Here is a 72089-nt window from a genome sequence, read left to right as displayed (position 1 = left end):
GTTGAGAGGAATGAGCCAAATAAGCCAAAAGATTACTTTTTACCATAGACTAAGTGAAGCTGCAGTTGCCAACAACAGCTTTGCAATATAGTACTAATATTTTTAATTTGTGGTGTCTGAATACCTCTTCTATATCAGTTTTATTTTTTTAACATATTTTTGTTTATGTTTATTCATACATACTTTTTATTTTATGTATGAGTACAAAGTCAAAATACATTATGAATGTACATTTGAATTGGATATATGTGGAAGTATATTAAATAACAAAAACAAGACTGAATGAATGAATGATGAATGATGCAAAGACATAATGCCCCTGAGGTCAGACAGCTTCTGTAGGTTACCCCTGACAGAGTAAGGACATTAAAGTCTCCCTTGGTGGTCTGGGATTTCAATGGCCATCCTCTCCACTACTTTCTATGTCAAGGGCACCTGCAGTCTGGGATGATCCCTTGAATGTAAAGATGAATGTAAACATTTTAACAGAATTGCTCCAGGATGTCAAACAGTCAGGCAAGTGGTCTGTGCTTTCAGGACTCTCTTCAGGTATCAGACAGCAGAAACTCCAGAGAGTGAGGTAAGTAATGCTCTCAGAGAAGCTTGGAAAGGGGCATGTAGTAGAAAAGTTCTATTTCCATCTACTGTTTTAGTCACTTAACAAAAGATATTTGACTTGGAAATAAGGAGGTGAGCAAGAAATGGACAGTGAGCCTGCCTGTAGGATTGACATATAGGGCAAAAAACTTGTGCTTGTGAAGGGAAAAGAGTACAGACAGTCAAAGTGGATGTAAATGTAGGACACCCAAAGGAAGGGAAAGGGAAGGGAAGGAAAAACCTAGGACAGAAGTGAAAGGAGACTTTGTATGCGAGGGGGAAGGGAGCAACTCTGACTGTATTCATAAAGAGAGGCTTACTGAACTCATGGAAATCAGGTGATACATATTCTGTGCAGTAAACCTTTGCCCAATTGCCTCAATATCAGAGAGTGAGTGGACAAAAGCTGGGAAAGATGAGGAACTTTCCTCCTGAGCCACTGAACAGTGGATCATCAGAAGATCCTGGATAATCCACACATTGAGCATTGCCACGAAGCAACTACTGAACAGCTAATACAGGTTGTCAAAGAAGAAAGTAACTTGAACATCAGAGAAACTATGCTAAACAGGAGCAAAATTAGTCTAATGGTAATAGTGTGCACAAAAAAGGAAAAAGAATGAGAGTCACAGAAATGAAGAGTGGAAGAGGAGGGGTCAGAGCCTTGGAGTGTGACGTCAGAGGCTTGTTGGATTGAGGTGCGGTGTCCTGCTGAGTTTAATCCGTGCTGATTAGGGAACAGAAAGCAGGCACCTGTGCAAGTGCAGTGGGTACTAGAGGGACGTAACACAGAGAGGACTGGGGACTGATTTCCCATGAACTACAGGAGCATCGAGAGGAATTTCAAAAAAGAGCCAAAACAAATTGTGAATAAGTGCAAACAGGTGAGTGAAACTGGGACCAAATGATCAGAGGAGCTTCCAAGAGACTTCACTGCGACTTCTGAGGATACAAAGGACATCATATAAAATCTACAGCCTTTTTTCTTCCCCTCCCTCACTTTCATCCTAACTTTCCTAACAGTAAACTGTTGGTCAAGATGCCCACCAATGGAATAAACAAAGCTTTAAAGCTCCAATTCGGGCTTATCAACCATGAAAACCGCTACCTTACAGCTGAGACCTTTGGCTTCAAGGTGAATGCATCTGGCTCCAGTATGAAGAAGAAGCAGATCTGGACCCTGGAGCAGGATGACCAGGACGGTCAGGTAGTCTTCCTGCGTAGCCACCTTGGTCGTTACTTGGCCACGGATAAAGATGGTAAAGTGAGCTGTGCAGCTGAGGTACCAGACTCTGAATGCCGTTTCCTGATCGTGGCCCAGTCGGATGGCCGTTGGGCCTTGCAGTCAGAGCCTTACCTACGTTATTTTGGAGGCTCGGCAGATTACCTGTCCTGCTTTGCCCAGGCCATCGGAGAAGCCGAGCTGTGGGCTGTCCACTTGGCCCTTCACCCACAGGCTAACCTGTTAAGTGTAGCCCGCAAGCGCTATGCACATTTGTCTGCCCCAGATAGTGAAATCTCGGTGGACAGCAACATTCCATGGGGTGTGGACTCTCTGGTCACCCTGGTCTACATGGGTGGAAAATACAGCCTGAAGACTTGCGACAACCGCTTTCTCAGTAGTGATGGCAAGCTAGTAAAAGAGTATGGGCCTCACACAGGATTCACATTGGAGCTCAGGTCTGGAAAGCTAGCTTTTAAAGATAATGAGGGCAAGTACCTCACTCCAATGGGTCCTACAGGCACCTTGAAGTCTGGGAGATGTACCAAGCCAGGCAAAGATGAGCTTTTTGATCTGGAGGAGAGTAATCCACAAGTAGTTTTCCAGGCATCCAACAAAAGATATGTATCCATCCGTCAAGGTAACCATCATACTTTTCCCTTTTAGCAGGCATGTATTTTAGGTGCTTAGTGGATAAATGGCTTCATAGGCAAGTGAATTCAGTAATGGCTGCAGTTTCCAAGAGTGGACAGTGTGTCCTAGCGCTGTCCATTTTTAGATTTGAGACTCCCTTGTTCCTTTCTGAAATGAGAACCGCAAAACAGTATACTCAGACAAAACCATTGTGAACAATGAGCACTATCAGACAACGTTTGGAGCTTTTACGTTGGACAAAAGTGCTGCAGGGCATAGAAGAGCAAAGGGGGACATTTATGACAGTCTAGTTGCTTTTTTTGACAGTTATGTGCAAACCTTTCTCAAAAAGGCCTGTTTTATTCTAGTTTACACAGTTTTATCCACTAATATAAATCATAGACCAACAACACTCACATTACATTAAAAAAAAAAGAATGGAATAATGGGAAAACACTGAGGGGTAGGTAAGTGGAAATTTAGGCACTTTTTTCAAAACTTACACAACCTTAATATCTGCTCCAAAATGCACACATTTTGTTGATGACCAAAGTAAAAGTAGGGCAAAAAAACTTTTCCTCTCATCAAATCATACAAAAAGCAAGATGCAAACTAATTTACTGCAACAGAAGCCATATCAGCCATCAACTCATAACCATCTGGCCAGACATTTACAGCTTTTGTGAGAAGCATTCAGAGTTAATGGGCTTTGTCGAGTGCAGATTAGAGGAGTTGCAGATGACTTGAGTCAGACACGTCCTGGTGCCCTGGTGTAATTCCTGTCAATGAGCCAAAGGACTGCTGCTATTGTTAGAATGAACCCTTGGCTTGCTAAATACCCCTACTGTTACTCATTGAGTGAAAGTGAGGAGCGTGGTGCTGAGGAGGAGCATGCTGGTTACTGAAACAGCCTGATTGCTTCTGGCTGGGTGGGTCTTCAAAGGCTTTGTGTGGATAAAACTTTAAAGAAAGATGAATCCCAAGAGAAACATACCTTCACAATGCTTCTTAGAGAGGAAAAAGTGAATAGAGCACAGAACTGGAAGTGTGGCTGCTGAACGAAACCTCTTATTCCCTTAATATGTGGATTTTATATAACTTTTAGCCATAATAATATTGCTAGCTCTTGACATGACCACAGGAAGCAATAATATCATTATGTCTTTATCTACAGTAGGATAGATATCACCCCAGTAGCAAAACATCATGAATTGTAAATGGGAATCTCACTGGATGATGTTTTATTCAACAGCTATAATAACTAAAAGCTCCTCAAAAGGAATTTATGATAGCAACCAACATATTTCTGGCTGGTTAAACTACTCAGAGCCTCTATTCCACTTACAAGTAATGGAATGATGAACTCTAGAGCTATTCCACTGTACACTGGTTGTTCAGCACTACAGCAGTGAAAGTTCTATTTGCCATTATAACATAGTGAATGCCCCCTGCTTTATGTTGGTTGGAGCAAGGCACCTAAAGCTGCTTAGTGGGCCCTTCATCACAGATTTGCATTGCACCACAGAGGGAATTACTGCAGCAGGCAAATGAACAGGTTGGGTGGAGGGATGTGTGTGCAGGATTACGCTAGTAACAGGCTTATGGGAAAGGTTGACGGATATTTCTGAGGTATCTTGTTTGAACCTCATCCTTCACAATCTGGCCCATGTTAAACGGGTGCATGGATTTAATACCACTGCTGGTGTTATTTAAACAACAAGCTAAGAGAGAGTGAGACACAGGGAGTGATTAGCGGTTTAGCGTAATGCTAGGCAGCCATATTGCGGCCAGGTTAAGGGCACAGTGAAATAAGGTTTACAGGGGACACAGTTTTGGTGGCTGGCATGTTAGCATGTATCCATTGTGCTAATAGATTAAAAAACATTGCTGACACGACTGGGAAGTGAGAAAATATTCATAACGGCCAATTTAAACAAACAAAAAAAAAGATTCTGTTCTGTGCAACTTTAGACTCTAAGGAGGCCTTTTATCAATTGTTAATAATAGCAGTGCAAAGGATGGCATGCATCAAATGCATTAATGTTTTTCTTCACAAAAAATGTTTTTAGATCACAAATGTGAGCAGTGTGCAGTCCTGTTTAATCTAATTTACAGTTCTGTTTAAATCCAATTTTTCAAATTATTAGACAACAGCCACTTTAAGAAAATATATCCTAGGAGGGTCAAATGTGTCAACTGTCCAATCAAATCAGCTACAAATAAATGACACAACAGTTCCTCTACTACTCTGTTTAAAGCTACACTATGTAAGATTGTACAGTAGTTTTTCATGTCATATATCTTTATGTTTTAACATCAAATGCACTTGCTCTAAAAAATGATATGGCTCGATATTTAGGTCTCAAAGGCAAAATCAACATTATTCTGATGAATATGTAATGACAATAGTAGATCATTCACTTACCTCTTCAGAAGACACATCCTTCACCAAGTTTTGACTGAGTTTTCTTTGAATGCTCTTTCAACATTCTTGCAATCATCAGATTCATCAGGGAAGGGGTCCTAAGCAACAATAGATGTTACTAAATGTTCTTCTGTCCGTTGCATGCAATTACACATATTAAATCCCCAAATCTTATATAGGGTAGCTTTACATGGGTCGCTGGTGTGCTTAATGCAATTTTTTAACAGTAGGGTGCGCTGTTTCGATGTTTAGAGAAAACAGTATTATAAAGAAACATAGAGGAAATTATATGAATGAGTCACAATTATGAATATTTATTTTGATTTTAAATGTAATCATTTTATTTTTATTAAGAAGAGCTTAAGTTGCTTAAATGGACAAGCTGCCCTTGCATGTGGCATGTAAAGTTGTTCCACACTCATGTGAAAGTGTTGGTAAATATTGTTACAGCAGTTTGATTGGACGCCATGCACATTTAATGCACAATTGCTGCACAGTTGCTGAATTTAATAAACTGGGAGGAAAGCAATAAAATGTGACCTGTTAAAAAATGGCACAACTGTGCAGTAAAAATGCAGAAAAAGGTGTGCTCCCTGTAGAGGATGTGTTAACTGATTTTGACTTAGAATATCAATAAAACATGTAATTCGACCAGCAGTATTCAAACATCTGCATATGACTGTACAGAAATTATGAAATAGTATTTTAATTCACAGAACTGTTTAGCATAAAATTATTTTGACCTATTAGCTTGAAAGCTAGTATTCGTAGTATTCAGGCCATACTAGCTTCAGTTACTTGTGTTTTTATACCTGTGAAGAAGGAAAATGGAAAATCTATAATGCATTGAAATGCATCACTAACCACAATATACAATCATCCAGTCTGTGTAAGTTATAAAATTATAAAATCAAAAGAAACACACTGGATTTTTTCTTTCACAGTTTCAAAATGTGTGTAAATATGCATGAAGTAAATATATAGTGAGAAAACTAAATAGGCAGGCAAGTAGTTCAAGGAATTTTGATGGGTCATTGAAAAATTTAATCTTCAAGTTCTTTTGCCACATAAGAAAGAAACAGCTTTGTCAATGATGGAAATCACCGCTGACTGGAATTCTCAATTTATTTTCAACCATTTCAACAATCGCTGAATCATTTTAACCACTGAATGGCAAAACGTCAGTGTCACTGCAGTGCTGAGAATGATCCACAACCCAAATAGGTACCTGCTCTGTGAGGGTCCATGGGGGTCCTGACCACTGAAGAACAGGGTAAAAGGGGGCTAACAAAGTATGCAGAGAAACAGATGGACTACACTCTGTAATTGTAGAACTACAAAGTGCACCTATATAGTAAGTGGAGCTGATCAAATGGACAATGAGCATAGAAACAAAGAGGTGGTCATAATGGTATGCCTGATTGGTGTATATTAACATTATAATGTTAATAAAATGAATAAAACTAATTAGAAAGTGACAAAGCAGTTTAACATTTAGAACTACTCTTCATAGCAAAGTCCATCAGGTTAAAGGAATAAAGCAGGCTGATCACGCTAAATAGTAAGATCATGCTAACTGTTTTGCTGATCTTTTTCATTCATTAGCCATATTTAGTGACAATTCTGTATAGAAAATTCTATCTTAATACCACAGCAGCACTCACACAGCTACTGGACCTAAACAAAGACACTAAATCATGCAGTCATTCTACACACTTACAAAAGGTGGTTCTTCCAGGGTTCTATAGTGAAGGCAATGGTACTATATAGAACCATTTTATGCTTAAATGCTTATTTGAATGGTGAAATGGTTCTCCAGTTTGATGGAGACTGTGTTTTTGAAAATGGTTCTATATAGCACCAAAAAGGGTCCTGCTACTGTTACAATGCCAAACCTGAAGCAATAGAAGAATACTTTTTGGTGCTATATAGAACCATATACAACACCATCAAACTGAAGAACAATCTCACCCTTCAAAGAAGCATTTAAGCATAAAATGGTTCTATATAGTACCATTGCCTTCACTATAGAACCCTTGAAGAACCATCTATTTTAGGTATGTACTTTGAGGGCTAAATGGACTGGCTAGCAACTCTGCCTTCCTGCATCTGAGGTTTCACACAACAGTGCAATCTGTCACTATACTGCAGAAATCAGAATGTCAATCTGGACCACTTAACAGCCACAGTAATCGCTCAAATGTGTCCTTTTTTCCAGGTGTCAGCATCTCAGCCAATCAGGATGTAGAAACAGACATGGAGACATTTCAGATGGAGATTGACAAGGCGACAAAGAAATGCATGTTCCGAACTAATGCAGGGAATTACTGGACCCTTGTCACACATGGAGGCATCCAGTCTACAGCCACAGAAATGTAAGCCAAAGTCTTCTTCGCTTGTCTGAAAATGTAGCTCAGTTTAATCATTTTAAAGCAACATTTGCCCATCTGCATCTTTCTGCTCATTGTATTTACGATGAAAAGATTCAAAATATAAGAGAAGGGGCCAAGGGGTAAACAAAAAAGGGGCATTTCCATCTGCTATGCAATAAAGACCCTACAACTGATACCATGTCTATTCACTCACCAACAGTGAGGCCAACACAATGTTTGAAATCGAGTGGCTTGGGCGCAGAGTAGCTTTGAAAGCGAATAATGGAAAGTATGTCTGCACCAAGAAAAATGGCCAGCTCGCAGCCGTCAGTGATACTGTGGGTGAGTACATGAAACTGAGACAGTAACCCACCCCCCTCTGGCCTTGTGTTTGGTCATCTTAATCAAATGCTATTCCTGCTACCACAACTGGAAAAGGGTTCAAGGCTACAATATACCGTCTCTTCATGCTTTGGTCTCCTTCAGGTGATGATGAGCTGTTCTTGCTGAAACTGATCAACCGGCCTATTCTAATCTTGCGAGGGGAGAACGGCTTTGTTTGCCACCACAAGAGCTCAAACACACTGGACGCCAACCGCTCCATTTATGACATCTTCTCATTGCTCTTCAGCGATGGCGCTTACCACATAAAAAGTAAGACTATGAATAAAAATGAGAGCTGTGTCAAATGGTTTCTAAATGTTTTTAGGTTGTATGGTTCTAGGAAAAACCCTCTAGATATCAAAAAAAAACTTTTTGGTTATTCTACACAGTAGACATAAAATGCAACTTCCCCCTGTTTTGGAGGGCCCTCAGCTGATCAACGTTTTCATTCTTTAATAACATTAATGGAATATTTTTTGATATTTTGATGCAAAATGTTTTTTCATCTTCAAAGGTGAGCAAGCGTTTATCGTTTTTACATGCTATTGTTTTATAGTGTTAGTTGTTCATGATTCTTTGACATAAAGAAGGCCGCAGTTGTGCTGTCGGTTTATAGTGAGGTTTGAATAATTTTCAAAGCAGGGGGTTCTCACCCCTCCCCTTTTGCCCCTCATTGCTCACTAGCATCTCAACACACAACTTTTCACACACAGAGAACCAACATTGTTCCTGTTAAACTAATAACAGAGTTATGTGAAAATAATAAAATATTGAATTGATTATACTACTTAAAAATATGTGTTTACTTCCACTCCAGTGAATGGTTACTAGGGGGTCTGCCAAAAGAGGCTACAAATCATCCATTGAAAAGTCCTTTGGAGAACCACAAGTGGTTTTGTATGGCATTGCCTCAAAGAACCCTTTTGGCACCTTTATTTTTTTTAACACCTTTTCTTATTGCAGCTTATAAAAATTTTTAGCCTGTCCCTCAAATAAGCCTTGACTTTTAAGATGTACATATATAAAAGTATATTTGCTTATATTAATAAAAATATCCCATGAGTCGATTTCTGTTCCACTGGCTAAATGGCCACTAGGGGGGCTTATTTTTTTGAGTGAATCCCTTTGATGTCTACAATGCAAATGTAAGCATTTTATTCACTATACAAAACAATCAGTGACCCTACATCTGGTGAATATAAAAAAACTGTTTTCTTTTTGGTACTGTTCTGCTGTATAGCACTCAGTGTTTACCTGCCATGATAAAAAAATACATAATAATCCAAAGGATTAAATCAACACCACCGTTAAATAGTGTCTCTGGTATCGGGCAAAATATTTATTACCAGATTTCTACATTTAACGCTTCAGTTGTCTGGTTCCTATAACCACCACTGTGGACGCTGCAGTAAGTTTTTCTAGAATGGAGCATTTCACATCAAACCATTCAAACCATGTCAAACTCACCAGTTGTTTTCCTTCACAGGTGGAAATGGAAAGTTCTGGTACGTCTCTGGCAGCGGCCTGGTTTGCTCAGACGGTGACAAGGCCGAGGACTTCTTCCTAGAGTTCCCAGAGCATGGACGAGTAGGCATCAAGGGCAATAATGGCAAATACCTACGTGGAGACCAGGGCGGCACCCTCAAGTGTGATGCTGCTAGCCTGGACCTCTCCTCTCTCTGGGAATACTGAGTTTTGTGATGAGCTTCAGTGGTGCACTAAGGAGCAGCAGCTACAGAGCCTCAGAGACTGATGGAGAAATGAAAGCCTTCAAATTAGTAGCTCCTCATGGCTGACTTTTTATTGATATCTTTCTTTCTTCTAGACCTTTTTGCAAAAAGTGAAATATTAGTATCAATACATCTGTTCATGTTGTTATCTCTGCACTGCTTTCATGTTTGATTCATTTTTGAATGTTTGTTATCTGTCAGCTCGACTAACACTAACATTAGTTAATAATTTAGGCTACTGATACTGTTAATTAGATGCTCACAAGTTAGTGTCAACCTGGTAATGACACATATTGTTTTAAAAAAGTAAAATAGTGATATGAATATAATATGAGTGAATATGAGTAAAAACAAACAAAAAACACTTCTTGATCTCCTGAAAAGGAGAATGAAGCTTATGAGGGAATTGTATTAGATCAATAACAATAATGATAGAGGAGATGATTAGACCATCAGACATTGAAGGATGATCATCAAAATATTAAAGCATTGATAATTTTCCATTCCTGTTGTGAATGCCAATAATTCTATGCAATTACAAGTGTTTTCAAAAAAAGTTTTGTTTTGTTAATTGTTTGTAAACAGCACTTTTCAAACTAGTCCTAAAATTTTAATCCAATCATTACAAAATAGATCTTACAATAATGTTTGGCTTCTGTAGGTAAAGAATTTTAAAAAAAATTATTGACTTTTGCCTACCACAATCTCCACATTCCATCCTATCTTCACTGCTTTGGCATTTCTGACTTAATTATTAAAAATTTTGAAAACGCTTGCATAGACTGAGGATCCAGTGAGGCATGCAAACCTGACCAAGTTTTGCCCTTAGGGGGTGCTACAGTGCACAAAGAGGCTTAAAATAATTAAAAAACCATATTGCCATCATTTTATGCATTCTACAGATAAGTACTGGGTGTCATGTGATTCAATTTTTTAAGCTGAATAAGTTTTCAATTACAACTCATGTCAGAATTTCAACTGTGTCAGGTGTTTTGACTTACTTATACCAAGGTCAAAAAGTCTGTTTTACTTAAACTTGACAAACATTGTCTTTGAACATTCCACATCTAAAATTATGATGAATAGAGGCCTTCTATTTTCTGTTATTCATCTTCTGTCTGTCACAATGCTGTATACTGGTGTATTATGCCTCATAGAGCTGCTAGAGCTTGTGGCAACTGTGACCACAAAACACTACATAGATTCCAAATTCTAAGTTGTAGAACCACAAAACATGGGGGTTATGTTCATGACCTGATCCCCACACCATAGAACTTTAGGCCTCATTGCACTGATGAGTGCTTGGACCCCCTGTATTGCCACTTGTGGCTATATATTTTTCTTTTTATTCCTATCAAGACTTCAATAATAAATCATCAAGCACTGAATACAGAAAACCTAACCTTCTGTTTTTACCAAGAAGGTGCCAGCTTCTGGTGTATAGCTCTGAAAACATGAAAAATAACCTGAACTAATAAAAATGCATATTTAATGTGTTTTTTGACTTCATAATCAAATCAACTTTAAAACATTAGCCTGACCATCAGTGTCAGGTTTTAAGGTCTCACCTCAATCAAGTAGAAATGAGCCTGGTCTTTTATGACTGGAAATAGCTCCCTCTCAACTTTGCCAAGATTGTCACTGAGTGGACAGACATTCCCATAAGGCCGTTGGTGCTGTGCACACGCAAGATGACTGGCAAGCAAGCAGATGCTCCTACTTTTCCTGGGCTGGGTTTCTCCAAAGCATCTTAGCACAAAGATGATCCTTAAATGGTAGAGCAAGCATAACACTGAACACTCTCTCTGCCAGTTAAGATGATATTAATACTAAGATGCTTTTGGGCACTAATTGATTGGAAGGTGGTCACCCTTTTTGGGTGAACTCCTCTTTGTAGAGCCTAGGGCAGCCACAGAGACTGGATTTTTTCCTCTATGCATATTTTATTGACAAATGCCAGAATATGATGAGGATTTCCAAGAAATAGTGCAAAGTGTTCTGACTTTAAATCCCTGATACTTCTTAGATTTTGCACATTCACTTAAACAAGCTCCTTGCAGTGCAGATAGAAGCTGGATCCCTTAAGCTCAGGCTGAAGAAAAACAGCACAGTATACACAACAATGCAACAGGCTGCTTTCAGTGTAATCAACATGCTCGGCCTTACTGACCCCATAAATTCAAATACCAATTCATCCCCACACACATACATGCATACAGAGGAAACACAAACCCGTTTCCATCTTCTTACAATCGTTTTTGGGGTTTAAACCTGCTGTGAAAGCTGTGAATATTTAGCAGCATCGTATTTCAGCAACAGCTGACCATGTTGAAGCTGATTTAACTTTAAAAGGAAAATAAGTGAAACAAGTGAAAAAAAACATGAGTTTCCAAAACTGGAGCTCAAAAAAGTATTCAAAGATACAGAGAAAATGGGTATGCAAAACTGTCACCATCAAATAAACAGTAGTTAAAGGTTTAATCTGTGAGAGAGAGAAGAAAGATGACAACTTAACGCTATGGGTCTGAAAGGATGTGTAGCTGTCAAGCTGTTACTGAGAAAAGGAAATAGACCAAAATAAAGAAAAGTAGCACTAGAACACTCAAAAAGGACGTCTGAAATTTGGAGTAAGAATTTATGGACTGACAAGTCTAAATTTGTAATTAGGATTACTTGGAACACGAGACTTTTTAATATGAAGAGGTTTCTAAGACTGAACTTTGAAGGTAAGAAAAAATATTCCAGCATATGTACATAATGTAAATAACCTTATTTGACTTCGAGTGTTCAAACCTTTGCATTCAGGTGCATGGCATTAGAAACATGACATATTCTTCATATTTACAATCTCTATTATGTGATACCGCTACTCAGTGGCTTAACTAGGAGCAAAATAAAATGCCCCAGTACAAAAATGACTTTCAATGAACAAAAAAAATGACAACATAATTTGCTTGTGTATTCACTGTTGTCTCAAACAAGTTGATGCTTAGACTACTTATAATTTTAAATGTTAAATGATTAATATATTGTGTTGCAGGTTGTGAAGAATCTGTTTGAAAACAGTCACTTTGGATGTGGCACCATTAATTATCAAATGAAAGCAAGATCAAATAAAATAGGAGGCTGCACAAACTCCCGTTTTGCTACCTCATGCAGTACCTGTTGTCACACTTTGGTGGAGGAAACAGGCAACAAAATAACTTATATGAAGATAATAAAATAACAAATATGAAGATGAGAGGAAGATTTGTGGCAGTATATAGACTTAAAAATAAAGGTGCCAGTCGAAACCAAAAAGGTTCTTTGGAGTGATGTCATAAAACTAACGTTTGGTTCTCTAAAGAAGCTTTTGATGGTTGATTCTTTAAACCGCCATTTTTGTAAATGAGGTGCGAGTGTGAAGGACATTTTTACAGTCTGAAGAAACTCCACATAATGTAATGATTCTGTGCCAGTTAAAGGCTTTTTCTTTTCATCCATGCCGAGAACCATTTAAGAACCTTTTTTTAAGTGTTGCAAGTATCACCACATCATTAAAAAGTGGTTATTCTAGGGTTCGTTTGTGAAGGCAGTGGTTATAACTGTGAAAATGTAAACTGAGGGTTTGAATGGTTCTATATACCAAAACAGGTTCCACCATGGTTGCAAGTCCATCCATCCATCCATCCATCATCTAAACCGCTTATCCTTCTGGGTCGCGGTGGGGTGCTGGAGCCTATCCCAGCTGTCATCGGGCGGAAGGCAGGATACACCCTGGACAGGTCGCCAGTCCATCGCAGGGCTGGTTGCAAGTCATAGAACCTTTTTTGATTGTTGCTAGAGTGTAGTTCTTTACGTTGTTTTTTGTGAGCAGCAGTACAAAAGTATATATATATATATATATATATATATATATATATATACATATATATACACACACACACAAATGGCATTGAAAAAAACGTATTCAAAAGAACAGTTAGGTAGGATATACCCAAAGTAAATTCAAGCAGAGGATCCAAGAGAGAAAGAAGGAGTTTCAGGAGCTGAGGAAAGCCGTGGGGTCTTACAAGGTGAGTTTAGAGCAGAGGAGAAGAACCACACTAAGTTCTCCAGTCAGCCAGTAATGGATCTATTTAGTGGGCATTTCAGTGTAGTTTGAACAGGCTGTCTAGGGTTCCAGTAGGAGCTCATCGGGTCATTGGCTGCTTCTAATGGACCGCATTGCCCCTCTCTGTTTCTCAGGCAGCAGTGGAGGACAGTGAGAAGGCCTTTATGGAGCTGATCCGTTCCATTGAGAAGAAGCGCTCTGAGGTAATGGAGCTGATCCAAGCACAAGAGAAGGCCGGAGCGAGATGAGCTGATGGACTGCTGCAGAAACTGGATGCTGGGCTGGAGCAGCTTTGACACACAGAAGATCATATCTATTTCCTTCTAGGTAGAGTCTGCTCTAAGGTTAAGTTTAGTTCCAGCTGCAACTTAACATCCTACCTGAGATGTCAAAATGTTATAGTGAGGTGAAATGTTTAAACCCTGAAGGCCTGTATGTGGGTCCACACTTTAGTTGCTGGTTTCATTGAAATTACTTATTTTCATAGGAGTTACTGAATAATACACAATAGTTCTAGGACATTTGTGAACCACAGTGAGAGACATTATTTGCAAACTAAGTACCTTAGCAATGTTGGCTTGCCAAAATTTCCCCAAGGGCACAAAGGCAAACCACCCAGGAGGTCAATGAAGGTTGCAGGATGACATCCAAGGACCACAAGACTCTCTGCATTAGCTAAGGTCAGTTTTCTTTATTCCACAGTAAAAAGCTCCTAGACAATCTCTAAGCCTTTTGAGATAACATACTATAGATGACAGCTGTAAAGCAAGTTTTGCATTTCACAATAGGAACTTCACACCAACGCTGGTGGTAGTGGGATGATGTGAGGATGTTTTGCTGCCTTGAGACCTGGACAACAAGATATTATTGAAGAAACCATGACTTTCTGTATCAGAGAATGTCTGTTCATCTTTTTATGAGCTGAAGCTGAAGTACAATTGGGTTATGCAGCAAGACACTGATCCAAAACAGAGAAGAAAATTCACATCTGAAGGCCTGTAAAGAAACAGTTCTAGCCAAAGTACTGGCTAGAGATGCTGTGGCAGGGCCTCAAACAAGAAGCTCATGCTCAAAACCCAGTTATATATCTTAAATAAAGCAGTTCTGCAAAGAAGAGTGGGCTCACATAGCACCACATCAATGTTAAAGGCTGATCACAGGAAATTGCAGTTGGTCACAGTTATTACTTGTAAAGGTTATGCAACAAGTAATTCATTTTAAGGGGACTATTATTTATTCACATGAGAGATTCACATCTTTGCTCCTTAAACAAATTACATACTTTCAAATGTTTTTTTTTTTTTCTGTTTGAAAATGCTCTCTTAGTTCAACATTACAATTTGTTCAAACATTTAAACACAACTATGCATTAATAGAAAAAAAATATGAAAGGGCAAATACTTTTTCACAACTTATACTGTGGTTTTACATATTTTCATTGCAACTTAACAGTCATGCAACTAAAAAAAAACCTGTCACACGTAGCCGTTTAAACAGCAGCCATGTTAATGTTTGCTAGTTAAAAGTTAAGCCAACTTTATTTTTATTTGTATTTCAGAGACCATCTTTTGTTTTATTGTCTTGTGTACGATGTGTTGATTGAAATCAGTCTGTCGATGGGATAGTACTTGATGTGATCACATGGTACATTATAAGGGTTTTGACAACATAGTTTCATGCAACTTGACAGTTACACTAAGCAATTTAAACCAAAGTTGTGCACAACACATTTAGCCAAATAGGAAGTTCGTATTTTTTGACACACTGTAGTTTTCTCACTAAATAAAGTCTTGAGCTCTGTGAAAATGTAAGGGGCATCAAAATAGGGGATGGAAATAAATATAGGTACGTAATTGATGATGACAGCAGTATGGAACAGTAAACAGTGGCACAAGCAAATGCCTGAACAGCTGTTAGCGTTAACTGGCTCGTCAATACAACTCATTTCACTCATGCTTGTTTCATAGCTCAGGAAACTGACAAAATGAAGAACTGACCTTGGGTCAGTCAAAAGGAGGGTGATTTCCTTTTCCAATAAACAATCTTCTGCTTTATTTTCTTGTCCATTGATCTGGTGAACTCAGTCGTTTTCAGGTATGTCATTTGATGTGATCATGTGATCTCTGTTTTGATTGGTTGATTCATGAAACTTATTTAACAAAGTTGAGACGTTTCTGGCTGTTGCGGCCGGGTTTCAGATGAGTTGCAGGTTTACATCATGCAACTCCAGTGGGATTTTTGTTTCAAGTAAGTTTTAAGCAAGTGAAGTTGCATGAAAGTTTCAGTGTGTAAAGCCAGCCTGAAACGAGATTTAAGATTTATAATTCGATAATAGGCCTGCAGTTCAAGGGATTTAGATTGGAATTGGGACTGTTGAGAATAATGGATCTTAGGGAGGAGAGTCTTTGTGGAAAAGTTCTTTGCTGTTTGAGAAAAAAATTGAATTGCACAGCTCATACAGTTTTTATCAGTTTTTACCACAAGCCTTAAGTATCCTAGTGGAACACTTTCTCAAAATATAAAAAGTTCTTCCACTATTTTTTTTATTAGGTAGCCATTTCTCTGCACATGGCAGAGTTATAATCAACAGTAATTCTGCACCATTTTATGCACTTTTATGCACTTTTATGCACTTGCAGTCTTGATTGCTAGCAATTACTATTACTACTCAATTACTCGCAATTACTGCTCCAGCACTTACGGAAATTTACACTTTTAAGGACGTAGTGAACATCGTATATGAACTAAGAGAGAGAGCCTGGAGGACCTCTGTAAGCTAAACATAGTCAAGTGGGTACACTCTTAGCAGAAAGTGTTCTACAGTTTAACACAAAATTGTGCAAGAAACTTGAATATGGCATTTTATCACAATTTTTAATGCACAGTTTAAATTTATTTTCTGACTTTAAGATATTGGAAAAATAAGACACACGGTATAAAATGTGCCATAACTTTTGCACAGGCTACATTTTATGTTCTATTTTTTCCAGCATTTTAAATCCAGCAAATAAATGGCAGTTGTGTGCCCAAACTTTTGCATGTAAGTGTTTATAGTGCCAAAAAGATTATATGACTTGTAACAATAGAGAATACTTTTTATCTAAAACTATTTTTAAAAGATTCTTCAGAGAACCATCTACAACATTTTCTAAGATCCCTTTTTGGCACTTGTATTTTTAAGAGTGTAGACTTGTGAGTGTGAAGATTCTGTTTAAAGTTTCAAGAATCTCTACATAATGTAAAGGTTCTAGGAAGGCCCTCTACATTGCTATAGAACGTTTACATTATATGAAGGTTCTTTACATTGACAAATCCATTCTCTCAAAAATAAAGATGCCAAAAAAATGTTCTGTGTACTATGCTTTTTAAAGTTTCAAGAAGCCCCACATAATGGAAAGGTTCTAGAAAGAACTTGTAAATTATAATAGAACCTTTACAATACATTTGAAGGTTCTTTAAACCTCTAAAATGTTCTTTACAATCATATATCTCTTTTTCAATCATGGTTTAGGGAACCACAAGTGGTTCTTCGATGGCATCTTTTAAAGAACCCTTTTTTTAAAGAGTGTATATTAGCCGTGAGTCATTCACATTGAGTCAGCAGTTCTATTTTTTGGTTTAATTTCATGCAGTTGTGTTGATTACTTTCTTCAGAAATATACTTGAGGAAAAGTAAAAGTCAACAACTCAAAGCACAAATGTATACATTTTTTTTTTCTGAAAGGGGAGTTCCACTGATTTTTCAAAATTTCTGCTTTAAAAGATCGTTGAGATGTAAACAGTGCTGTTCAGAGTGATTTGATGTGAAATATGTATAGTATATCTCTAAACTACCCGGCAGCAAATTCATAACCATTTCATATAACAGCTTTCAGTGAGGTAGTTTTTCAAGGCATTAAACTCCTCAGACGTCTGGTTCCTATCACCACCACCCTGAACAATTCTGACTCCGTAAGTTCCTTTAGAACAGAGCATTTGACATCAAATTACTCAATGACCTTTTTACGTCGAAACACAGAATGTCATGCAGAAGGTTTGAAAAAAAATGGTGGAGTTCCCCTTTAAGTATGCACACTTGAAGAAGATGGTTCTTCAAGCGTTCTTTAGTGAAGGCTGGTTCTTTTTAGAATGATGAGCTATATAGAACCATGTCATGCTTAAATATTTCTTTGACTAGTGAAATGGTTCTTCAGATTGATGGAGACTGGCAAGCTTGTAACAACAAAAGAACCCTTTTTAGTGCTATATAGACCTATGGATCTATATAGAACCATATATGACACATTCTCCATCAATCTCCAACATTTCACCATGCAAAGAACAATTTACACATTACAGGGTTCTATATAGAACTCATTGTTATAAATAGAAACATTACCTTTATGAAAGAACCCTTGAAGAACCATCTTTTTAAGTGTGTGTATAACTGAACATGCAACTTATTACCCACCTCTTTCAATAACCAAAGCAATGTATCCAAGTACCACCTGCGCTGACTGATCTGTTAACATTTCAATATTTAGATTTGCTAATTGTGTTCATTTCTTTGAAGTATTCATGACTGAGTGACAAATTTTATAATTTATTTAATGGCCACAAATGTTTGATTTCCACGTTTTCATTCACTTTATTAGAGTCTTGCCAGCCCACACTGGACCCCGACAGTGCACAAATATGTCAGCTACTGGAAGGTCGAGCTGAAAGAATGGAATGCATAGAAGAGGAATGTATCTGGATCACAGAGCAGGAACGCTTTCTTTCTACAGTGTTTCAGGCACAGCGACCACTCTGTCCTCTCTATGCTGGGTTTGGTTTTGGTTATTATAGCTCTGCAATAATGATCTGTGATTTAGATAATAATGAAGGTTGCTGTTCTGGGGAAAGATCACCCACAGCTTATATAGTCAGACAATAGAAAGGAAAAATCTCTATGTGTGAAGAGACTGGTAATTATGTCTCCTGATACTGATGGTTACATACTAGCTAGTGATGAAGCTGCATCGTTTTTGTTCGAGAACAAAAAGATGTCAATAAGGGTTCTTTGGAGCGTTGTCAAAGAGGAACCACTTTCGGTTCCCTATAAACATTTAATTGGACGGTTCTTTAAAGAACAAATGAGATTTTGTGCAGAATTTTGCTGTTGTGTGAGTGTGAAGAACCTCTGTAAGGTTTAAAGAACTTCCACATCATGTAAGAGTTTTATACCTCTTAAAAATGATGGCTCTTCAAGGGTTCTTCAGTAAAGAAAATGGTTCTATATGGAACCATGAACACTCAAAGAATCTTTTGCATCATGAAAGCGTTGTTCAGATTGATGGAGAATGGGTTTTATATGGTTCTATATAGAACCTTTTTGAAATGGGTTCTATATAGCACCAAAAACGTTTTTCCTTTTGTTACAGGCTTGACATCGTAACAATAGAAGAACTTTTTGCTGATATATAGAGCCCTTTTCAAAAAGGTTCTATATAGAACCATCTATAGCACATTCTCCATCAATCTGAAGGACTCTTTCATGATGCAAAGAGCCCTTTAATCATGCAAAAGGTTCTTTGAGTGTTCATGGTTCTATATAGAACCATTGTCTTTACTCAAGAGCCCTTGAAGAACCAGTATTTTAAGTGTGTAGGTAAAACCTACAGGTTTAAAACTCTTACCTGATGTGAAAGTTCTTGGTTCCATATAGAACCATTTTCTTAACCCATGAAGAACCATCTTTTTTAAGTATGTACAGTGCAAAACAACAAAAGAGACCACATTTTCATTTTGTCGGTGTCAAACATGCATCTCATTTTTATTTTTCTACATCAGTTGATCATGTTGTTGTCCTTTACGTTGTATGAAAGTTTCATAATGATTGGACCAATAGAAATACTCTAAAATTGGAGCTTGGAATAAATTCTATTTACATTAACTTACATGAAAAGTTAAGAATATTTTCCCTTCTTCAGTAAAGTTACTATTTAATTTGGATCAGAAAAAAGCAGAAAACATATATTTATGTTAGTAATAATAAAAATAAATAGTATATATTTCTTTAGTATTGAGTGTGCCCACCCTTTGTCTTTATTACAGCTTCTGTTCTTTTCAGGAGACTTTCTTTTAGTTTTTCAAAGATATCTTCAGGGATATTTTTCCACATCTCTAAAGTTCAGTCTTAGAAGTTGGTTGCATTTTGTGCTTCTCACCATCCAAGAAATCCAAATCCAAATTTAGACTCATCAGTTTGTACAACCTCACTCCACATCTGAGATATCCAGTTTCAGTGTTTTAGTGCTTTCTTCTTTTTCATCTATTTCTTTTTTCTCAGTAATGGCTTCTAAACAGCTACACATCCTTTCAGACTCAGAGTGTTGAGTTGTGTTCTCTCAGTGGAAGGATGAACAGAAACACCTGTGTCAATAAAGTTTTCATAATCCATTTAGTCAAGTTTTCATAATCCATTTAATTTAGAGAGGTCGTTAAGGAGTCGTTCACTGAAAGGATCTTAAGGGAACCACAAGTGGTTCTTCAGCGGTATCGCTCAAAATAACCCCCCTGGCACCTTCATTTTAAGAGTGTAGAGGACTTGAGGAAAAGTATTAAACAGACCTACTCTTGCCGCCTACCAGTGATAATCCATGTGATAGAAAGAGAAATAGAACTTTATACAGAATTTGCTTCTGTTGCCCGAGTGGCAAGTTAACTTAAATGGCTAAACATAGCATTGTAATATCCATGAAGGAAACTGTTGCCATGTATGTGTTTAAAATTATGTGTTGCATACAAATCATTAAATAGCCTTCAGTTTTCGGTATGTGTGAGGGGGCGATGAGTTCATTCCACCTTCAAACACCTCCTGTGTTTCATGAAGTGTCAGCTTTGTGTGCATTAGAGGAGGTCTATTACACTCTTCACGCTTTCTTTATCTTCCCTTTATGTACTCTAATGCAGTACAGAAGAGCTCTATTTTGGGAACCAGGCAAATTTAGCTAACACTGCATTGAAATGAGTGAAAATGGCATGGTTGAAAAACATCATATTAGTTATCCATTTGGCATATTGTTGTACATTAAATACGTTACAATTTGTATCCTTCAGGTTACTAACGGAGATAACTTTTATCATTACTAATGGCTAAATTGTAACGTATTTAATGTACAATAATACACCAAATGAAATGGTTGAAAAACATCATATTAGTTATCCATTTGGCATATTATTGTACATTAAATATGTTACAATTTTAGCCATTACTAAGGATAAAAGTTATGTATGTTACTAACCTGAAGGATACAAATAGTTTTTTTATTGTTTTTATTCATTCATTCATTCATTTATTTATGTATTTATATAATCAGTCCTTTTTTCAAATGTAAAATTCAAATATCCAAGTTTCTCCATTTACACAGCTTACCAAGAATAAATTCAGAATATACTGCATCTGCTTTTTAAGTCGAATCATGTTTCTCTCTGTAACAGGTACAATGCACCACGTAACAACCTGAAATACAGTCAGAAGAATGAATCATTATGGAATGTGATGGTTTTCTGTTATTGCAGTGCTGAAACACTGAAGACTCCGCCTGATTAAAAAACAAACCCCCGTGGCCTTGAATGTTTTCTGAAAACAAATGAACTGAAATAGACACTAACACAAGGTGCTCTAATAGCACAGTTTTCAGGGTGAAGAACTGTGCTATTAGAGCACCTTGAATGTTTTCTGAAAACAAATGAACTGAAATAGACACTAACACACGGTGCTCTAGTAGCACAGTTCTCCACCCTGAAAAATACAGACTTATTCAATTCTCTTCATGAACATAGGGTGGCGCAGTGAGCTTGATAAAAGTGCATTATGTGTGAACTACTTCTCATTGTCTGCAACGTAGACTGAACAGTCTGTGGCCCATATGTCAAAAGCACACGGCCCGCGGATAAGATCAAGCACGGGACACAATCCTATCTGGCCCATTATTATTAGTAGTAGTAGTAATAGTAACTTGTTTTTGGCGAATATATAATTCCACTCAAGTACAGACAATTCTGTAACGGAGACGTAGGTTTACGTGATGATGCAAACGGTCTCCACCAATGAGGAGACGCGTCGGTCTAGCGGACAGAATTCAAACACAGCTGACGTTACTCCGTTTATCAGGGCTAACTTACCCCGAACTGTATTGAACTGTGTTTAGTTTTCTTATCTTTTCTTTGTGACTGAGTGACAGAAACACTTGAACAGCTTTCTTTTTTTCTTGAAAACATGGAGCTCATGAACGAAGATTATTTAAAAATGTATTTGTACAAGAACAGATTAGCCACGTATTCAGGATGGCCGTTTGATGAAGGCTGCGCCTGCACGTCTGAGAATGTGAGTAACGTTGTCTGTGCTAGCTAACTGACCTGCTAACGTTAATGTTTTTTAACGTCAAACATTTGTAAATAAACTGGCGCCGCATTGTGATGTAACACTTCTTCCTATTTAGGTCTTATTTTAGTGACTAGGTTTTATTTTAGTAGCTAGCGCACCTGACCCAGTATCTAGCTAACTAGCCAGCGTTGACGTTTGCGGTTTTTGTGTTTTGAGAGGTTTGCCCTTTGCTATAGGGTTACGTTGCTTCTAATGTCCTTTCGAGTTTTCACTGTTCACTGTGCCAAAATACGATATTTCGCTGTTGGAAACACCACACCCAGGTCTCAAAGTGCAGAGGAAACAGAGAGAGAACATTTCCAAAGTCGTGACCAGTTAGGGTCAGACAGCGATACTTTGGTGCATCATTTATTATTGTTGTTGTTGTTGTTGTTGTTTATTGTCGAGGAGTGAGAGTAGCCATCGCTAATAACATTTAGGTAGCTAAACTGATGTAACCAATGCTGCTGTCTCGAACCAAGCCTTCCAGTACAAGTTAAATTAAACGGGAGCTCCACAGATTTTTCAAAACTTCTTCATAGTTGAATAGTTGAGATGTAGACCGTCATTCAGAGTGGTTTGATGTGAAATGCTCCATTCGAGAGAAACATGTCGAGTCAGAATTGTTCATAGTGGTGGTGATAGGAACCAGACGTCTGAAGAGTTTAATGCCTCTAAAAGCTCCATCACACATTGCATTAAATCGTTGGATACGTGCTGCCTGATGCGTGAGACATTGTTTAATGATAGTTTTTGATAAGGTTTTGGTCTTAAAATCTATTTGAATCCACTTATTTTAACCCATTCATTGCAGAGGGGTACATGCAGGGCGTTGTGAGGCAAAATAGTAGGAAACTTATTATTTTCAGATGTCTTTATCATTATTACATATAGAAACTCAGATGACACATGTAGGTTCACTGGTGCTTTTGAATAGTAAATAAAATCACCAAAACTTTAAAGAAATCAGAGTCTGTAAGTTTCTCTGTAAAGAACCAGTTCATGTCAAACCACTCTAACTGGCTTTGCTTACATCTCACGGACTGAATTATTCAGATATTTTGAAAATTAGTGCTATTCCCCTTTAAAAACCTAGGGCATGTTCGGTCTCAAAATGTTGTGTGCCAGTTTGCTACAGGTTGAATTACATGTTTAGCCAAAACAGTGTGTGTTGGGCTTTGAGGTACATTTTCTCTCCTCTGATGGGTGTGTATATAAACCCCACCGTATTAAAAAGGCAGTGCACACAGTGAGTTCTAATAAAGTCCTGTACAGATATGGCCACTACAGCTTGGTGTATACAATAATAGTAGACATTAGAAGACATGTTCGTTGTAAATACCTTACTGTAAAGTTTTTTTTATAGAATGCGCTAGAAGGACACCAAGAATGACCTTCTTAGCTGTCATAGTTGCAGAGCTTGCATAACACAACAGTGCACCACTGTTTCCTTTTAAATAAATGTTTTGCTATGTTTTGTTGGGGCTGAACGCAGCCCTGATGTGATTGTACGTTACGTCTAACATACTGTATACAGATCTATCTGTGGATAGGACCGTGGCTAGAGTCGAAGTGTCTAAGTGTTATTCTAACTGTGAAGATATACATGTGTAAACATTATTTGGCTACTTTTTAAAATTGCACCTACTTTATGTCCATGCCTGTCGTCCCTTTTCAGGTCCCTTTTCTCTAGTCACAGACTGTAGTTCATCTGTTTCGTCTTTTTAAATTATTTATTAGGGTGAGTACATTGTCTTATATATGCTAAGAAGCAAGCTACCAAAATCCTAGTTTCTTTTTACAATGTGACTTGCAGATGGCCCAAGCTGGTTTTATCCACACTCCCACTGACAACAGTCCAGATGTCGTCCAGTGCTTCTTCTGCTACAAAGAGCTAGAGGGCTGGGAGCCTGAAGATGATCCTGTGTAAGTGCTCAGTTAATGCAAGTGTCAGTAACATCAAGTGGATCAAAACAAGATGAGACATGATCTTTTTTAAATTTTAACTGTTATATTCTCTTCCTTTAGGAAAGAACACAAGTCTCATTCTCCGAATTGCCATTTCATTCTGCTCAAAAAAGCTGTGGAGGAGCTCACAGTTGAGGAGTTTCTGAAACTACAGAAAGAGAGGCAGAAATTTCACATTGTGAGTAAGACATATTTGGATAGTAGCTGTTGTGCTTATCTGGCTGGACTGTGCTGTGCATATAAGCTATCCTCGCTTATACCTAGGCAAATGAATACTGTCACCATCTGTTCATGATAATTGATGTTTTTTATTTTTATCCATATGGTTGTCATTCAAAACTGGTACAAGGGGGCAGCTGTGCAGCTGTTTGTTGGCAGCATTTTTTTGCTTTTGAGGACACTCCATGTTGATGAAGTGATTGTGGATTAGTTGCTCACACAGTGGTTTAAGCTTAAGCTCAAACTGTGTGATTTATATCACTATGGACTTAAATTACTGGTTGAAATGGAGGTGTTTCATTCTATAGCCTCATATCTATAGCTTTACATACATAACTTTTAAAACATGCAGATTAAATAAAAAAAATCTATTTTGTTAGATTTTATTTACATCTGGTGAATATCTATAATTAAGATTATTTGGCTGCCAAAGCATACATATCTAGAGTGATGCAGGCAAGTTTCTCTTGGACTGTAGACATGAAAGGTGATGTATGGTAATTCAAATTCAGTTCAGACTTTTATGTCTTTCTATAATCTAAAGTCAAGACAATCTGCCAGCGGTAATGAAACTGCCTCATGCTTAAGCTCATTTTCAGTGCCTTTCTTTGTCCAGACTTCTCCATCACTTTCACACAATCTGCAACTCATCTGTCTTTTTTTCATTCATCCACAGAACTCTTTTCACTCATCCTCATACTTCTTTACTGAATTTTCTGTTAGGTATTTTACATTAATTACATAATCACCTAAATGCAGTTGAGTGGATTGCAATTGTTCTAACCATTTATTAGCTTTCACAAAATGCTTATGTCACAACAAACAGACCGTGAATTGGCATTTTCATCTGTTGAGCTGAAGCAAAATCATGCATATAAAAGAAAGCAGAAAATGCATTTATTGCGACATGGTGTGGGTCTTACATAAACAATACATGGTCTAACACCAGCAATACACTGGTGCTCTTACACTTTTAGAGGATAGTAGGGAGTAACATTAGTTTGAGTTAAGCTGTGTCTTGCTTCTGTGTATTGACTGCTATGACAGCTTCTGTGTTACGCTTCCATTTTTCTCTGAATAGTGAATGATTACTTTCACCTCTGTGCTCTGCAGATTGTGATTTCTTTTTCTGTTTTGGGGTTTTTCTTCAAAGCTTGCAATGATTTTTCTGTCATAAGTTTCTGCAGTCCTCTGAGCTACCTAGTTGGCACATATTACCCCATTAGTTTCTTTCTTTTTCATGAAATTCTACACTGTTGGCTTTGCAACATCCAGTTGCTCTAAAGTGGTTCTCAAAATGCCTTTTTTCCATCATGGTCTCATGTTTTTGGCTTAGTTTATTATTATTATTATTATTATTATTAATTGAAATAAATATCTCTTCTCCTTTTACTAATTTACTTCATCCTTACGAACCTGTACCCATTTTGCGAAGCAGGTACTGGTACAATTTATCACTCTAAACTACGCAAAAGTCGATGCCGTATGTGAGTTCAGTTATGCACGCCTTCCATAAACATTAAAGAAGAAAGAGTTTGACCAACCATGGCACTGGGTTCATTCCCAAATATCAAGCAGGGATACCAAATGCATAATGTCAGTCATTTCAAGAGCCCTCACATTGACAGCAACACAATGGTTTTATCCCTCTCGTTCCCATTCCTCACTCTGTCTGTCTGTTTCCACAAGGGAAGATGATGCTCTTGACTTATTTGCACAGGTAAATGGGCTAGGATGGATGTTGAAATTGTGAATTCAGTTAACTTAACGCACACCTGCCAACCTTGAGAAAAATATTTAACATGTATAACGTTAACTTAACATTGTTTTTTGCAAGCTAACTTGCTTGTTCACCAGACATTTAAGTTGGCAACGTAACATTTAAGTTATCGTCCGTGTGTATCAGATTGTTTAATGTGACTTTTCACAGTACTCTGTTCGTAATTATTATTGCAACCACACCTGTAACCGTAATGAGAGGAGCAGGTCATGGAAGGATGGGGAAAAAAGTGAGTTCACATACCACAGAAAGGAGGTACTGATGGGGGAAATCTTTGAATAACTAAATGTGATTATATGGCAGTGAATGGGAAATGACCATGTGCTAAAGTAGGTTTTAAGCATTATTATGCTGCACCAGTTATTCTTTAGTTATGTTGGCAGGTGTTGGCAAATTTTACAGGGTGTCCCAAAAAATTGACATCATTTGAGATGTGAATATCTGAGTAACTATATGTCCTAGGCAAGCAAAATTAAATAGGCTTCATGTTGAACAATACAAGATTTATTTCTCAAAATTCGAACAAGAAATTCAGATGTAGATTTTATAACCGATTTCACAAAGCTTCATAAATGTAATATCTTCTGATACTGGTGGTCGTCCAGATCCCTTTGCCCTGCACAGACAGCCTTCGTCTTTGAATTTTTTGTGCCATGTCCAAATCTGCTTTTCAGTTGGTGCGTTTTTATTGAATTTTCTCGAAAATGCACATACTAAATGCCTTTTCATTTCTAGTGAAGGCCATTCTTCAACCTGAAAAAAACATTAAAAATTAAACTTGGTTAGTTTTTACACATTTTGTTAAAATTTGAGATCACTTGAGGGAGAATTGGTTACATTATTAGACTACGACATGTCAATTTTTTTTGGGACACCCTGTACATTGAAAGTAAGGAGCAATTACTTAGCACGACTCGTGTAATTATGCTACGGCATTTTGATGTAGCAGCAGCATTCAAATACAGCATGAGTGCATTTTCCTAGTATATGTTATTGTAGAATTGCATCAAGCAATGCTTTTGTTATTTTTGTGGGGTTTGTTTGTCCCCTCTAACACATGTGACTTAGCTCACAAAGTACTTAACAATGCCCTCATGAGTAGAGTCAGGTGTGTTGGAACAGAAAAAAAAACAAATGTGCAATGGTCTCCCCAGGACTGGAGTTGAGCACCGCTGAGTTAATCTATAGACTGTGTGGTGATGTGAAAATGACGAGCAGTATGGTATAGCGAATGGAAACCACAGTATGTCATCTGAGTGGGAAAATCAGCACAGTGGTTAGAAGAGGACTTTGTTTTGCAGATCCCGCAGACTGCACTTTCATGAGCATTACTGCTGTTCAGAGTCTGGCTGTCTTTTTAAAACCCTGATGTTTTATGTGCATGGTACATGTTTTTTACCTGTTAATTCTGTCATAATGTCTAAAGCATTTAAATGATGGAAGTTCACATTCCTATTCAACTTTGTGTCTGATTAAATGGGTATTCTGCTGGTCCTTTTTTTTTTTTTTCAAAAGTTCGGAATAATTAAATTAGTAACATATAAATGGTCATTCAGGGTGGTTTGATGTTAAATGTGCCATAATAAATTAACTTGAAGCATCATTCAGTGGTGATGGTAGTGGTGCTGGGACCCAGACATCTGAACATGCTTAATGACTCTGAAAGCTACATGAAGGAAAGCTATCATGCAAAATGATTCCAAATACGAAGGCTGAAGCCTTGGACATTGTTTTGTGGTGGTTTTGAGAGAAGGTTTTGGCCTAAAAAGTCATTTTTAAAGTCAATTCATGATGGAAAGGTAGAAAAACACCTTACCATTTGCTTTTACCAATATTTACATATAAAAACTCAGATGTGTTTTGTTCATTCATTGTTTTGGTTTGTAAATAAAATGGCTATATATGTGTGGATTATTACCACTGCATAGAAATCCAAATCTATAAGTTTCTCTACAATGCACCATTTCACACCAAAGTACTTTGAATGGCTTGGTTTACATCTCAGTGATTAAATTATAAGGAACTTTTGTAAAATCTGTGAAAAGCACTGCCTTTAAAGCCCTGCCTACAGGTAAGGGTGGGCAAAATGAAAATGTGACATCATGATACTTGACATTTTCACGAGTTGGTATAGACAAAATGTAACATCAAAACAGTAGTGTCGCGTTTAAAAGTATTGTTTTCGTCTTCCTGATATAATAAACTATAGATCTGTCAATAATAGCAAATTTTCTGTCTCAAAAATATTGTCATACAATATAATTTTTCATAAAAATTGCCTGAATCATAGTTGTGCTGTTACATATTCCATATAAACTTAAAACCTTAGAATTTTGTTTCCAACAGAGCTATAATTTAGATCTTCTCGTGTAGTCAGTCAGAGACATGATCCAGAGAGATGATTGAATACTTCAGCTGGTCATTGGAAAGCTTTTTATTCTCATTCTGGCCTTTTCAAAATTGCTTTGAGTCAGAGAAACCTTTCCCTGAGTCACAATTCTTAACAGAGGTGGCATATTAAGGAGACAGATGTTACCAAGCGACAGAAGTCGATGGGATGTGTTTTAAAAAATGATCACCCTGAATACCTCCAATCACATTCGCTCCAGGATTTGCCAGCGAAATACGTTTGCAAATCCGTGCTCAAGCCTACTGGAATGTACTAAAACGGTGCCATGCAGGGCACAGCTTTGTAGAGAACCATAATGTTGGAAGTGATGACCACTCCATTGTCAGCGTCTAATCATCAGCCTTGAGCCTGCATTTCATTTTTACAGCAAGAACTCCTTGCTGGGTTTTTAGGGCCCCCCTTTCTGCCACTTTTATGTCTCCCTCTGTAAGTCAGCATGAAGTGAAATTAGGTTTCATGGCACGTCTTTCAGTCTTTTGACTTGTGTTATGGGGTTATGAAAAATATGCCGTGGATTGTTCTTTCCTGAGAGAGCTTCTGTTTGCTGTCAGCTGAGATTCTAATTCCTATTAATTATTATAATGTTGTTCTTGGTGTTTAATTATATTTTCTGTCTTTCTTTATTTTGTTTTGGTCTAGTTTTTTTCTCTCTGCCATCTCTACATTTTTTGTAAAGTCTGTTTCTGATCATTTTTCTTCTTTTTCAGCTGAAGACCTGCAACCAAGTTATTGAGAAATTTGAAGGGTCTGCGAAGTCAAGAAGAGGTGATATTACCAAAATGGCCATGGAAGGATAAATGGAGTCTGGTGTATTTGTTCCTTTCCCGCTTCATTATCCATATCATGGATATTACATGTTCCAGTTGTACAAGCTGAAGTTTTGTTGTCAAGGAAACTATGATCTTACATATTTGATTCATTTTCACGCCAACACAGCCTTAGTCTTCATTTATAGGTGGATATATGGCACCAAACTTGGATATTTTTTACTTAATTAAGAGTATTCTTTGAGATCTCTATTCCAGATCTTTTTATCTGGTGTTGCCAGACGTCACCTTGGAGCTTGTAAACGATTGGAATCAAAACTGACCCCTTTCTTGGATAAGTTCTAATGAGATGGCTGTTAGACGCCTAGAGCACTTTCTGCATGTACTAGTACTTTTCTCTGGCCTGCAGTGCACAGCAGTGCATGAAAGCCATTGTGACTCATCACATTGTTCATTTCTTCTAGAACGTGGTCTTTTCATTGCTCTCCTTTTCGTTTCAGGAGTCGTAACAGTAGTTACTGTTGTTTGAAATGGCCTTTTTACTGTAGTTTCTTTCAGATTTATTTTAATGCCCTCAAGCTACCCCACAAGTGGATTTGCACTTCTTATTTGTCCAACATTTCTTCCACTGTTCCTTGGAGGTTTTTTGTCATGTCTTATGTCTTAATATTTTTTGTCATTTTACCTTTAATAAATATTAAAACATAACTTGCAATTATGAGTGCAGTGTGTTTTATGGTAACGGTACCTCTTCAGTCAATGAAGCACTTAATTTCTGCAAATGGGAGTTTTGACCCTTGACATTGGAGCACATATTTTTGGCCAAATTGAACATAGTATTGGACATAATGCTTTGATTACCTCCAGGGTTTTGATAACCCTTAAATTTATGTGCATTTTGCTTGCATATAGAATGAGCACTTGCTCAGTCTAGATATGGCATGATGCCACTTTTTTTTCTGCACCGATATTAAAACCTTGAGTGTTGGCTGTTACCAATCTGACTTAAACAAAACCTACTGAAATGAGAAAGTGGTCGGCTGCTGAAACACTCAACTACCCCACAGGAAGAAATACACAGCTTAGTTAAGAATATTGGTGGGCGCATTGGCCCTGTCATCGGGAGATTGTTAGATCCCTGGTGATGCCACAGTCATCTGTAGCCAGGAATCCACCAGAGCGTAATTGGCCTTGTTCTCTTTGGGTCCTCCCACTCCTCTTTACTCAACATGAAGCTGACCAGCAAAGGTGTCTATTAGCTGAGGAAACAGAATAGGCAGTTTTCATTCTCCTCCAAGCATGATGAAACGTCCAGTGATGTTGCATTAGCAGCAGTTGGAAAAGATGCAGTGGCTGGCTTTACATGTCTTGGAGGGTGTGTGTGTGTGTGTGTGTGTGTATGTGTATATAGGCTCAGCTAATCACTCTACAGAAAGTAAATAAGTAAAAATAAAAATACAAGAAAAACCAACTGAAATATATTAAATATACACAAAAAAACACAGAATATAGAGACAATATACATTTTAAAGTGACTAAGTGACTCGGTGTTATTGTTATTTAAAGTCACTTGGTACTTTTAAAGCAAAGTATTTGTAATGATCCATAATGAATTTACTTCCAGTATCTTTTTTTTAATAAAACAAATGGAAGTGATGTGGCAAGTGAACTAGAAGGCTCTCATTCAGAGCTCTTGTTTGAAGCACGAGAAGCAGCTGCTACTCATATGCAATAAAATGCGCAGTTATGGTGAAATACGATCCAGTGGCAGTGGATGTCCACTCAGCACATGTTACAGCTATTCTACCCGTTTTCTTTAGTGATTTTATAACTTCGGTTTTGGTCCCGTTGTAGAGACGGGGGGGATCGCCGTGTCAGTAAAGTATCTTTGAGACGGGACGTGTGAAACATAGCGCGAAAGCCCTGTTTCGCAACGACTGAGAACCGGCGTGCAGACTGCAGGTCACATAGCAACGATGCGTTATTCGCATTTATAAGCAGCGCAGTTGGTTTCCTGGTACGTTAAATCTGCAACGAGAGACTGTCAAAACACTAAGAAGTGGCGAAGCTGAAGTCAGCTTCTCTTTCGAATTCTCCCGTTCCACCTTAAATGGTGCCGCATTTACATCCGGTGCCTCAGTTAGAATTTTAGGTGGAACAGGCAAATTCGAACATGAAGCTGGAGAATAAGAAGCGACTTAAGCCTCGTAAAACAGTCGAACATTTTACAAGAAACTGATCTACTTCTGAGGAAAAGTTTTCTGGCGGAGATGGGAGGAAAGCAGATAGATAGCTAAAGCTTAAAGCAGAGCGAAGTAAATCTGCGCTCTCGTTTATATTGTTTAGCCTATACTAGGACATTAACACATACTGAGACATACTGGACATTAAATGTTGTGTCTCCCAAGGTGGTTTGATTTTTGTTGAAAGGACAAAATGTTATCATTTGTGTTGTGACTCCTGATCTAACCTGGCTTGTAATGCAGAGGGAGCCGGTCGGATTTCTCACTCATCCAGTTGTGTTTTTGTTATGTGCCGCCACAGACTGTCCGGGCGCTGTGCTTACCCACTTCCAAGTTCCACCTTTTGCGTTCCGTCAACATTACGTTATAAATTAAATATTTAGAAAATCGATTTTTGACATTTGTGAGTCGATTCAGAATCGTTCACGTCCGCATCGCGATGCATCTAAGAATCTATTTTTTCCCGCACCCCTTATATATATATATATATATATATATATATATATATATATATATGTGTGTGTGTGTGTGTGTGTGTATACTGTAATAGATCGAATAAGATAATGTAATAACAGGCTGCTACTCTGATTGATTTAGGTCTTCCTTTTCATGACACATACAGATGACAGCAACATACTGCCCACCGCTACCTACACGTGTGTATCTGTATGATTTGTGTGTGACTGTAGGATCACAACACTATAGTTATATCTTGTTTCGTGCCAGTTTAATTCTAGCTTTGATTTTTTTTTTTTTGTAACATTTCTTTTATATTGATTTATTCTCTCTCCCTGCGGAAGACCACCAAGGTTCCCACATTTAACACGCACTACCGCGCCAACAAATTGGCGAACAATTTGAAACGAGTCATTAAACATCGCCAGTAAAGCGGCTTAGGGCTCTATCTGCGGAGAGTTCACGCACTGATTTCCAAATAGCCTGCATGTGTTGACCCTGGACTGCTCATTTTTTCTGCTGAGGACATAAAAACATTAAGGCTGCGTTTAGTCCAGTGGAAACATTTAGGTCGTGAGGGGGTGTTGTAATGACACAGTCAGCGTTTATTAGTTAAATATGTAGTTTAATAGGTGGGAGAACACATCTCATCCCCTCCAGCGTCTGGAGCCACGGGTGGGTGGGTGTGTGCGCGCGCCCGTGTGTGGCTTGAAACACTCCTGCTCTCGCTGTGGACTTACAACCCAGCATATCGAGGGAGCAGCGCGGTCTGCTGGATCACAGGCAAAAGCTCCTCCATCGCACAGAGCCATAAAACAGCATCTAAGCCGAGGTGGTGGACCTTCTCTCTAAAATGAACTTCGGCGCTGTGGTGGTGGCCGCTGGACTGTCCGGCTTGCTCAGCTTCGCCTTCCTCGCCGTGGCCATTGGCAGCGAGTACTGGTACATCATAGACGTGGACAAAGCGAGCAACTCAACTTGGCAATTCAAGAGTTCCCACTCAGGGCTGTGGAGGACCTACGAAGGTAACTTTTCTTTTGGGCTATTAGGCTGCGGGATATTAATGGAGCAATAGTTGTGGATGTCAGTTGCAGTTTGAATGATAGCAGAATAGGCTACCTGTAGGGAGCTTTTTGCCGTTCAGTCATTTCAATGAAATTTCTAATACTGCTGTTTGTTCCCTGAGCGCAGGTTTTTGGAAGCATTAGTACAGCCAGCCGTGCTAGACCTACTGTGGTGAATTCAGATGTTATGGCCCATGTTCACTATTTTTTTGCACATGTGGAGTTTTCCACGTGTTGTGATTTCCTCACGTCATGATTCATTGGTTTACACTTTTCACATGTATAAAGTCATAATGTGATAATGCACGTGATCACTTCAATGTCACATGTGATAACATTCACATAATGTCACATGCTCACATTATTTTTTTTGTTGTCACATGTGATCACATATATTCACATTGGCGCATGATCTCATACTGTCACACGATCACATTCATATATCACATGTGATTGATCACATTCACACAATGGCATGCCATCATATTATTCACATTGTCACACAGTCACATTTTTAACATTCACGTGATCACACATCCACACTCACACGATCATGTCAACACGCATTGTTCACACTGTTACATGTGATCATACATTATTCACATTTTGTCACATGTAATCTCATTCACATTGTCAAATGATCACACACTGTTCACATTGTCACGTGATCACATTCACATTGACACATGATCTCCCTTTGTCACATGATCACTAACATTATCATGTGAACAATCACATTCGCACAATGCCATGTGATCACATTATTTACAATGTCACGTGATCACATTTTTGACATCGTCACCTGATCACACATCCACTCACACGATCATATGTAATCACACATTGTTCATACTGTTACATGTGATCATACATTATTCACATTGTCTCTTATGATCATGCATTGTTCACATCGTCACGTGTGATCACATTCACATTTTGTCACGTGTGATCACGTTCACATTTTGTCACGTGTGATCACGTTCACATTTTGTCATGTGTGATCACGTTCACATTTTGTCACGTGTGATCACGTTCACATTTTGTCACATGATCACATTTACATTATCAAATATGATCACACATTGTTTACATTTGGCACATATGATTACATATTATTCACATTGTGACGTGTGATCACACATTCACATTATGTCATGTGTTCATGTTCAAATTATGTCTCATGGCTACTTTGTTTTTTGACACCTCACATATAATCATATCTGAAATGCATGTGACTTGTCCTGAAAAAGGAGTGAAGCATCATGTTCAGAAAGTCACTTTTATTCAATTTCCCGCTACAATTACTTTTGCACTTTAACTTACCTTGCTTATGTATTTTTTCATTCATTTGTTTATTGATCGATTGATTAGAAAGAATAGTCTAGAGAGCATCAAGCTGAAAAAGGAATAAAGAATTCTTTAAATGTCTCCTGCTCCTGGTAATGACTGAATCCTGACTATTTTCTATTTTCCTCTAGTAAAATGAACTATAAGCCTCCTAAAATATCAAGTTAGGTTCACCTGTTTAACACAGCCTAGGGTGGTTGCAATAATGTGGGCCTAAACTAAAAAAGGGAAAACAAAGTGTACATAGTGGACGAAGGTGGCTTTAGTTGTCTTTCTCCTTTCCCATGAATCTCTGATGGGTTTGAATTGTGCTGGCCTCTGGTGCATGTGCACAGGCAATGATAACTAATCACAAAGCTGAATATGGTTAGCCCACACTGCAAATGCAATTAAGCCAAATTGTTAAACAGAATGCAGCCATGGCCTATATCCACCCCCCACTCCACCCCTCATTTATAATGGTAGAACAGCCTCCATAATTGGTAGGCTATTCTGGTCACAATAAATATAATTTGCTCTCCATTTCAGTGCCTTCTTTGCATGCTTTTATCACAAACCTTCTTGACACAGTTTTTATGCTGATCATTGCACTGGTCATATTTCTAATGTGTACTACAGTTCGTTTTTGTGTCTATCATGCTGTATCAACGTGTGCCTGTGCTCTATGAAAGTAGAGTGTGTGCAGACTAATGAATTGTCTTAGCTGGTGTAATTGGTGTTTCCCTATCACATACAGAAAAGAATGGGAGCTATCATGACATCTCCATCTATATGAATATGACGGAGGCCACTGAGCAAGACAAGCACCTCTCAAGTGAGTTTCTGAAAACCCTCTCTCCATTAGCTTTAATGAGGGAAATGGAGTTTGATGAAAGCTCGTGGATGGTGAGTCTAGGCTCCATTTCTGCAAGGAGCTCTACCAGTATTGTCATGCACAAGATTTGAGTCATTATTGAGACTAAAATGGTCATGATAACTTTGACCCACATTCTCTACTGTGAGCCCATTAAAATTTGAGGCCTTGCCCTTAACATCATATTGGCTTGTAAAACAGTAGGTTCAAGATTCTTCGTTGGTGGATTTGGCATTCGGCATAGACCTGTGTCTGTATACACCGACTGAGCACTTTATTAGGTACACCTATCTTGTATCTACGCTCATTGTCCATTTTATCCGCTCCACTTGTCATATAGGAGCACTCTGTAGTTCTACAAGTACAGTCTTGTCCTATTCATCAACGGTCAGGACCACCACAGAGCAGGCATTATTTGGGTGGTGGATCATTCACAGAACTGCAATGACACTGACATGGTGTGTTAGTGTGTGTTGTGCTGGTATGTGTGGATCGGACACAGTAGTGCTGCTGCACTACTGTCCACTCTATTAGACACTCCTACCTGGCTGGTCCACCTTGTAGATGTAAAATCAGAGATAGTAGCTCATCTGCTGCTGCACAGTTTGTGTTGGTCATCCTCTAGTCTTTCATCAGTGGTTACAGGATGCTGTTGTTTGGATATTTTTGGTTGGTGGACTATTCTCATTCCAGCAGTGGCACTGAGGTACAAACTACAAAGTGCACCTATATGGTAAGTGGAGCTGATTAAATGGGCAGTAAGTTTAGATACAAGGCAGGTGTACCTAATAAACTGCTCAGTGAGTTTACATCCACAATAAATGATAAGGGGGCGGCACGGTGGCGCAGTGGCTAGCGCTGTCGCCTCACAGCAAGAAGGGCCTGGGTTCGATTCCCAGCCGGATGACCAGGGTCGTTTCTGTGTGGAGTTTGCATGTTCTCCCTGTGTCTGCATGGGTTTCCTCCGGGTACTCTGGTTTCCTCCCACGGTCCAAAAACATGCAGGCAGGCCAATTGGACATGCTAAATTGCCCCTAGGTGTGAGTGTGTGTGTGAATGTGTATGTCTGTCTGTCTGCCCTGCGATGGACTGGCGACCTGTCCAGGGTGTATCCTGCCTTCTGCCCAATGACAGCTGGGATAGGCTCCAGCACCCCACCGCGACCCAGAAGGATAAGCGGTTTAGATGATGGATGGATAAATGATAAGGTAAACAGTACATTAGAAAAGCCACAAAAGGGATACTAGGAGAACTGCTGTTGAACCAGTCTCGATAATTCAGTGTTTGTTTGTGCTTTTCAAGCTTTGTTATAAAATACTTATATAAAACGTACAGTTAGCAAGTGGGTTACCAAAGTGAAAATTTAACCTATTGCTAAATTTATTGTAAAAACATTAGGGATGTGCATTCTGACTAATTTTGATATTCTATTATCTGCGAGAGTTGATGAACTGATATCCAGTTAAACATGTGGAAGGGAAAACAATGAAAAACAGCCAAAAAAATTATTGATATGGTGCTAGAGCTGAATCTTACTCTTTTAGGTATTAGTGCTGGTGTTGACGGTAAATAAAAACAGTTGCACAAAAATGTAGCAGTTAACAATACAGCTACAAATAAATTTCAAAAGATGTCTTTATTATTTAAAAAAGCCAAGAGGAATTGGTAGTTTTCATGTTGTATGAGTAACAGCTAAAACTACAGCTAAATGTCACAACACTAATGAAAGCTCGTCATCCTACACAAAGTATTTTTTCATCAGTGGATGATGTGCCAGTATGTTAGTTTATGGAGAAACATATTTTAGTTTGTGGAGAAATGTATTTTCTCATCAGCTAGAGTAGTTAGCCTGGTTAGAAATAAAGCTGTCCTACACTGATCTTCTCAATCACATCCTTAATGGCATCCTTGGCAACGTGCTCATGACTGCATAGCTGGCTTATGCAGATGGAAGCTAGCTAGTTAGCTAACCACATATCCATGTCACCATGTTTACCAGCCTCTACATCAGTGGCTTTGCTAGCAGTCAAGATTTTCCGATGGTTGTTTGACATGTTTACGTAATGCATGCTGGGTACTGTAGTGAGAGAACTTTGATTGAGGAAAACAAAATTGCGAATTATCAAACTGCCAAGAGTGAGGGCTGCAATGCTGCACTACAAAATATTATATAACATGAGAAATAACATAATAAATGCTAGTTTTAGGCCAGGAATGCCCCTTTAAATAGAAGTTCCCCTGTTACCACCTACCCCACTATCAGGGTTGTAACAGTACTATAAAGCATTCACACAAAGTAGTATTTCCAAAAGATTTTATTCTTGTACATTTTTAAGTTAATATTTTATATTTCCTTACCTTTGTGTCAATTTGGTCACATTTTTTAACTTAATAAGCAACCGTGTTTAGAAACAGGTAAAATAATCTCATTATATTTTTATAATCGCATGTCTATTTCTTTGTAGATCTGCACAGAGCCATCGTCATCTTGCTTCCGGTAAGCCTGGTTTTGCTGGTGTTTGGAGGCATCTTTGGGCTAGTGGCCTCCCTGGCACGGAGTTACACTCTCCTCACTGGCGAGGCTGTGTACTTCCTCGTCTGCAGTAAGTGTGCCTGCATGTAGAAATGCTTTGTATACTTTCTTTCAGCTCTCCTAGGATAAATATTCAAGGTTAGAGAGCAGGTGAAGTAGAACAATGACACGGCATGCTTTCGTATTCTACATATAAATATGAGAAATTATATGCCCACAAAGTCATATCACACAGATGTTTGTTATATAAAACACGCTGAATATCTTTTACGTTTGTTGGTTCTATAGTCCACTTGTTCAGTACTTCAAAGGTGCTAACATAATAAAGACATGATAGTGAAACAGACTTCAAGTTCAAATATGGTTTGGGATGTGTTACTACAGACAGTGGCTATTATTCAGTTGCGAATGGTCAAATCTTATTGTAAAATAAGCACATGCAAATTTCACAGACTTTTTTTTCAGCCATTTCTTTGGCGTGTCCCTGCAACCAACTCACGCCTGGTAGACTTGCATGTAAATTTGAGCGGAATATTTTAACAACCTGAAAAATACCTGATTTGCATTTAAATAATCAAAATTGTCATTAACATCAATAATATCAGCAATAACAGTAAAAATAGAAAATAACAATTATTAATAACTGTGCACACAGCAATCATTAACTAAAGTAGCTGTATTTATTTTTATAAAAAAGCTGTGACTATACGTTCCATTTAAAGACTTTTATTTATGCTACTGATGCAGTAAATAATCTCACTAAAATACAAAACAGCTCACCTAGTACATTAGAATCCAACTCATATACTGCAGTATTATTGCTCAAGCAGCCAGTAATGTAAAAATATTAACACAATCACATCACTTTACAATCTGAAAAAAAAGTCTACAACACTTTGTTCATTTCACATTTTATTGTTTGAATCATTGTAATTACAATGTTATAAAGCTATTTAAGCTCTAGCTATTAGGGGGAGCAGTGCTCTTGCTTGATCACCAAATTCTGCCTACAAGGACCATTAGCTGCTAAATACTTTTGTTTTACTGGCTCAAAATGAAAACATCTGCGTGTATTAGGCTGTGCTGCTTCTAAATTATACACATATGAGGGCAAATTATACACATATGAGGGCAAATTTTCATGCACTTGTGAAAACACTTGTCATCTGTACATTCAGAAAAATGTTCAGATTGTTATACCTCGATTTTTTTCAAGTTATATTAAAATTTTATCTCTTTTCATAAACTCCGGACTCCGGAAAGAAATCAAATTAGTAACAAAATAATTTAATCCTGGCCTCGTTCAACATGTTCTGAAGGGTGTTCTGAAGCTTAACATTGAGACACGAAAAACAGTTACAGTTTATTTTTACATGATCATTTTCTATCCTCTTGTTATCCCTTAGAATTAAACTGGCTGTTTTTGTTACTGTGCTTTTAAGACTGATATATGTAAATGACCTTTACCCTGATTGGCTGCCCTGTATTGTGCTTTGTCCGGCTGAAACACTCCTTATATCTTCAGTGTGCATAGGTGGAAAATTTTGGACACCCCTAATCAAATTACATGTTGATTTTTTTAAGTGAAAATAAGTGAACACATCCTCTACAGAGAACACACTTTACACATTTTAATGCACAATTACTGTTTATTTACTGAATCTAACATATTGGGGGGAAAAAATCAAAACTAAACGCAGCCTGTGCAAAATTTCTGGCGCATTTAATTTTATTATGCTTTATTTTTTCCAATATATTAAACTTAACAATTAGAAATTGCAGAAAAATGTTACATGTAAGTTTGTTCTCTGTAGGTAATGAGAGTAGAGTCATTTTACTCATTTTCATTTCATTCAAAACAGGCTGTCTTTGCAGACTATTTTCCATATGTGGAGTGTATGGACTGGGGAGTGAATAAGCTGCCAAATCAAATTAACATTCACTTATAAGCAGAATATTTAAATAAAGAATTAAAAGCATGAAAAGTTAGAATATTGAATCATTTCAATGTAGTATTGAAAAACACTGAACTTTCAACACATTATGCAACACTACATCTAAGAAGAGCACAAACATCTCAGCTCTTATAAGGACAGTAACAGGTTGGAAATGGCCATTTAGAAATGAGTTATAACTGTTTTTTGGTGTGTAAAACATCACAAATGAGGTGCGTGTATCTCAGGGAAAATTATAAAGGAGTATAGAGGCCTTTAAGCTTTGAATGAACAAGTGAACATGTACATTTGTCGACTTAGAGAAAAAACAAATGGCCAGGTCTGCAGTGGTAATGCCGGATAATTAATAATTTATATCAACTAATCGTTTATAATTAATAATTAATCATACAATCAAATATAAGATTTCAAAGTGGGATTTTCTTTTTAAATTAATCATTTATATTGTAGAATTTTGTAGTTTTCATTTGTATTATTCACATAATGGTGTGCACACTGGCTGCTCCCAGCCTGGTGGTGTAAACTCTTCCTGATCCTTCTTCTATTAAGAAAGGTTTAGATTTTTGTAAAATCACTGACTACTGAGCATTTTGAGTACGTGTTGGGGATGCTTTGATCCTTTGCTCGACACTTACCATAAACACAAGTGTTGAGGGCAACTTTGCCAAACAATGTCTTGTTACCAGCTTTGCATCCTTTCATTCGTTTGAGTCTTCAGTCCATTCCAGCCATAACAGTGATACTGCTTTCCCCTGCGAGTCCCCTAGCAATTCAAACCACTGAGGTTGTTTTGACCGTTTTCAGAAATTGATGAGTTGTCAGCCGAAACATGCTTTAATGCTTAGTTCTAGACCGGTGAATTTATACTGCAACTCCCCTCATGACATCCATACAAATGACTTCAGCAAGAACAGTTCGCGGAAGGATCAGGTATAGACTTCAGTCACTTTCAAAAGGGAAAAGATTGACACCAGAAACCCCTAACTGGCAAATGTGGTTGCTTTTTCCCTGGTATTTCCAATATGCTAGGTTTTCTATGTAAATATATTCATGAATCCATCACAAAGGATACATGGATGGCAGCTTCTTAGCAGATCTTCTTAGCATTTCATCTGTAGGGATGTAACTATACAACATATCGCAACGTATCGCATCGCATTGCATTGCTTTGTATTGTATCACATTGTTGTACTGTGGCTAGCATGTTAGCTTGAGGACCCCATAAAGCACAGCTTTTGCTTCAGATGTTGTCCTTAGGCCACACAGACAAAATGTACCAGTAGTGCTCCATTTAAAAACTACCATCATGACTATGAATGCAATTATTTTTATTCTGCGATTCACACACTGAACTGCACTAAATGCGATTAAAGACTACTTATGCTCTATCTGTAATGAAACATCCAAGTTGTTCAGTGTTCTTCAAGTATGGACAATATCCTCGATATGCTCAGAAAAGCAGATTATTGATCATGATAGCAAAATTTATCACTGCAGTCATGAATTTATGTAATTCAATAATGTAATTTATTTAGTTGATTCATTCATTCATTCATTCATTCATTCATTCGTCTTCTAAGCTGCTGATCCTCCTGGGTCACAGGGGGGCTAGAGCCTATCCCAGTGCTCATTGGGCAGAAGGCAGGAAACACCATGGACAGGCCTTTCAGTCCATCACAGGGCTTATTTGATTTATTTATTTTATTAATGATGTGTTACTTTATTTCTATATTTACTTATTCATACATTTCTTCATCCATTATTCTAGTAAGAACAAGAATAGAAAATTAAACTATTATGTACAGTTACTAATATGGCAATGAATCATCAGCTAATTTTTTTTTAATTGTGACTAATTGTGATGCTGTTATAAACTGAAAATATGAGAATGAACATATTATAAGGCCAATACTAATTTTTGCTGTATTGAATCAGGACACCACTATATCGTATCATTGTATAATGAATTTGGTGAATCATTACATCCCTATTCATTTACTGCTGTCGTATGTATTATATGTATTATGGCCAAGAGAAGTGCTTTCTGTATCTCCTCCCCTTTGATGTACAATTCTGTCCTTCATCTGTGGAGCAACAGTAAGGAAGAATTGTGTACAAGCATTCAACAGAAAGAAAGTTGCTCATGCTTAGGGGTATGCTGTGGCATTAGACATTATTAGTTTCAAACATTTCCTCACAAACATATGTAGTAGAGATTTATCTTTATGAAATATTTGATTACCACAAGGACCCCCAATATCTGAGGGTGGCATTTCCCTTTAAGTGATGTTGAATCAGTAATTTGACACTTTGCATGATTTGTAATATTGCTGAAGGTCTATTTTGAAAAGCCGCAGTTCCTCACTGCTGTTGGGTTTGTTTAGTTCCTGAGTGCATGGAGAATACTCTGACTATTGTGTGGAATACACAATGTGCCACTTTAGCAGATCACATAAAAGTATTAGATTGTAGTGCCACTTTAACAGAATAGATAAAAGTAATATTAAAGATATTAAATCGTGCAGACCCACAGTTCAGGAATGTAAACCTTTTGGGTATGCATATTGAGTAATTTTATTGGTATATGATATATACTGTAAAGTATGCCATTATAAATTGTGCAAAATAACTCATGAAACTATGAATTCCCTTTTTGAGTCTACAGTGTAATATTGCAATTTTAACACTGTGCAACATTAACTAAATGCTATAAGTGTAATGCTGTATAAATCTGTAGATGGCTGGACGACTTGAGACTAAATCTGTGAAACATACTTGATCACTGTTTGTTTTCTAATGACAGCACATCAGAGTCACTCCATCTCTGGTTATTATTATACCCATCATACAGCTAAATAGCCAGCTCATCATGACATCACTTCACATGGATGTCTACCAGGTGGTGTTGTATAATGTTGTTTACATTAATCTATTAATATAGGCTTTTGTTTTTTTAAAGAGTGGAATGCTGCCGTTGAGTGCAAATCGCAGAGCTTTATCAGGTTCTGAGTCAGCCTGGAACTGGTACTACTAAGCTGTTTGGCAAAACAGCAAATTGAATGTTATTGTATAAGGGAGGTGAGGGATCGTCTGATTTTGATCGTTAGAGGAGAGTCTGCACTGCATTCGGAGGCCAGAACATTGGGGTCAGTCACCCTCGGTCACCTTCGTGTTTAATTTTGAAGAATTCTAGTTCCATTCTTTGTGGAGTTTAGCTACTTGTGCACTTTGATATTTATGATTTGGTGCATAGCCTCCATTGTGGCGCACAATTGTTTGAATGCATCATTGAGGTGCTTCTGCTGCAAAGAATCCTGAAAAGTGCTCCCTCCCACTTAAGGCCAGTACACTACTTGAAAACTTTGTTAATATGAGAGTTAAGGAATATCATACCAATATACTTTGGTTACATATTTTACAGTTAAGGTTACTAATTATTTGATGAGCATTAGGGCTGTCAAAATTGACCAAAAATGATGTTCAATTATTCTACAATACATATGTTCAAACCATTCTAATATCTGTTTTTTGCACAATATGTCCATAAAAGGGGAAACCAAGGTGCTGAATACAGGAGGTGCTAGGGGGTCCAGGACCCCTTAATTAACCTCTTGGGCCCCCTAAATGTGTCAAAATCAAAATTCTGGGGGGTCCCTGAAAATAAACTTATCACTTTATGCTGTCAGTTAGGGGAAAGTAGACACTCAAATACAAATTCAGGAAGAGGTCATTAAGTGTGTTTACATGCACTTAATAATCTGAAACTGCAGACTTTCAGATTTTGTCGGTAATCCGATTAACCCGTTTCTGTGCACATGAGTAATCAATAATGGAAAACTGCAATAATGTAGAACTCGAACTTCATGCCGCTTTTCTTTTAAAAAAACATCAAGCCACATTACCTGAAAATATGAACACACATCATCTAGAAGGCGAAGAATATTTAAATTCTTCATTTAATATTTAAATTCTTCATTTCATCAAGCATGTATTTGGTTTCAGCATCGTTCCAAAAGTGTTTGCTGTCTCATGGGTGCTGTGTTAAATGTTGCTTGCTTATTTCCTTTACTGCAGTTTGTTCTCGCACATGTTCAGACTGAGAAATACGAAAGACAGGTGGCCACAGGGGCCAGCTATTGTATCAGGGTGGCTGTGGCCCCCCTCAGCATCAGCATAGCTGCACCTCACAAACGTATAGAGGCAAACATGTCTACTCTGGCCTTATAAGGGAAACTCCGACCAAATAAAATATTTAGCCATCACTACATCTATTGTTAACATGCTTACTTGCAACCTACAGCTGTGCCGCAGAGTTGACTTTAGAGTGACGTTTTCCGGTTTACAAGTTTGAAAACCCGCTTGTTGTATCTTGAATAGGGCTTCTTTTAAAATTTGTATTTATTTATTTTTTTTGGTTAGCTGGTGAATGCAGAAGGAAGGCATATATCTAATGTCGCTATTAGGAAGCCAAATGTCTTATAACTGTAATATTTGTCTTCATAATTACAATGGAGAAAATGTATCATTCAAGCAACAGAAATGACCAGTCAGATGAAGAGAACAACAAGTAAAAGCTATTAGCAAAAAAGCTACATGGCTATCTAGATACTTTACCTTGTTTATTCTTCTTTTCTCTGTTGTAAAAGGGAAAAACTTGCCTTTGCCATTTTATGTTATGAATGAAAATAGAATCACTGTTTTCTTTATGATTTTATAAAGGTAAGAATTACACTAATGCACCTAGTTTGGTTGTATTTATTAATCTGTTGATGAGTGGCTAGGCTAGCAGTCAGGATAGCTTGAGTACCACAGGGATTCTCAAAGATTTATATGTTATATTTGTGTAGTGCATGCTGAGTATTGTGGTGAAAGAGCTTTCATGAACAAGCACTCAAAAAACAAGCCAGCCATTACATGTAGAAGCTACTGTGTGTGTGAGAACTAGACTGTGTGCTTCTGTTTGGAGCTGGCTAAATAATGTATTTTCTTTCTTGAGTCATAGCTATGCTAACTGAAAATTGTCTACAAGTTAATGTGGCATAAATATCAGACCCGCTCCTTCCATTTGGGGGTGATAAAAGCTGATGTTCTGGAAAGGCTTTTTAAATATAGTCCCTTTGTTTACCTTCCAGACTTCCTCCATCAAACCGTCTCCCTTGATAACTAAAACATTCTGCTGTTAATTAGTTGTAAATTGACTGCGTACAATGAGAGGAGCGTAGCACAACTTCCCTCAACATCTGTTTTCTAATCCGTGACTGGTTTCTAATACGTGTAATGTTTCAAATGGGGCTCTTCATCATGATTCCTCTCCTTTCCACCCTCTAATTCTTGCAAGAAGAAGAAAATGATGTGTAAAAACATACTACTATGTCTTGGCTTAACAACGTTTAATGCATTTTCTTCAGGGCTTGATTTAAACACATAGCAAGCTCACTGAATGCAAATAAACCCCCCACAATAATTTTTGCTCTGTCTGAAAGTGTTGTTATGTCTGAAGGTGTTTTTTTGACCTCAGCGCTGTTCACAATGTCTCAGAATAGAACAGTTATTTATGGTTAATAGAGGAGGGCGGCGTTAAGTAGTGCTTGATGTTCTGGTCAATCCACATCTCCTTAGTGCTTTCAGGTAATCAGCAGCACATGAGGTATGTAGGGAACCAAATCAAGGTTGGAATTTCAACGTAATTAGAACATCCCTTTGTTGTGCATAGCTTTCTTTTGACTGCGTAGTTTGTATTTTTGTTCAAAGAAGGGGAGGGGAGGGGTCTTATTCTCCGGTTTGATGTATGGGTGAAAGGAGCTATGGGTGCACAAAGAAGTATTGGCAGTTTTGTTTACTACAAATTGGTGTTTTTCAGTCTGGTGTATTACTTAGATCTTCTCTTGAATGAATCACACATTTAGGCCATTTGGAAGAGTCTCTTCTTATCCCCAGCCCCCCACTTTGTTCTCACCCTCTCTTCGTGCTTGTATGTGCTGTCATTCTGGTCTGTAGGTGATTGCAGAAAGCAGCCCAATCAACCATCGACTGTTGTAATTGATGTCTGCTGTGTCGTATTTCAATGAAAAAAACAGCTGATTGTAGAATGATGAAGGTATTTAACAGAGGTGCAATGACAGGAAGCAGAGTTCAAAAACATTGGCCTTGAATTAGGCTTTTATTGCTGTGCATAATTAGGACAGACAAAGGCTCAAGCTTTTGTCGCTGTTTCTTTCAAAGGTCAGGGGTCCTTGAAGTTCATGTCAGCCGCCTAATTTTGCTAATAAGTGCAAATACAAGTTACATTCAAGCACTTCAGTCATCCTCTAGTGCGATCATGCTCTTACTGTGCTATTCTTAGCAGCATCTTTTCATCCTTCGATTGAAGTTACAAAGAACATTTTAGCTAATATTAGAATAATTATGTAGATGTGAATTTTGATCAGGTTTCATTTACTCACCAGCAACGCAATTCATTCATTTTTATGAAGGGTGAATTTGCCGGTTTAATAGCATCATATTATTAAACTAATATTATTTAAAGATAACGTCATTGCTGAATAGTCTGTTCTAATATTAATAATTAAAATTCTGATGTTTTTTTTTTCTTTCATATTCTCATTTGAAGTTTGGTTTTTATTTAAAAAAAAAAGTGCTGAAGTAGGAAAGTTGTGGTAAGGTGGGAAGTCAAGTAGCACACCTCTATGGTACTCTGTTTTGAATATTGCTCTAATACCCCATGAACTTACCCTATATACTGTTAGATACTGTGGATATGTATGTTTTGTGGTGCCCTCTGTGACTGTGTAATGTACTGTTTACATTTGTATTTGGGATGCACCAATCATGAATTTTTACAGCCGATTCCAATTTCTTTATAGACAATTTAAGACAAATTGGCTGATGGCTGTTTTTTTTTTTATTATCCTTTTCTTTAACCAGATGCTCACACTGTGTGCTAAACTAACACGTGAATCACACTAATACATTTCCAGTCCTTTCTGTCAACCAAAGTTCCAGTATAAATAACATCATTTGCTCTTTAATGGGCCAAGCTGGCACTTTTAATTTATAAATGAAAAATCAGTTGCTTACTTCAGTAACACTGAACACTGATCAAAAATAAGAGGCAACTAGCTATTTAGCACATTGAGACATTCATTTATTTAAGTGTTTACATCATAAAATTGTAACACACATCGGCCAAAATGAAAATAATAGGTTGGCTGATTGCTGCTTTTTTCAAAAAATCTGCTAATTCCAATCTTGCTCAATTCTAATCGTTCATCCCTAATTTGTCAAACCGTTAAATACATTTTATTTTTCATTTTTCAGCATCAGAGGGAAAAAAACAAATGAATGAAGGGTGGTTTCTGATTTTTGCACCATATTGTAAATCTGTTTTTCAGAATATGCATAAGCTGCACATTTAATAAGACAGTACATGCAAGTGTAATTGGCCAATTAAATGATTCTGATATGATTATGATTAACATCATTAATGTGTGAAACAGTTGTTCTGTCCAGTCACTGACCATGAGTCATTAGGGAGAAAACATTACTGAAAGTAGATGCCGTGGCAAAATTCTGAAGCCTTCTTATTCTCTCCATAGGCTTTTTCACACTCTCTGGAGTGTGCATCTACGTCAGCTACTCTGAGCAGGCTCTGGATTTGCTGCAGTGGGAGATGGGTACCGAGCTGCCGGCCCATGTGCACGTGTCCTTTGGCTGGTCCCTGGTCATGGCCTGCCTCTCCTACAGCCTGGAGTTGGCCTCCAGCTTTCTGCTCCTGCTGGCTGCTCGACTTGCCTACTGCCAGCGCCACCATGAGTCCACCGTGGCGCTCTCCATGGCCTAGAGCCACGGCTCCAAGAACACCTGACCAATGGATCGAGGACTCATGTCCATTCCAATTGAAATCATTTTCCAGGCTGACTTTTAAGATTCTTCTGAGTTGAACCTGAGAAGCTAAGACAAAGCTGCTGAATGCCTTTGCTGTGAATTCATTATTAAAGAGAAGTGCCCAGTGGAAGACTGATTAAATGTGTCTCCCATTACTCAAGCTCTAGTGAAGGATTTTCCTCAGGGCCACCACCAACAGTATTTAATGAATTAGTTGTTTTTATTTATTTATTCATTTATTTGTTCTTGTGGTCTTATCAAAGAAATTTCCATGAGGAACTGGCATTACATAACAAAATGATTCATGGACAGAGACTGTCTCATGGCTTTCAATATTGGGAGTAAATGCACATTATAAGGAGCCATGTGTGCGTTGGAGGTATGGCACATAGTTTTGTCATAACCTGTGATAGTTTGTTTATTCCTGCTTATTAGCACTCATTTTTTGGCTTGGTCTGTCAAATGTCATGTTACTGCATACTCCATTTCTTTCTTCACTATCTCAGTCTAGTCTAATCATAATTCTAAAACCTAGACTAAAACCTTTAAGAACCCAAATTATGATTAGTGAGGCTTCAGCATGAATTTTTCCCTAATGTTGTAGAAGATGATGTTACAAATTAGGGTGTAATTATGCAGATGAACAATTAACCGTGCAGCATAAAAAGAGCCGACTTAGCCGTGTTCTTTATTGGGTGGGGGGTGGGAAGTGCGGGGCTGAGTAGGGGTTGGTGCTCATTCTTCGTGACTCATGCCATGCTCCGGAAATGGAATAAATAATTACACTTTTTCTAGCTTGTTGAGAGCCGCTTGTCAAAATTGAGGACATCAGTGTACATCTGCAGCTGTTGTTTTGAATATCTTCCCCCAGGATTTCGTAGTGTCTGAAGGGTATGATCCTTTATGTGAGTAGATGCCTTCATTTGAAATCTTTTTCTCTCTGTATGACACACTGTCTCGTTTTTCCTTTTATGTGCACTTGTTTGTTAATTGAAATTCTATATTGAAGGAGGCCAACACTCCAGTGTGGGCAGCCTTTTAGCATGTATGTGTAGAATAATGTTCAATAGAAGTGAATGTTTTTTTTTTTTAATAGTTGTGTGGTATATGTTACATTTAGTCTGGCTGGTACGTTTTGTTTAAAATGCTTTCAGTCAAAGAGTTCGAAGTATTTGCAGCCATATAATCCGACAATGATCAATTCACATCATTTTCAACATGACTGAACTGTTATGAAAATGTACACGAAGAAATTTCTAATTAGTGTTTCATGCGAACTTTACCACGTAAAGTGATGTGTGGCAGTGCTATAGTATTTCCCATTCATTAGCCTTGAAAAACTATTTACACTTTCATGAAACTTCATTAAAGCAGTGACTTGTACAAAGCCTCTTGCACTGTAGCTGTAATTAAAGTGTCATCCCTGGTGTCTCGCTCAAGGCATCACGCTTAAAGGTAAATATATTGGTATTACAGAGGCGGCTCCATGAGACAGCCTGCTGTTTTCGTTCCCACAGTAACACTTTGGCGTACTTTCTGGTATAACGTTAGATAAGACAGATGGCTTGTGATGTCTGTGTGAAGATGATACAGTGTGTTAAATTAACTCTACAGCCTCACTTTTTTTTTCTAATACTGTGGAAACACTTGCTTGAAGGTCCAGTGGACAGGACTTTAAAAATTAGGGACACATGATGATATTGGAATCATATCAGTATTGGCAGATATTTACTTTAAAATACTGCCATTGGACAGATGTTTAGATTGAGTGATTGGGTTGTTGCACTGAAATGTCTGTGTTTCACCCCTTTTACTGCACTTGTAACCCTCTACGAATAAATGTTATATTTCTCTGTAATGTTAATCCAGGTGGATTTATGTATTGGCATCAGCAGATATGTACACAGAATATATTGGATATCTGCATTGGTCCACAATTCCCATACTGGTGCAGTATCAGAGATTTTCATTCACTGCAATATAAAAGGACTCAGTAATTATAGATATAGAATTCGTGGGAATTTTGCAGATACTGATAAATCCAGGGTACATATTGACCTATATTTTCAGCTACTGTATATAAGGCTGGAGATAAGATATTAGATAAGATATTAGTGTTCTCTAATATTATTTGTTGCTGTAGTGCTCCTTGAGACAGGCAAATAACTGTTCCCTGGACAGCCCTTATTAGATTTACAAAAGTGTGTTGTGGCAGTGTTTCCCACCTGTATTATTTCGGAATAGTTTTTTGGAGGTATTGTAAATGCCGTTGAAGCATCCAAGAAGGCAGCTGTATGTTTCATCGACTGTCAACTACAGAGGACCAAAATAAACAAAATATTTGTTTAAAAGTAGTTAGCTTTGTGGCTTTTTCTCTTTATTGACAACGCTGCTAGAAAAAACAGCTTAGTCGGATCATGCTGGTATGCCAGTCAACCAGCATGACCATGCTGGGTGATTAACTAGACCTGCACCAGACCAGAATAGGCCAGCTTATTCTGTGCTGGGTTTTTCGGCTGGGAATCTAAACCTAACCTTTGGATAGCTACAAATGTAGACAAGCCTTCACATCACATTGACAAAATTAGCTGCCAGGTTGAGCTGCTCACTGTGCAGGACCTTTCATTTGCCAAGGCATCTATCCCTGGATCACCTAGTTCATCAAATCATCTCTAATCAGGTTTTTTAATGAAGCACATTAGGATTATGTTTTGCATTTGTGATTGAACAATTATGCTGGGCTCCCCAAGGCCCATGTCTGATTAGCCATGAGCATGTCCTGTGCTGTTTTGCACATGAGCTCACTTGTGAATCATCAATTCATTCAATGATCAGTTGAATTCAGCTGAACTGATAAAAATAAGAAATGACAAGAGAAGGATAGATGCTAAGATGTCACCACAATAATTGATATTGTCTGGGGGAAAATGCTTGGTCTACAACCAAAAAGGTTTTTTAGATCTGTCTAGTAGCGTCAATTATCTGCAGTTTGCAGGAAGATCTGTCTGGGAAATGCTTAAATTGCTCTCTCAGTAATGACAAAAGGAAGATGGCGCCAATGACGTCATCACACTCCTGAAGACTCAAAGTGGTGCAATCACAGCTATATTAACAACGCAACTCTCTTTCACAGCTAAATCCATGTGCAAAGATGTGGAAGACAAAGCATTGATCAATGGTGAAATTACCTAATGGATAGCTGAGTATTCCCACCATATTGTAAATATCAGACCTTGACTTTTTTCTCTGAGGTTGCAGCCTAAGATTCTTTTGTCTGACTTCTTCCTGCAGCAACAAATTCAGCACTTAGTCTGCAAAATGCAGTGAATGGTGGAAATGATCAAACAATTATCAACCAATTTTCCTGGAAATCCTGTGGAAGAGAGATACGGTTATGGTTTAGCATTGAAATCTGAGGTCTTTTTGGGGTATGAGCTCCTTTTGTCTGCTCATGCTAGGATGTGGGAAGATTTGTATATAGGCTAAGTTACTTAAAAGGCCCGTATCCTACATTTTCCATGAATTTATTGTTTTTTTTCCCCTTTGGTCCACTTTTTCATGTTTGTGTGAGTGCACCAAAAAACTGTCATAATTCAATATTACTTGACAATTAATCAGTAGTGTAGGTTTCCTTTCACCCTTTTTTTGGGGAATGGGGGGACATTTTGTCACTTGGTCACATGTAAACTTCTTCTTTTACTTGAGTTTTTTATAATGTTAGAGAGTAAAAATAAACTATAAAACCAATTATAAAAAAGCCTCAATTTAAAAGACTCAGTTTTGAAAGCCTGTCAAAAAACGGAGCAACTCACAGCAGCAAAAACACTACAGAGACATCAAGAAAAAAAGAGGAGGAAAAGAAAGAGGAGAAGGTTATAGGCACACACTGGGAACGTACTTTATCCAAACTGTCTTCTTCATTCCTTTTCAAATGCTGTTTAATCTGCCTCTCGAAAACTTAAGCCTGAGCTGCCTAGCTACCTAAGTGGCAGCTATTTGTTAAACTTAAGATCTGTTGTGTATGTTTTATTATGAGTGCCTGTTTGCTAGCTATAAGCTACTAAACTAGCATGGACCAGCATGGCTGGGTGATCACCACCAAAACCAGCATGTTTTCTGTTTTGGATGCTGGTATTCTGGTCAACCAGCATGACCATGCCGGGTGATAAGCTAAACCAGTTCCAGATCAGCAAAAAACAGCATAAACCAGTGTAGACTAGCATGGACTTTTTTTACAGGGATGTCAGTCCAAGGCCTATGGTTTACCCATATAAAATACAGTTTTGTCACAGTTTTAGAGGTTAACAGCGATATAAGGCTCACTGTAATTCCATCATGCTCAGTTTTGTTTTTTTACTTTCTGCTGTTTTAGACTTAATGACCTAAACAGCTAATCTGCTCAGGCTAGTGGTGGGGAGGGCTTGACGTTCTTTTGTTGCGCATATGCTGTATAGAGATCACCTCACAGGAATAATGAGTCAGACATTAGAGCATCACTCCAATAAAAGTGTTGTGCTGTGATATTCCGATCACAGTTCACATCTGGACTGCCACCTGTTTAAAAATCCAAAAATTGCATTGGCAAAGATACATTCACTCCTCAATGTCACGCGTCAATGTCACCTTATAGATAATACTACACCATCATAGACTTGTTCTTTCTGTTTATCACAGAATGCAGACTCTCTTATTTATCTGTGAAAGAGGCTGTATAGTTGTTTAACTGTAACCCTCAAATAAAGTATAAATACATTTTTCATTCTGTTGCTGATGATTTTAATGGCAGAAATGTTCTACACAGGTATCAGTGAATATATGCAGTTTGAAGGCTGTGAATGTAATGTTTACTGTCTGTAGAGGTTCACACCTATGAGTTAAAGTAAGGTAATGTTCAGGGAGCTGGTGGGCAGTAGAGTTGTCACCTAAAATTTACATTATTAATTAATAGACTCAATCAATTAATACCTTTTTTTTCCTTTAAATATAGATTTAGTTAAGTGGTAACAAATTGCACACAGCCTTTCAGGAGTTCTATTCTACTTTATTGGATACAGGTAAAGTAGGAAGCTTATATAACATCTAACCATTAAAAGCATGTAATGTATACCTTGTGTATACCTTGTTTCTTTCACAGTACACCGAGAGCTGTGTAAATGTGCTCTAGTGGTGCATACTAAATATAAATCTACAACTTTTTTCATAACATAATGCAAGATTTGCTTTAGTTTTATTTGTAAACATAATTTCCAATAATGTAGCCAGGTTAATATTTTCAGGTGGTGATTGCAGATAACATAACAAAAACATAACTCAATTACTCAAGGAGTTTTCCAATAAACTGTTTACTCTTATTCACTCTTACTTGAAGTGTGTGTGTGAATGTATATGTCTGTCTGTCCGCCCTGCGATGGATTGGCGACCTGTCCAGGGTGTATCCTGCCTTCTGCCCAGTGACTGCTGGGATAGGCTCCAGCACCTCCCACTACCCAGAAGATAAGCAGTTTAGAAAATCTGTGTGTGTGTGTGTGTGTGTGTGTGTGTACTCTTACTTGAGTAATTTCCTTTATTAATACTTTTACTTGTACTCAAGTAAATTATCGCTACAGTAACAGAGCTTTTACTTAAGCAGGGAGTTTCAGTAATCTTTCCCTCCCTGTACCTTACCTATTATTCGTGTTTTCTACTAGTTATTAGCATTAAGGATATGTGACATTAGCAACGCACTGTTGAACATTGTTCATTAAACTTAGGTATCACATGCACGGTTGTACTGTTGACAATACTGGAACTTAAACACAGTATTGGTATCTGCGATAAGGACACCACCAACAGCCCACACTGTCGACCTATTGTTAAGTTCCATCTACTGGCGGCCATGCATGCATAACTTGGTAGGGTACTTGTGCATCAGAAATTGCTTCATGGTATCCTTATTGTGATATATGCAAATAACATATCGCTGTTGTCGGAAGAAAACTTTGTGTTTTCTTTCTGTCCAAAATGTCCAAAATGGTAATTTTACAGGAAAAGGAAAAAACCTACTTTACTTTTAATGTAAGTCAATGGAACCAGATATATTTCCAAGTCATTTTGGGCCATTTGTTTTGGTCCATTATTCATGAAATTTACACACAATGTAAAGGGCAACAGGCATTTTTATATTATGTCCAAAACTGAAAAACAACAAAAATGGAGAAGCAAGATTTTTTTCCGACAACAGCGATATGTTTTCGTGTTGTGCCTCATTTACAAAGCAGTTTAAATGGAAAGAAACACGCTTTATAACTTCTATGTGAATGGGCAGGGCTAAACTGCTTTAGGCTTAATTAGTGGATCCTTATAAATGACAAAAACAATGAATGGCTTTGCAGCTTTGCGTCCATATCTGGACTGAAGGCTGAATCTTACGTCTTGAAACATATTTCGGTTTAAGTTGAAATGTGTACATAATTTATCAAATTCTTTTTTTTATGTATTCCAGTTGAATTCATTTTCATTTAAACTCTTTTTTTCATGGTATTCTGCCTTTAGCTAATGCTCTCTACTGCTTTTCAAGGCCCATTTTCAGCCACTTGAGTGTCATTTTTGAGTCTGCCTGGGTCTATTTCATTTTGTCACTTGGTCACATTTAAACACATACTTGTTCACAATTTGCTCGGAATAGGACATGTATGTCTATGTGACATTTTTTTGCCATTGTCCAGTATATCTGATAATATTTGGACATGTAGCTCAGAGCTGATCTATATCATGACCTTCATTAGTGTCCTTCAGCTTTGCTGGTTATTTCTCTTTTGGAATGCATCCATTTTCATTTTAATCAGCAGGTTGATTGGTTGATTTAGCTCAATAAATGATTTAGAAGTAAATATTTGAAGAGCTATTAGTTCTGCTCGTATGTGGCTCTCTCTGGTTGAAGGCTCTAGGTTGGGACAGGGCCACGGCAATAAATTAGATAGAGCCTGAAACTCGTTAAACTTTTATGGAGCATAATATTTCAACCTTCTCTCGCAGCATATCGGGCCTGAGCTGAGGAGGCCGAACCGTATTCCTCTTCTCTCCTATTGGCTTTGCCTAGACTGCGACTGAGCTCTGTAATTTTGGTGCTCTGCTGTTCTTTTTTCCCCTTCCATCAGTACAACCATCAGTTATAGCCCATTCCTTTTCTCAAGGTCAAGACATAGGTAGATGAAACTTTTATACTGTCACAAGACAAAATGTACAACCATTGGCCCTCACCTATCAAGTAATACAGAAATGCTCACAACACTCCTCTTCTTTGGCTTTTCTAGGTCTGGTTGCTGTCTCCTTGAACCCTTAGAAATAACAGTTTTCACCATTTCACCATGTTATAATCTTATATTGAGGCTTTCTCACTCTTTGATTTGACACACGCTTTGACACACTTTGGTTGCAAAAGCAGACTCTCTTTCAGTTTAATTCAACTGTCGTCATGGTAAATATAAGAGGAGAGATTTTATAATGATTTGAATTCAGTGAAACGTTATTGTTGTTTGTACAGTCTGTACAGTACATTCGAGCCACAGTTTTGTCATTTTTTGACAATGGAACAACTTGGAATAAGTCAAAAGTGCAAACTCAGACCTGTCAATGTTAATAAATGTATTACTAAATTAAAGGCCCCTTTCCTACATTTTATTTCCCCTGACATTTATGGCATTCATGTAGTTCCATGTAGTAAAAACTGTCTTAATATTTTCATGACCATTTTCCAACCTTTTATGCCTTAGAATGAAACAGGCTATTTTTGTTACTGTGTCTTTAAGACTGATATATGTAAATGAGTTCTCATTGGCTGTTCTGTATTGTGCTTCATTCAAAAAAGCAAACCAGGCTGAAACACTGCTTACAACTTCAGTGTGAGTTGAACTGCTGTCGGCTAAATAGATACAGTATATGTAAATGTGTTGACATCACAAAACCAGTAAATTCAAAATGGGCTGGACACGCAGTTTATCTTGCATATATGGACTGTACAGACTCAGGAGAGAATGGTTTGTATGGCAACTTTAATATTGTTTACATTCTACTTTTTTCAAATAGCGAGTATATCATAATGACATTTACATTTACGTCAAATAGCAAATCAACAAAACTCTATACTCTAGATTTCTTTACAAAAGGATTAACAAAAAGTCAATATCCAGAAATATGAATAATGCATGAAAAATAGCTGGGGTCAATTAGCGTTAGGCTAATTATGTTACATCAAGCTATAGTAGCTCCTTTCATTCACTGTTAGTGACATGATGGTTTTTGCTACAAGTGGTCCTTTTAATTATGCTTAAGCATGAGAATAGAGGAGGACTGAATGGAGGGGTGTGAGTTCACACTGCTTTCTGCTCAATTTGATAGCTATACCGCTCACATACGTCACACATCATGGCTCTCCAGAGTCTCACATTTTCTCTCCACACTTCATATATATATATATATATATATATATATATATATATATATATATAGGTTTTGCGTTGAGCAGGTGTAGAGGATGAAGACTTAAATCTGAGCGAAGGAAATTGATTGACTGGTGTCGGAGTGACGTAAAGACCTAACCTTTCTGATTATTAAAATTACAATGGGAGCTTCACTTCAGCTCTACTTCATCTGTTTAAACACAGAGGCAGCGTGCAGGGTAGTGGGGCATTGGGCAGGGTTCAGAAACGGCGGGGCAACATGGAGGCATTTACAATTTGTATGATCATGCATATCCATAGATCTTCCTGTTGAGGTTTAGAGGCACTCCTATAGGCTGTTTTTAGTAGTTTTCAACAATAATACATAAAAATATTTTAACATTTAGAATTCTACATATATGATGGATTCAAAGATGCTGTGGTAGAATAACTTTGTTGATGTCCAAATATGTATGGACTAAATATCAGTCTTAGACACTCAAAACACCTTTTTATTCTCAGAGATAAGGAGTGGTTGGAAAATGGTCACGTAAAAATAAATTATGACTGTTTTTGATTCATAAGTCACGAGTGGACCTTAGGAGGAGAATAACACACAAGGAAAATGTAGATAGAGGCTTTTAAGGGTTTTTAAACCTGTCACATTGCAAACCAGACATCAAAAGGCAATACTGAGGTTCAGAAGGACTTGAGATGGGGAGATGTGAGGGCTTCAGAGATGGAACATTCTGAAATCCTCTCTGTTTCTCATGGAAGAGAGAGATTCGCAGTCTGTCACAAAGAGCCTAACAGCTGAAACCTGGTAACCACATAACCTGGTAACGTGTTGTAATTGGAAAAGGTGTTTCTGGTTTTACTTTTTTCTTCATGAATCTCGGCGCAGTAGGAGTAGACGAGCCTGATCCTGGATCAGCTACCAGCCCATAGATTTTCCACAAATATCAACCGAGTCCTGATTGATTCAGGAGTAGCAGTACTGCCAAGAAAGAAAAAAAACAGCCCTTCGCTGGAACTTTTAGTACCTCATTTCCTAACTTCTCCATGAACTCAGCAGTATTTGGGCTGTCATGAGTTTGAGCCAGTGTGCTAAAACGCAATTGACTGGCTGCTTCATTATTGGAAGTTCAATTGATTTCGCTCACCCTGTGTAATAGATTGTGCTATCACATTGCCGTTCTTCAGCACCATGTGCCTTATATTTGAGATATTGATATATAAAAAGGTAACAATTCCAACCGTCCAGGGAAGCACAGGCCATTAAGTGCAGTAAAGGACTGGAGGAGCTTTGACAACCTCCGATAAGAGATTGTGTGGAGTGTGCAGCCTTCATACTTCATTTGAGTGATGGAGCCTTCCACCAGTATTTGCTAATTCTGTATTCTTTCAGCGCAGTGTAGGAGGTCCATCATGTTATCTGCCTATGCTACAATAAGATGAGGCCATTCATGAATCCTGTACTCATGTACAGTAGAGTTTTTCAGGCGATACCACAGAAGAATCACTTCTAGTTATCTAAAGAACCTTTCACTTTGTTTCTTTAAATTTAACATAATTTAATCATCGAGACAAAGTTGTTCTGAGTGTTTTGATGTAAAATGGTTGAAAACCACAAACTAGTGGTAAATCTGAAATAATAAGTTTCTTTGGCAGCTATTTACCCCTCCACCATGAACATCCATCTATCCATCCATCCATCCATCATCTAAACTGCTTATCCTTCTGGGTCGCGGTGGGGTGATGGAGCCCACCATGAACAGCGTTTAAATAATATGTATTAGTACCTATTATGAAACAATGTTTCTGACGTCTTGTTTCCGTAACAATACAATGTAGTAGCTTTCTGTGAGGGAGCTTTTAGAGGCATTAAAAGCTTCAGATATGTGGTTTCCTATCATCTCCACTGTAAACAATTCTGACTCTGTAAGTTTCTCTGGAATATCGCATTTCACATCAAGCCACTCCTAATTATGTTGTTTACATCTGAACCATTTAATTATGCAGAAAAATTGGTGGCATTCCCCTTTTAATCAATGATAGGGGCCAGAGGTCATGATACCTACAAGACAAAAATAGTCATATTATTTACTATCCAAAATTCCCAGGCAACCCGTTCTGTGTTTTTATATATAATGCTGATGGTGGTAAAATGGAGGAAAATTGGGTACAATTTTGTTGTTTTGGGTACAATTTTGCCTTTACAGCACCATGCATCTACCTCTTTGCCATTTGTTTATTTTAAAAATATATATTTTTGGTCAAAACCTCAAATCTCACAGCCAGTGTAAAACAACATCTCAGGCATTATGAAGCATATCCGTAACCATTATTAAATTTTGTAATAACTTCTGTGAAGTAGGTTTCAGAAGTATTAAACGCTTTGGGTGTCTGGTTCCTGTCACCATCACTGTGAACTTATTCAGGCTTGGTAAGTTTTCTAGACTAGAGCACATCAGACTACTCAGACTACTCTGAATGACTTTATATCCATCTCTTTTGTAAGGATTAAAAAAATCAGTAGAATTCCCCTTTTAGAAAATGGTTCCCCATTTCCAAAAAAGTCCAAAAAAGATGCTGTGCAAAATGTAAACAAACAACATCTCAAATGTTGAAACTGAGAAATTTTATTGTTTTTTGAAAAAAATATGCCCATTTTGAATTTGATGCCAACAACACGTTTCAAAAAAGTAGGGACGGGGTCAACAAAAGGCTGGTAAAGTTGTGTAATGCTAAAGAAAAACACCTGGTGGTTAATTGGCAACAGGTCAGTAACATGATAGGGTTTAAAAAGAGCATCTCAGAGAGGCTGAGTCCTTTAGAAGTAAAGATGAGGAGGGGTTTGCCACTCTGTGAAAGACTTCACAGTCAACAATTCAAGAATAACATTTCTCAACATAAAATAGCAAATCATTTTTGCTTTTCATCTTTGTATGCAAGGGACAAGGCCAAAAACCACTATTTGCTGGCCATGATCTTTGGGCCCTCAGACGGCACTGCATTAAAAACAGACATGATTCTGTGATTGAAATCACTGCATGGGCTCAGAAAAACTTCTGAAAACCACTGTCTGTGAAAACAGCTTGTCGCTGCATCTACAAATGCAAGTTAAAACTCAAAAACACAAAGAATAAACCATATATAAACAGGATCCAGAAATGCTGCCACCATATCTAGGCTTGAGCTCATGTAAAATGGACTAAGGGGAAGTGGAAAAGTGTCCTGTGGTCTGACAAATCAACATTTGAAATTCTTTTTGGAAATCATGGGCTAAAGAAGACTGAGCTTGTTATCAGTGCACAGTTCAAAAGCCAGTATTTATGATGTTATAGGGGTGCATTAGTGCGCATGGCATGGATGACATGCACATCTGAGAAGGCACCATTAATGCTGAACGATATACATGTTTTGGCAACATATGCTGCCATCAAGATGATGTCTTTTTCAGCGAAGGCCTTGCTTATTTCAGCAAGACAATGCCAAACCACATTCTGCATGTATTACAACAGCATGGCTCCGTATTAAAAGGGCCTGGGTGCTAAACTGACCTGCCTGCAGTCCAGACCTGTCACCACTGAAAACATTTGGCGCATTATGAAATAAAAAATACAAGAAAGAAGACTCTGAACTGTTGAGCAGCTGAAATCCTGTATCAAACAAGAATGAGAAAACATTTCACTTTCAAAACTACAGCAACTGGACTCCTCAGTTCCCAAACACTTACAGAGTGTTGTTAAAAGTAGAGGTGATGAAACACAGTGGTAAACATGCCCCCGTCCCAACTTTTTTGGAACGTGTTGTTGGCATGAAATGTAATATAGGCATATATTTTTCAAAAAACAATAGAATTTCTCAGTTTCAACATTTAATATGTTGTCTCTGTACTATTTTCAAATAAATATAAGGTCTAAATGATTTGCACATCATTGAATTTTGTTTTCATTTACATTTTGCACAGCATCCCAACTTTTTTAGAAATGGGGTTGTATAGTAATACCACCCTATAATATAATGTAATATAATACCACCCTAGAACAATTTCAACTTGTAAGATGCACTCATAAATCTGCATAAAACTCATAGCTGCTTAAATCTAGCACATATTCATAGACTTATGTAAACCCACACATTTTTACGCTGATGAGTTATACTCCTGCGGTCTGACTACACCTACACACAGTCCACTTAATGGACCAGTGTTGCTGAAGTCAATGGCAGAATTCACGTCTGGGCTGAAGTAACCATGTGCGGAGAGAACATGTCCCTGTGGCATCATTCAAACTGTCTGCAGCTGGGCGATGAGTGGAAATGAACTGTCCGGAGGCATTGTGCGCTTTTTTATTTATGGGTTTGTTTGTTTGCAAATAAATAAATAAATACATGCGGCAAATGAACACATTTCTGCTTCTGCAGGTCAACCAGGATTAAAACAGCTGACCCCTGCCGATGCCTGCCTCCGGGAGAGTCTGATCGACCAGTAACCAATTAATTTTCTTTTTAGGAATCAAAATAAACTTCCCCCAACGTGCCTGTGCCTGTGTTCTTTACAAATGCCATACTGTCCAATTTGGGGCATTGTTCAAAGCTACCAAACCAGGGCTAAAAAGCACTCCTCGGAACAGCCTGAACCATTTCAGACCAATCATGCCTCCTCATGTCTCGAATAGGCAGAGCCAAGAATGATTAGATTGTGTGCTCTGCTCTGAATGGATTTACAGCACTTGGCAAATATATACGCTCTCTGCCATGCTTTTTTGTTGGAGCAAAATGTCCTGTTCTGAGAATGTGGCCATTTGAACGTTTTTCCTCCGTTCTGGGTAAATGTGATTACAGCCACCATTGACTGAGGAGCAGTCTAATGGATATACTCAAAGCATGCTCATCTGTCTTGGGGCAGGGGGGGAAAGGTTCCAGGCTGCTTTTGCTTGATTGAGATACAGGTCTCATACAGGTAGTGCATGCATTTAGTTTATGTTGACCTTTTATTAGGGACACAGGACTGGCGGTTCAAAGACAGCAAGTGAATTTAATTAGATGTAGGCCACTAGGTGTCACTCTGACATAAGAAAAAACGTGGAGGGCGTTGTGGATGGATCATCCTCATATATCATATTTAGGGAAATACTGAGGTAACTTCTTTCGTAATGGAAATGCATCTAAATTTATTGTATTGCTTGCAAAGTTTTAATTTTATCACTGTCCAAAGAAAAATATGCATCTCCAAAATAACTTTACAGAAGAAGACAAAAACATTCTTTACTTCTTTCTTTCATTTCATTCATTCTTTAAGTTAATGTAAAGAGGTTTTATTCTAGCATTTCTATTGGTTCATTTGTCATGACAGCCGCCATGTTCAAATAATGTAGAAAAATTAAAATTGTCAAAAGTCCAGATGCAAGTTTTTGCTCTGACAGTGACAATATGTAATTGTAATATGTCCCATATGAATTATATATACGTAAGCACATATATGTAATAATAATATGCCATATTTGTATTATGTATTGTTGCTGTTGGAACAAAATCTCCAAAAACCTAACTTTACTTGTGAAAAAAAATCATAATTTTGAATTTAAGTTGATGTAAGTTCCATTCCCAAGTCATTTTGGATCATTTCTATTGGCCATCCCAATGTGACATAAAGGAGCAGCTGACATTTTCAAACTATGTCAAAAAAGGAAGAAAAAAAAGATTTTTTTTGTTGTTGGGCAGTGACGATTCACAAAATAATGAATAAGAGGCTATAACTGTGTCTTGTTTACTGCATCTTTATTTTTTACCTATTGCTAAGAAAATGTGTTATAATTTATGTCTCGAAATTAGACTTTTTTAAAGTAATTACATTAATTAGGGTTTCATAACATACCTCTGAAGACAATGCAATACACTGTGCTTCTCAAACTCTGAATATATTTTTAGTGTCTGTCCCTAAACGTGGTCAATGTACTGGGCGTTTTATTCAAATAAGCTTTGTTTATTTTACGTGTGGGATGAAACACAGTCAGTACAGGGTATTTTTGGGGAAGATTTATTGCTTGTCATCCTGCTGTTTCACTTGCTGTGGGAGAGATTGATTTATTTCGGTTCGAGAGCCTTCCCCCTTTTTCGCCTGTCTCCTCATGATCTGAACTTGATGACATTCTTGTGGGGTTTTCTTTGGAGCGCTGCCTCCGCTTGGGACAAGCTGAGGCTGCGTTTGAACTACTGCTGCCAACCCCCACCATCTCACCTGGCTTTTCTATCCTGTTTGCTCTGGTCTGAATGAGCTCGGTGACCTAATTTCTGAGGTCATTCAGGGACCTATGGAAGCTGACAATGAGAAGGTGATAAATTTAGTGCAAAGCTCATTCCAAAAATGAGCTCACGGCCACATCGGCTGGAAGCATTTCCCTGTAAAACGAAGACAAAGCTTTGAGGAATGGATGGGTGGCAGGACCTGTATGTAGACTTTGGTTCTGTCTGCAGGGCTGGATGCCAGGTGTTACCATAGACAGCAGCTGTGGTCTGGCAAGCAGTTAAACTCTTAGGCACGTATGTGGGCCCAGGGTGCAAATTACAGGGAGGATTGTGGGGGCCGGGGGGGTATTACCTTTAAAATTAAGACCCCTGCAAAGGCAGCAAAGGCAAAGTTTTCAGCAAGATGTTAAGTATTTTACACCAGCTAAATGAATTTAATTTGTAGAACAAACATGTACAACAAATTTGAAAACTCTTACCACACCTGTCTCAGATTGACTACCTTATTAGACCTGTGTATTCATTCAATATGATGTGTATCTAGTAAAGGCTTCTAGCTGTAGAGGGTAGCTAGCTGCCAATATGCCTGTCTGTTTTTGATTTTTAGCTGTTCTAGATTAAACAATGGCATTTGAGGACTGTAAAAGACACTCCATGTTTTGTTTTAATGATTGTAACATCCATTAATATACATCTTATGTTGTATGTAGCAGTTTTATAGTGACTCTTTCAATAAAGAGCCCTGCTCTGAAATGTTTTGGTCAGGGTATCACTCGTATTCAGCCAGTGACTTCTTCAAAAAGCATCTTCAAAAAACATCTTCAAAAAGCCAGAGTGATGTTTCTTGTCCAAACCATTGGAAATCAAAATTATGCTAATGGTTAATCTGCTGCTTTCCCAACCAATGAGTGAGCTTGCTTGGCTGTATCTACCTAGATCCAATGGATTGGAGTTGGAACTCGTTGGAGAAGAGAGAGAAGGGCAGCAGGGAGAATACACATCCTTGAGGAGCACCAGTGCTGACTGTGCTACACAGTGCTACACACCTGCTGTTTCCTGTCTGTCAGGAAGCTGGTGATCCACTGACAGATGGCCGGGATGCAGTGAGCTGGGAGAGTTTGGAGGAGAGGATTTCTGGGATGATAGTGTATCGTTCAGTCCTATGGCCTGTTTAGCTGGTAGGCAAACAGCAGGGGGTCCAGCAGGGGTCCTGTGACATCCTTCAGGTGGGCCATCACCAGTTGTTCAAAAGACTTTATGACCACAGACATCAGCGTGACAGGCCTGTAGTCATTCAGGCCAGTGATGGAGGGTTTCATAGGGACCAGAATGATGGTGGAGTGTTTAAAGCGGGAGGTGACTTCACACAGCTCCAGGGATCTGTTAAGAATCTGAATCAAGCTTGGAGCCCCTTTTTATATGCACAGACTTTAAGACAGGACAGGGAAACACCATCTGGACCTGGTGCCTTTCTGGTCTTCTTTCTCTATAACTTGCTAGCCACTGGGTTTCTATTTATTAATATTTCCCTGCTATCTAAGAGCTAACTAGTTATAACTAGCTACAAGAAAAGTAGAAAGCAGAACCATAAAGTGTGCTACAAATAGGTGAGTCAACATGGGTATACACAGTAGCTGGCTAAGTGTTTTAGCTAAGTTGCTATGTGTTAGCTTGTTAGTCTTGCTATGTAGTATGTAGTTATATGCCTGTGTTTCAGAGGTGGGTGGGTGCATGGTGGGACTTTCCAGGATCATGCTATCCACCACGGGACGCACTGGCTTGGGAGTTTGGGAGGCATGGCCATGCAAAGAGTCTCTCAGCAGTCACCAAGCTCCCGGTATGAAAGCACAGTATTTGTGGTTGCTAACGATGTTGTTGTAGCAGAGATGTGTTGTGCTGTTTGTGTTATGCTGTGTTGGGCTGTGGGGGTTTAGTGCCATAGGGAGGGAGCGTATGGTTAGAAGTGACCTTTCCTGCTGTCTCGCTGCGTTCAGTAGTGCAGGGCTGGCAGTTTCTCCTTGCTGCCTGTTCAGTAGAAGAGCATTTGCCTGTAAGCGCAATGATTCCCGCGTCTTACTCTTATGTCTGGTCACTGTGTCACTTTATCTCTTCCATTCATGCAGAGGAAGCAGTGCATCTGCAGCACTGTAGCAATCTGAGGAAAAGACATGGATGATGGGGCTGCCAGGGTGAAGTGAGAGACGCAGGGAGAATTCCAGTGAAGAGGGAGATGAGGCAAGAAAAGTGGAAAAAGGTACATTTTCCAGGCCAGTGATGAATGACCGCTTTCACTGCCCACGCAACGCCCAAAGCTCAGGAGAGCTTTGATGTATCCACTAGTTTTGATGAATGGAGGACGAATGGGTCAACAGGCAGGTGGTGAAACACCACACTGATCAAAGCTGCAGCTCCCCATGTCTCGGCCAGCTGTCAGATTTGCGTGCTCTGGGCCATCTGAGGTCATTCCACCCATCTATCCTGCAAACCATTGTTTTCTAGTGTTGCTAGGCAGCACCGTTACAGTGTTTTCCTTCTTATCTGAAAGCACATCTATGACGTAGTAGGCCAGGATGTAGTTTTTAATTTGTCATGTTCTTTCTCTGAAGCAGGACAGCAAAATCCGGCTGATTGGAAGCTATCAGATGATGATGCAATCTGTATGTTGAGAAAAAAAAGAAACAATCATTACGTAATCGTTATAATGCTGGGTCAGTATCTCACACAAGAGATGTTCATAATCAAAAGTCAAAATTTATTTTCTGAACATGATTTCTGAGAATAATGTGGTTCATAGGGTTTCCTGATTTACTGTATGCAGGCCTACAGTGTCAGTCATCAGTTTCAACTCAACCTGAAACTAAAATGTACCTTTTTTATCTCAAAGTCTCTGGTCAGATTTACCATATAGTTTGCGAGAAAATATTTTTTTTGTAATCTTTGAGTGAAGTATAATATCTATTGCCCAGCTCATAAGCTTCTTTCGGTTTTCAATTACATCACCAGTGTACCGGCAGACAGAGAAAAATGAACCAAAAACCCTCATGTTTCACCTCCACAACACCTCCACAAAACTATTTTTAAAAAAAAACAAAGCATTTAGACCTTACATGTTTACAAGGATTATGTTATGATCTATTTAAACCCAAGACAGTAATTAAGATAGTAATAAGTAAGACAGTGGTAAGAAGCTAAATATACACAAATTCATCATTATAAGGTTCTTTCTATTGGGAGGCTGTCCTAAACCCTAACCCCTAAATTTCAACTTGTGTAAATATACTTATTTTTTGTTGGTTTGTTTGTTTGTCTTTGTTTTTACTTTTTAAAGATTTGTATGTCTTTTGTATTTAAGTTTATTGTGAGTTTAATTAAAAAAAAAAACTTTATTTAAAAAAATGCTTTTTCATGTCACTACTGAAACAGTTTTTGTTGATAGGTGGAGCACTATTTTAGCCACACCCCTGCATCTCTGTCCCCTGTGGCCACATGGCGAGCAATTATATCCCATTGTTTGAAGTAAATATGTCCCAAAATCTGAAAATCAGTGTGTAACATTAAGAATTATCACATTTTGCAATTAAGTAAACTTTGTGTGTTTTAAAGAAAAAAATATATGATTTTATGTGTGTAAAACTGTTCAAAGCTATTTTTGGAAGTCATGTACTGGCTATTGTTTTTTAAATTCTGGCCAAAATTAGCTAAAATTGAACACCACTGAAATGTTTACCAGATTTTGTTGGTGACAATATTGGTTAATAGTAGTGTTATGATTGTGATGGAGTGTGTAATCATTTGTTTTAATACAATAAACAGAATTAAGGTATTGGATCATCCAAAGCAAAAGGATTTTAGTCACTTAAAAGTCCAAAATGTGCAAGTTCTGCAGAATGATCCACATACAAAGAAATATGGGATCTCAAAACAATGTTCAAGAATATAGAAAATTTTCTAAATCTTAAATTCCTTAAAATAGCTGCTTTATTATTGTTAGTAGTAGTAGTTGTAGTATTTTATTTACTTACTTATTTACCTACATTTCAATTTAGTCATGTGCAATTCCCACTTGCTAGCAAGGTCTCCCCCAACAACATGTGCTTCCTTTTTGCTACTGTCAGTAATGTACCATCATTGGACAGTTTGATGTGATTGCATCCATTTGTATTTTTTCTGCCATATTCCACAGTGCCAGATCCCTCTGATTGCTGCTGGTGGCCATTTCTATGTGATTTTTGTTATGGAAATAAAGGAACTGTATCAGATATATCTGATGCATTTTCACTTTTGTTTTACTGTAACACAGGAGCTTGCAATGAAACTAAAATACAGACATATTGCACTTTTACAATTTTCAGAATGCATCTGTTGTCCACACAAGTGAGAAAGTTAGCTTGTTCTTTCTAGTAAGCAAGCTGTCTTTGCAAGTAAGCTACAAGCTCTGTATGGTTTTATTTTTGCCTTTCTGCTCAAACTGTGTGTAAACTTTATCCAATCAAATGTGCTCCATTCAGATCTTATACTCCACTTGTGTATATAAAACTAGATACTATGTGAAACCATCATGAATTCAAAGAAGAGAAGGACAGCCATTGTTTCCCCTCCTTGCACTCAGAGAAAGTTTTAGTTTTAATTTGCCTTTTGTGATGAAGTCTGGTCTTTTCTCGCCCGATTGGCTAAACACAATGCTCGTTTGCATAAAGCTGAAATCTGCTGCATGGCAAGGCAGATTTCGTCACACTGTAAACCATCATGCACCGCGCGACATGGCAGAGCCCTCCACTGAACTGAACAGGATGTGGCAAGACAAAGTTGCAAGTTCTATGCGTACCATAACTGCAAATTCTATTACATCAGCTAATAGATATCTGCGCTGGCTAGTATCACACGTAGTGAAGAACGGGGGGCGAAGGCCTCTATACTATATTCCTGCAGAACAGGAGGCAGCAGTTCAGGACCACAATTCCGGGACCATATGTTTTTGCAACACTGCCCCCTAGCGAAGTGGATGACCAATGCTCCTTCCTGTCTACCTAACTACTGAATATTACAACTTTAACTTATAGTTTTAAAGGCTTATTCCACCCAAATACTACTACTTTATCTAACTTATAGTTTTAAAGGCTTATTCCACCCAAATACTACTACTTTATCTAACTTACAGTTTTAGAGGCTTATTCCACCCAAATACTACTACTTTATCTAACTTACAGTTTTAAAGGCTTATTCCACCCAAATACTGCTACTTTATCTAACTTATAGTTTTAAAGGCTTATTCCACCCGAATACTACTACTTTATCTAACTTACAGTTTTAGAGGCTTATTCCATCCAAATACTACTTTCTCAGAATTAAACTTGTTTGCTAGAGTTGCATTTTGTGTAATTGTGTAAAAATAAAGATAAAATCAAATGCACATATTGCTTTTACAGTCACTAAATCTCAACCAGATATTTGAGACACAAGAAAGGTTTTGGTGCCATAATATTTATGTAATATATCAACAATAACAACCAACAAGATTCAACAAGTAAGATGTAATCCCCCTCAATCACACACACACAAAAAATGGGTTAAAAAGGGACATTTAAAAAAAGGATCATTTTTTAACAATATTTTTTATATATACGGTTATACCAATACAGAATACAGAACAGCAAGTCTTTGGACATAGGTCTGTAAATACCTTTTGACATAATGACTATTAAGAATGAACACCACGTACAGTGGGGTAAACAGACAGTCAGGAGAGTTTAATTAGTAAGATTACTGAACTTAATTAAAATGGTAGAACAGTAAGTATTAACTTAAGTATTTACACTGAAGACAAAAAGCTACGCTGATTTAATGTAGTGCACAGACATATTATCGTCTTTTTTCTTTTATCATCTTTTGAGTTCTAATTAATGTGCTGGGTAGAATTCATTATCATAACCATTACGGTAATAATTTTGATATGACACCTGGCTAGCTAGGCTTGCCAAAACGGCGCTAGGGTCGTTTTGAAGCAATCTATCATAAGCTAGATAACTGCGTATAGTGCCTTGTCTATATAGTTTGCTAGTTAACGTTGACTTTGCTGTCTAATTCAAAACACCAGAACGTTTTAACGTTAATTACATAAAACCTGATTCACGTTCTGTACTCACACTCCGACTGTCATCATCCATCTTTTCCACGTGTTAAATGCGGTCCTTATATCCACTTCGCTAGGGAGCAGTGTCGCGAAAACATATGGTCCTGGAATTGCGGTCCTGAAACTGCAGTCCTGGAACTGCTGCCTCCTGTTCTGCAGTCAGACCTTACTCGACATCCTACCAAAAAGGAGCGAGGACAATTATACTATCTTGGACTACAGGCCACAGATGGCTGTGGCATCGCCAGGGATCAAACGTTTAGTTTTCATATTTAAGCTGCATACATTCATTGAATTTTTAGTTTTAGCCTGGTGTCACCTGATATGTTCCCAAATACTGAAGTTTCAGGCTGAAATTCCTTTGCATTCAATCCTTAAAAGTGAGTGATTTTGATCAAAATCAAAATCAATTCGGAATGTAGTTCTTCTTATTATTGTCATAGAAGTGGTTACAGTCTATATAGTTTAAAGTAGAATTTTTTTTAATCACTGCCCTCAGGGTCCAGTACTACAGGCACTAGGAAAGCCTTGCATTGAAGTGCACATATTCACAGGTCTATGGCAGCTGCTGCCTTCCAGAAAAGTGAGTGATTGTCTGACTCAGTGGAATGTTTTTCTTTTAATCTATTGCTGAGGGACTCGAATCATACAATCAAACTTGGTTCTGAACGGGATGAAATCATGATGTTATTGTCAATGTTCATTTTCCATCTCTAGGTAATGCAGATGGATTGTACAACAACGAGGCAACAGCAAGAAAAACATGAGGTCATTCATCACCATCTAAATGTGCTTCCAATATGGAAACAGCTGGGAGCCATACAAAAGCTAAATGTTAGCTGCTGTGAACTACAATCCGTGCTACTAGGGACCATTTCTGACCACTTCTACAGTTTTCTAAATGCCTTTTTTTAAGGGTATTTACTAAAAGTCATATAATGTAACAGATCACTGAATAAGCTTGCTGGATTTACCATGTAACTATGACTTTATTCATTCACTTCATTTATTTTTACACTTATTCATTTATTTCCTTTTCATTCATAGCAGATACATAGCAGACTGTTCCACAAAATTTGTCTGCAATTGTGTTTTTAAATTTAGCCCATGTAGTACTGCATCATGGTGAAATTCTGTTGTAAAGAGAACAATGGGGTTGATTCATGCTGAGCATGATTCATGCTGATTTAAAATCGTCCAGGTGTCTTTTTTCTGGGTGAAACCCAAATCCTGGCTGAGATGGATGATAAAGTGAACATATTGAAACTGGGCACAGGCCAGCTACTGTAAGAAACATGACTTTAACTAGTAACTGTGAGGGTGTGAATAGTAATCTTATTTACATTGCCAATCATGAAAAGTCCACAGACAAGCTTCCTAAGCAGGAAAGCAAGACTGGTCCTGTGCAGGCTTGTGCTTCAGCAAATGTCTGGTTTAATAATCTGTACATGGCAGTTATCCATAGCAGCTACAATATGCGTGATAAACCCCAAGGGTATGTTTTGTTTTCTTATCTAGTTTTATTTGATTTGAAGGAATAATTGAGCCAAAAATCTAATTTAGTTATCTTTAGCCCAGACAAACTCGATCAGCCAAGACATGTCTGGTGTCTAAGGTTTGCTTCTTTAGTTTAGCAATGAAGCTATGAGGCTAGAGCTCATCATAAATAAATTTAAATGCATTGAATCGCTAAAACAAGGGCAAATAGGAATCACTAAATATAGAAATTAGATATGCTGGAATGAAAATTGTCTGTAACAAAAAGTGGGCAAGGAACAAAAATGCTTTGGACCACCACCAGTAAGGACAGATCATGGTCTCATGAAGCCCCTGGGCACGATTGTCTTTGTAACCCCCCCAATAATAATTAATAATAATTATTATTAATAATTGTTATAAATTATTTAATAGCCTGTTATTTCCTGCACAGTAATATTTCTATATGTATCTGATGTGTGTATGTATGTGTTGGGGGAGTTTAATTTTTGCATCTGCAGTGCTCTTTCCCCACTCTTTGAGCCGCCTTGGGCCTTTTGGTCTTAGCCCCCCTTAGGCCCCACTGGCCAAGGCTGTGTTTCCCGAAAGCATCTTAGCACAAACATCATTCTTAAATGGTAGCGTAACACACTTAACGCTCTGGTACTAGTTGGTTTAAAATCATCTTAACCTGTTAAGATGATCGTAGCACTAAGATACTTTTTTGGGGAAATTGGGCCCAGTAATTGGGTCAGTAAACTCTGGGCGAGAGGAATGAGGAAGGCTGCAGCCACAGCCAAACCGCAGCAGGTGTGAGTAATGGTGACCGTGTAGTTTAGGCAACTAAATGAGCTCATCACATTCATGGTGGTGTCTTCAGAGAATCTGGTTTTCGTGGCAAAGCTTTGTCAAGAAGCAGCCATTTGACCTACGTGCAGACCGACTGACCTCAGCTTATTTCATGATGTATGGAGGCACAATACTAGAACAAAAACAAACGTGGAAACAAAGTGGTCCAGCAGTTGCTGGGACATACTGTGAAAGCTTCAAAAAACCTGAACTGATTGATCTTTCATTAAATTAAATTAAAGTAATGATTTGGCAAAAAAATCCACAAATTCCGCTTACGCCAGACTGTAATCGATACATTTGCTCTAATTTTTGCATCTTTAGTTTAGAACTGGAGTGGCGAGGCTAACAATGCTAACAAACACTAGAACTCAACAGTCACCCAAATGGCCCAAACCATTTCCATAAAAATACATCACCAATGCTTCTTTCACCCCATTCAAACTGCATCTATGTCTTCATTAATGTTGTGCAGTCAATGTGCTATAGGACACAATATAACTTACTGTGAACTATAAAATGAGCAAAACTGCAGGCAGCCACTGGGTCTGTATTCACAAACCACTTCAAAAGTAGAAGTGTTGATCTAGAATTAATATTTGTGACTGTCATAAATGACGATCATAAATCTGGAGGTCTCATCTCACAGTAAGTTATACAGTACTCTAAACCAGGCATGTCAAACTGGGGACTTTCCAGGCCAAAGTGCTGCTGAGATTAGCATTTACCCTCTTCTAACACTCTGAATTCAGTTCATAAAGGCCTTGCTAATTAGCTGATGAGCTAAATCAGGTGTGTTTAATAAGGCAGTGTGCTGAAGTCTGCAGTGTTTTGGCCTGTGAGGACTGGACCCTGACACATGTGCCCTAAACCAAATTGGCAAGTCTGTGCAATCTTAATGAAGATCTGGATGAGGTTTGAGCAGATTGAGATAAGTTTTAATAATTTTTACAGAAACAATTTGGGATATTTCAGTGACTATTGAGTTCTAGGCTTTGTTTGTCATCTTACTAAACACAGGCATTACTTGTTAGCTACCTTAACCTCTTAGTACCTTAACCATAGCTCTAGTGCAGAACCAGCTTTAGACACCAAACATGTCTTGGCTGATTTACTACATTTATTTAAAGGGGGAAAATAAATACCTTTTTTCATCTTCCTTTAAAGTGAAAGAAATAGGGACAAAATAGCATGTTTGAGAACTAGTGGTCCCTATATGGATGTCTCTATGAGCTCTCTATGAAACTACTATATATACATAGTTGACAGGTCTAGTTTGTCAGTTCTAGCTTCAGTTCTAGCTTCTCACAGAGCATCCAGAGACCCCATGCGTATCTCTGCATGCCTGCACGTCCGCATCTACAGCTATTACAGACTAACTACATCAGGCTTGGCCTCCTCGTTATTTGATACACTTGAGGAGCCACAGGCATTACCTCAGGCCGGTGAGGTTTGTGTTTCGAGCTCTCTGCTCCAGACAAATGGCTGCATGTTTTCTAAATGAGCGCTTTCCCAGCATCTCAAGCAGCCAGGGTCAATATTCCATCTCTGCAGAGCCACAGGGCCAAACAGGGCTGCACAGTCCACAGCATGTTACAGCATGTAGTGAAACATCATTTTGAATGCCTATAACATGTTCCA

At 38.0% G+C, this 72089-nt stretch overlaps 3 protein-coding genes across 3 annotated transcripts; all 3 read left to right on the top strand.

Moving 5' to 3' along the window:
* The first annotated feature begins 844 nt into the window (after positions 1 to 844).
* fscn2a (fascin actin-bundling protein 2a, retinal) lies at positions 845 to 9864 on the top strand. The gene is made up of 5 exons (XM_036590329.1): positions 845 to 2459; positions 7096 to 7252; positions 7470 to 7591; positions 7736 to 7903; positions 9120 to 9864. Exons 1-5 carry the CDS (start codon positions 1637 to 1639, stop codon positions 9323 to 9325), a joined length of 1476 nt encoding a protein of 491 aa, XP_036446222.1. The 5' UTR covers positions 845 to 1636; the 3' UTR covers positions 9326 to 9864.
* An 11680-nt stretch (positions 9865 to 21544) lies between these two features.
* LOC118821318 (baculoviral IAP repeat-containing protein 5.2-like) lies at positions 21545 to 30029 on the top strand. Its single transcript, XM_036589875.1, has 4 exons — positions 21545 to 21806; positions 23662 to 23771; positions 23874 to 23991; positions 28930 to 30029. Exons 1-4 carry the CDS (start codon positions 21699 to 21701, stop codon positions 29017 to 29019), a joined length of 426 nt encoding a protein of 141 aa, XP_036445768.1. The 5' UTR covers positions 21545 to 21698; the 3' UTR covers positions 29020 to 30029.
* A 2512-nt stretch (positions 30030 to 32541) lies between these two features.
* Positions 32542 to 47280, top strand: LOC118821779 (transmembrane protein 235). The gene is made up of 4 exons (XM_036590508.1): positions 32542 to 32713; positions 34836 to 34913; positions 37418 to 37555; positions 47036 to 47280. The coding sequence occupies exons 1-4, from the start codon at positions 32542 to 32544 to the stop codon at positions 47278 to 47280; spliced, it is 633 nt and encodes a 210-aa protein (XP_036446401.1).
* Positions 47281 to 72089: the final 24809 nt, after the last annotated feature.

The sequence above is a fragment of the Colossoma macropomum genome, unplaced genomic scaffold (genome assembly GCF_904425465.1).
Source record: "Colossoma macropomum unplaced genomic scaffold, Colossoma_macropomum, whole genome shotgun sequence".
NCBI lineage: Eukaryota > Metazoa > Chordata > Actinopteri > Characiformes > Serrasalmidae > Colossoma > Colossoma macropomum.
The sequence above is the reverse complement of the archived record's forward strand: the minus strand, read 5'-3'. Positions and strand labels throughout refer to the sequence as shown.

Coding starts and splice junctions, on each gene's coding strand:
- fscn2a (XM_036590329.1), top strand. CDS start 1,637: ATGCCCACCAATGGAATAAACAAAGCTTTAAAGCTCCAATTCGGGCTT. Junction 2,460..7,095: donor ATATGTATCCATCCGTCAAG/GTAACCATCATA, acceptor CCTTTTTTCCAG/GTGTCAGCATCTCAGCCAAT. Junction 7,592..7,735: donor AGCCGTCAGTGATACTGTGG/GTGAGTACATGA, acceptor GGTCTCCTTCAG/GTGATGATGAGCTGTTCTTG.
- LOC118821779 (XM_036590508.1), top strand. CDS start 32,542: ATGAACTTCGGCGCTGTGGTGGTGGCCGCTGGACTGTCCGGCTTGCTC. Junction 34,914..37,417: donor GCAAGACAAGCACCTCTCAA/GTGAGTTTCTGA, acceptor ATTTCTTTGTAG/ATCTGCACAGAGCCATCGTC. Junction 37,556..47,035: donor TGTGTACTTCCTCGTCTGCA/GTAAGTGTGCCT, acceptor TTCTCTCCATAG/GCTTTTTCACACTCTCTGGA.
- LOC118821318 (XM_036589875.1), top strand. CDS start 21,699: ATGGAGCTCATGAACGAAGATTATTTAAAAATGTATTTGTACAAGAAC. Junction 21,807..23,661: donor GCGCCTGCACGTCTGAGAAT/GTGAGTAACGTT, acceptor TGTGACTTGCAG/ATGGCCCAAGCTGGTTTTAT. Junction 23,772..23,873: donor GAGCCTGAAGATGATCCTGT/GTAAGTGCTCAG, acceptor CTCTTCCTTTAG/GAAAGAACACAAGTCTCATT.